General features: G+C 39.0%; 1 protein-coding gene across 1 annotated transcript; it reads right to left on the bottom strand.

Annotated features, from left to right (window-relative positions):
- Positions 1-26,508: 26,508 nt before the first annotated feature.
- Positions 26,509-26,985, bottom strand: LOC128660444 (nanos homolog 1-like). The gene has a single exon (XM_053714295.1). It carries the CDS (start codon positions 26,983-26,985, stop codon positions 26,509-26,511), a length of 477 nt encoding a protein of 158 aa, XP_053570270.1.
- Between the last annotated feature and the right edge of the window lie 45,104 nt (positions 26,986-72,089).

Below are 72,089 nucleotides of genomic sequence, written 5' to 3'. Positions count from 1 at the left end.
CATGTCCCTTTAAGGAGAGACATTTACTTTACAATACAATGCGCAGCAAAATAATATGATGATTTAACTCCATTTCAGCAAGTTTTTGAGAATCAGGTCCTAATTATAACCTTTGTGGAAGCTTTTCCTAGATGGAGTGACACAGAATACATGTATTGTTAGTACTTCCTAGTAATGTGGTATACTGTATATATATATATATATATATATATATATATATATATATATATTCTATTTTCCCTCTGTATAATTTAAATGTGTTGATGTTCGCACATCCTTATACTGATAGAGTGAAAGGGTTTTCTATACTTAGGCCTCTATTTATCAAGCCGTTGACTTTCTTGCATTCGACGGTCCCAATACGCTCGCCTAAGATCGCCTAACATCGTCGCCGCGGACCTGAATACGCTATCCAAAATTATCAAGAAAGCAGTCGAAAAGCCGCGCACCAAGTACGGAGCGATGAGCAGCGGACTGTTGTTAACTAACAGTCATCGATCTCGCTGCTCTTCGGCTTTTTTACAGCTTTCTTGCTATACTGTCACTAAGCACCCACACTATACTATACTGTTTACCCCCTAAACCGCTGCTCCCGGAGCCCACCGCAACTCTAATAAACATATTAACCCCTATCCTGCCGCTCCCGGACCCCGACACAACTAAATAAAGTTATTAACCCCTAAACCGCCGCTCCCGGAGCCCACCATCACCCACATTATACATATTAACCCCTAATCCGCCGCCCCCTATACTGCCACCACCTACATAAAGTTATTAACCCTATCCTGCCGCTCCCGGACACCGCCACAACTAAATAAAAAGTTTAACCCCTAAACCGCCGCTCCTGGAACCCACCGACACCTACATTACATTTATTAACCCCTAATCTGCCCCCCCTACATGGTTGCCACTATATTAAATGAATTAACCCCTAAACCTAAGTCTAACCCTAACCATAACACCCCCTAACTTAAATATTATTTAAATAAATCTAAATAAAATTACAATTAATAACTAAATAATTCCTATTTAAAACTAAATACTTACCTATAAAATAAACCCTATGGCCTAAATTTATTGGGCGGTAGCCGTGAAAACCAGCGTTAGAGGCTCCTAACGCTGGTTTTGGGCTACCGCCGGTATTTAGAGTCAGTCATTAAAGGGTCTAACGCTCACTTTCCAGCCGCGACTTTTCCATACCGCAGAGTCGTGGCTGAAGTGAGCGTTAGAAATCTAACGACAAAACTCCAGCCGCAGAAAAAAGTCAGTAGTTAAGAGCTTTCTGGGCTAACACCGGTTTATAAAGCTCTTAACTACTGTGCTCTAAAGTACACTAACACCCATAAACTACCTATGTACCCCTAAACCGAGGTCCCCCCACATAGCCGCCACTCGATTAAATTTTTTTAACCCCTAATCTGCCGACCGCCACCTACGTTATACTTATGCACCCCTAATCTGCTGCCCCTAAAACCGCCGACCCCTATATTATATTTATTAACCCCTAACCTGCCCCCCACAACGTCGCCTCCACCTGCCTACACTTATTAACCCCTAATCTGCCGAGCGGACCGCACCGCTACTATAATAAAGTTATTAACCCCTAATCCACCTCACTCCCGCCTCAATAACCCTATAATAAATAGTATTAACCCCTAATCTGCCCTCCCTAACATCGCCGACACCTAACTTCAATTATTAACCCCTAATCTGCCGACCGAATCTCGCCGCTACTGTAATAAATTGATTAACCCCTAAAGCTAAGTCTAACCCTAACACTAACACCCCCCTAAATTAAATATAATTTAAATCTAACGAAATAAATTAACTCTTATTAAATAAATTATTCCTATTTAAAGCTAAATACTTACCTGTAAAATAAACCCTAATATAGCTACAATATAAATTATAATTATATTATAGCTATTTTAGGATTTATATTTATTTTACAGGTAACTTTGTATTTATTTTAACCAGGTACAAAAGCTATTAAATAGTTAAGAACTATTTAATAGCTAAAATAGTTAAAATAATTACAAAATTACCTGTAAAATAAATCCTAACCTTAGTTACAATTAAACCTAACACTACACGATCAATAAATTAATTAAATAAAATACCTACAATTATCTACAGTTAAACCTAACACTACACTATCAATAAATTAATTAAATACAATATCTACAAATAAATACAATGAAATAAACTAACTAAAGTACAAAAAATAAAAAAAGAACTAAGTTACAAAAAATAAAAAAATATTTACAAACATTATAAAAATATTACAACAATTTTAAACTAATTACACATACTCTAAGCCCCCTAATAAAATAACAAAGCCCCCAAAATAAAAAAATGCCCTACCCTATTCTAAATTAAAAAAGTTCAAAGCTCTTTTACCTTACCAGCCCTGAACAGGGCCCTTTGCGGGGCATGCCCCAAAGAATTCAGCTCTTTTGCCTGTAAAAAAAACACATACAATACCCCCCCCCAACATTACAACCCACCACCCACATACCCCTAATATAACCCAAACCCCCCTTAAATAAACCTAACACTAAGCCCCTGAAGATCTTCCTACCTTCCGATCCGTCCTCGGAAGTCTTGATCCAAGCCTCGGAAGTGTTGATCTAAGCCAAAGCGGGGGGCTGAAGAGTGACGTCCATCCTCGGGCTGAAGTCTGGATCCAAGCGGCGCTAAAGAACTCCATCATCGGGCTGAAGTCGGAAGTCCATCATCGGGATGAAGTCTTCTATCAAGCCGCATCTTCTTTCTTCTGAAGCGGAGCGGAGCGGAGCCATCTTCTTTCCAACTGACGCGGATCCAATGTTGGGGGGGTATTGTATGTGTTTTTTTACAGGCAAAAGAGCTGAATTCTTTGGGGCATGCCCCGCAAAGGGCCCTGTTCAGGGCTGGTAAGGTAAAAGAGCTTTGAACTTTTTTAATTTAGAATAGGGTAGGGCATTTTTTTTATTTTGGGGGGCTTTGTTATTTTATTAGGGGGCTTAGAGTAGGTGTAATTAGTTTAAAATTGTTGTAATATTTTTCTAATGTTTGTAAATATTTTTTTATTTTTTGTAACTTAGTTCTTTTTTATTTTTTGTACTTTAGTTAGTTTATTTCATTGTATTTATTTGTAGATATTGTATTTAATTAATTTATTGATAGTGTAGTGTTAGGTTTAATTGTAGATAATTGTAGGTATTTTATTTAATTAATTTATTGATCGTGTAGTGTTAGGATTAATTGTAATTTAGGTTAGGATTTATTTTACAGGTAATTTTGTAATTATTTTAACTATTTTAGCTATTAAATAGTTCTTAACTATTTAATAGCTATTGTATCTGGTTAAAATAAGTACAAAGTTACCTGTAAAATAAATATAAATCCTAAAATAGCTATAATATAATTATAATTTATATTGTAGCTATATTAGGGTTTATTTTACAGGTAAGTATTTAGCTTTAAATAGGAATAATTGATTTAATAAGAGTTAATTTATTTCATTAGATTTAAATTATATTTAACTTAGGGGGGTGTTGGTGTTAGGGTTAGACTTAGCTTTAGGGGTTAATCCATTTATTACAGTAGCGGCGAGATTCGGTCGGCAGATTAGGGGTTAATAATTTAAGTTAGGTGTCGGCGATGTTAGGGAGGGCAGATTAGGGTTTAATACTATTTATTATAGGGTTATTGAGGCGGGAGAGAGGCGGTTTAGGGGTTAATAACTTTATTATAGTAGCGGTGCGGTCCGCTCGGCAGATTAGGGGTTAATAAGTGTAGGCAGGTGGAGGCGACGTTGAGGGGGGTAGATTAGGGGTTAATAAATATAATATAGGGGTCGGCGGTGTTAGGGGCAGCAGATTAGGGGTACATAAGGATAACGTAGGTGGCGGCGCTGTGCGGTCAGCAGATTAGGGGTTAATTATTGTAGCTAGCTGGCGGCGACGTTGTGGGGGGCAGATTAGGGGTTAATTAATATAATATAGGGGTCGGCGGTGTTAGGGGCAGCAGATTAGGGGTACATATGGATAATGTAAGTAGCGGCGGTTTACGGAGCGGCAGATTAGGGGTTAAAAAAAATATGCAGGTGTCAGCGATAGCGGGGGCGGCAGATTAGAGGTTAATAAGTGTAAGGTTACGGGTGTGTAGATTCGGGGTACATGTTAGGGTGTTAGGTGCAGACGTAGGAAGTGTTTCCCCATAGAAAACAATGGGGCTGCGTTGGGAGCTGAACGCGGCTTTTTTGCAGTTGTTAGGTTTTTTTTCAGCTCAAACAGCCCCATTGTTTTCTATGGGGGAATCATGCACGAGCACGTTTTTGAAGCTGGCCGCGTCCGTAAGCACCGCTGGTATCGAGAGTTGAAGTTGCGGTAAATATGCTATACGCTCCTTTTTTGGAGCCTAACGCAGCCATTCTGTGAACTCTAAATACCAGCGGTATTTAAAAGGTGCGGCCAGAAAAAAGCAGGAGTAGCTAACGCACCCCTTTGGCCGCAAAACTCTAAATCTAGGCGTATGATAGCTACAATATAACTAATAGTTACATTGTATTTAGCTTAGGGTTTATTTTTATTTTACAGGCAATTTTGTATTTATTTTAACTAGGTACAATAGTTATTAAATAGTTAGTAACTATTTAATAACTACCTAGCTAAAATAAATACACATTTACTTGTAAAATAAATCCTAACCTAAGTTACAATTACACCTAACACTACACTATAATTAAATAAATTAAATGAATTAACTACAATTACCTACAATTAAATACAATTAAATAAAATTAACTAAAGTACAAAAAAAACACACACTAAATTACAGAAAATAAAACAATAATTACAATAATTTTAAACTAATTACACCTAATCTAAGCCCCCTAATAAAATAAAAAAGCCCCCCAAAATAATAAAAATCCCTACCATATACGAAATTACAAATAGCCGTTAAAAGGGCTTTTTGCGGGAATTCAAGGGACGCCATCTTGGATGATGTTATTTAAAGGACCAGTCATTTGTCGGGTAGTCCTCTGTCTGGATGGATGCTCCACGTCGGATGTCTTCAAGATGGAGCCGCTCCTCGTCGGATGGATGAAGATAGAAGATGCTGCATGGATGAAGACTTCTGCCCGTCTGGAGGAGCTCTTCTGCCCAGCTTGGATGAAGACTTAGCCCGGCTTCATTGGGTGGGTTTGGTTGGGTTTTAGAGTAGGGTTGGGTGTGTGGGTGGTGGGTTTTAATGTTGGGGGGCTGTATTTCTTTTTTAACAGGTAAAAGAGCTGATTATTTTGGGGCAATGCCCCGCAAAAAGCCCTTTTAAGGGCTATTTGTAATTTAGTATAGGGTAGAAATTTTTATTATTTTGGGGGGCTTTTTTATTTTATTAGGGGGTTTAGATTAGGTGTAATTAGTTTAAAATTATTGTAATTATTTTTTTATTTTCTGTAATTTAGTGTTTTTTTTTGTATTTTAGTTAATTTTATTTAATTGTATTTAATTGTAGTTAATTGTAGCTAATTAATTTAATTTATTTAATTATAGTGTAGTGTTAGGTGTAATTGTAACTTAGGTTAGGTTTTATTTTACAGGTAAATTTGTATTTATTTTAACTAGGTAGCTATTAAATAATTAATAACTATTTAATAACTATTGTACCTAGTTAAAATAAATACAAAGTTGCCTGTAAAATAAAAATAAACCCTAAGCTAGCTACAATGTAACTATTAGTTATATTGTAGCTATCTTAGGGTTTATTTTATAGGTAAGTATTTAGTTTTAAGTAGGAATAATGTAGTTAATAATAGTAATTTTATTTATATTTATTTAAATAATATTTAAGTTATCAGGGTGTTAGGGTTAGTGTTAGACTTAGGTTTAGGGGTTAATTCATTTAATATAGTGGCGACGGTATAGGGGGGGCAGATTAGGGGTTAATATATGTAATGTAGGTGACGGCGGGGTCCGGGAGCGGCGGTTTAGGGGTTAAAAAATGTATTTAGTTGTGGCGGGGTCCGGGAGTGGTGGTTTAGGGGTTAAACAATTTATTTAGTTGTGGCGGGGTCTGGGAGCAGTGGTTTAGGGGTTAAACAATTTATTTAGTTGTGGCGGGGTCCAGGAGCGGTGGTTTAGGGGTTAAACAATGTATTTAGTTGTGGTGGGGTCCGGGAGCGGCGGTTTAGGGGTTAAACAATTTATTTAGCTGCGGAGTGGTCCGGGAGCAGCGGTTTAGGGGTTAATACGTTTATTAGAGTGGCGGTGGGCTCTGGGAGCGGCGATTTAGGGGTTAATAAGTATAATGTAGGTGGTGGGGGTGTAGGGGGGGCAGATTAGGGGTGTTTAGACTCGGGGTACATGTTAGAGTGTTAGGTGTAGACTTTTACCATAGGAATCAATGGGATATCGGGCAGCAGCGAACAGAAGCTTTCCCTAATGTCAGACTCCCATTGGTTCCTATGGCATCCGCCGCCTCCACGGCGGCAGATTGAAAACCAGGTACGCTGGGCCGGAATAGTGACGAGCGTACCTGCTAGTTTTTTGCTAACTAGCAAATGTAGTCAGATTGTGTCGAACGCAAGCATCGATCTGTGTCGGACTGAGACTAGCGGATCGTATGTTACGTCACTATATTCTACTTTTGCCGGTCTGTAGCCTTTGATAACTAAGGCGAATCAGCGTATTTGCGGTTGACAGCTTGATAAATTAGAGTATAGAACATTTATTGATAAAAGTTAGCATCCTAATCAACACAAGTATAGACCTAATAAACTGATTTACAAGTTCCAAATCATAATTTAAGATCTCATATGAGGTAAAAATACTTTGTCATATTAGTTGATACTTCTATACTATTTAAAAACTCCTCAATTGATTGGTAGCATGTTAAACATGAGACACATCTTATTATCAGTTCAAAAGCACCATGGTACTCAATACCTCTCCTCTATGGGGCCAATTTACCAAAGTGCGAGTGGACTTGATACGATGTAGCGTATCATGTCCACCACACATTGATAAATGCAGACAGCATACGCTGTTAGCATTTATGATTACACAAGCCGTTCTTGTGAACTGCTTGTGCAATGCCGCCCCCGGCAGTTTCACGGCCAAGACCAATTGGCCGCTTGCAGGGGATGTCAATCAGCCCGATCGTATAGGATATGGGGTGGATTGATGTCCGTGGCCTCAGAGCAGGCAGATCAGTTATGGAGCAGCGGTCTTTAGATCGCTGCTTCATAACTGCTGTTTCCGGCGAGCCTGAAGGTTCGCGCGGAAACAGGGGCATCAAACTCCATTCGGAGCTTGATAATTCAGCCCCATTGTATGTATTTATGTGCTTGTGGGGTGTGTCACCAGTATCTTTATGTCTGTGTACTGGTAGTTTAGATATGTCTCATGTACACTAAATGCTGATAACCATTTTGTGTTGAAGCTACTTGTGTATTTTAATAAAGGGTGTGCTTTTAAAATTAGACACTCTATGTATGTCTGTATGCTTAAGATATGTGTAATGATACTTAAAATATTAATGTAATCTGCATCAAAATAAATAATAGGTAACATTGTAAATAATTCTCAAAGTCCAGCTTTTTGTTGGGTCTTCTTTCAAAAACTAAAACTAGCATAATAAAAAGTGGCCAAAGAGATATGAAACCCAAAAATATTACGTCGTGATTCAGACAAAGCATACAATTTGTTTTAAAAAAAAGTTTCCAATTTATTTCTATTATCAAATTTGCTTTATTTTTATGATATCCTTTGTTGAAGAGATACCTAGGTAGGTGTCTGGAGCACTACATGGTAGGAAATAGTGCTGCCATTTTGTGCTTTTGCAAATGGATAACATTCTTGCAAAATGGTGCCATCTAGTACATCTAGACATGTGCACACTCCCAAGCTCACGTCCCTGCAACAAAAGATACCAAGAGAAGAAAATTTGATAATAGCAAATTAGAAAGTTGTTTAAAATTGTATGCTGTATCTGAATGATGAAAGAAAATATTGTGTGTCATGTCCCTTTAATGCTTTACTGTAGGCTTAGGAAGTGAATACTATAGGACAAGCTGAGAATATTATTGTTGATCATTATACAAAACACTAGCAGAAACAAAAAGTAATAGGCCATTTATAAAAGGTAGTATACATGTGGCATTGTATAAGGTGAAAAACAAGTTTCCATATAATAGTACTGGTATACCAGTTATAAAACTAGGTCCTTAGGTGTAAATATGTATTACTATACAAGTACACCAGTACCAGAACAAGAGCTGTATTTAGGCGTTAGACCACCCACAGACACATATACACTAACGCCATGTCTGCCATTAATCTCATACTGCTATGTAAATGTGCTCTGAATGCACAGAATATAAATTGAATTAGTCATTGAATTAAAAGACTTATTTAAACTGATTTTCACATTTATTAATAAAACTGAAGCTGGTAAACACGGTGATGTGATGTTCACAAACGATCACATTTTATACATATGAGGAATAAGAGAAAATACAAGGTAAAGTAAGGACAATTATTATGTTTTTATAGTAAAGGGAAATGTCTTATACAAGATGTTATTGAGTAGGAGGGAGGCACAAGAATGTGTAAAAAACACTTTTATTAGACAGAGAGTCCTGAGAAACAGGCATCACACTTTCATCCTTTGGTGATGTGAATAAAGAATTATGGGTTAGATTACAAGTGGAGCACAAATGTTTGCGCACGAGCGATAAGCGATCATCGGGTTTTCCGCTTGCATTACAAGTTGAAAGTAAACAAGATTGTGTGAGCGATTACCGCGACCTCAGAGCTCTGGTTAATTGTTTTGCAAAACATAAAAGTATTAGAAAAAAACCTCAATTTTTTTTTACAAAGTTCACTTACACTCATATACCAGCTAATAAAAATTATTCAATATAAATATTGCACACAAAAGATATAAAGGCTCAAAGATAGGTGCTCTCAGGTGCTAGAAGAAAAAAAAAGGCAGGCAAAGGGCTTTAACGTAAACATATAAGTAGATATACATTTCTAAATATATATATATATATATATATATATATATATATATATATATATATATATATATATATACAGGGAGTGCAGAATTATTAGGCAAGTTGTATTTTTGAGGATTAATTTTATTATTGAACAACAACCATGTTCTCAATGAACCCAAAAAACTCATTAATATCAAAGCTGAATAGTTTTGGAAGTAGTTTTTAGTTTGTTTTTAGTTATAGCTATTTTAGGGGGATATCTGTGTGTGCAGGTGACTATTACTGTGCATAATTATTAGGCAACTTAACAAAAAACTAATATATACCCATTTCAATTATTTATTTTTACCAGTGAAACCAATATAACATCTCAACATTCACAAATATACATTTCTGACATTCAAAAACAAAACAAAAACAAATCAGTGACCAATATAGCCACCTTTCTTTGCAAGGACACTCAAAAGCCTGCCATCCATGGATTCTGTCAGTGTTTTGATCTGTTCACCATCAGCATTGCGTGCAGCAGCAACCACAGCCTCCCAGACACTGTTCATAGAGGTGTACTGTTTTCCCTCCTTGTAAATCTCACATTTGATGATGGACCACAGGTTCTCAATGGGGTTCAGATCAGGTGAACAAGGAGGCCATGTCATTAGATTTTCTTCTTTTATACCCTTTCTTGCCAGCCACGCTGTGGAGTACTTGGACGCGTGTGATGGAGCATTGTCCTGCATGAAAATCATGTTTTTCTTGAAGGATGCAGACTTCTTCCTGTACCACTGCTTGAAGAAGGTGTCTTCCAGAAACTGGCAGTAGGACTGGGAGTTGAGCTTGACTCCATCCTCAACCCGAAAAGGCCCCACAAGCTCATCTTTGATGATACCAGCCCAAACCAGTACTCCACCTCCACCTTGCTGGCGTCTGAGTCGGACTGGAGCTCTCTGCCCTTTACCAATCCAGCCATGGGCCCATCCATCTGGCCCATCAAGACTCACTCTCATTTCATCAGTCTATAAAACCTTAGAAAAATCAGTCTTGAGATATTTCTTGGCCCAGTCTTGACGTTTCAGCTTGTGTGTCTTGTTCAGTGGTGGTCGTCTTTCAGCCTTTCTTACCTTGGCCATGTCTCTGAGTATTGCACACCTTGTGCTTTTGGGCACTCCAGTGATGTTGCAGCTCTGAAATATGGCCAAACTGGTGGCAAGTGGCATCTTGGCAGCTGCACGCTTGACTTTTCTCAGTTCATGGGCAGTTATTTTGCGCCTTGGTTTTTCCACACGCTTCTTGCGACCCTGTTGACTATTTTGAATGAAACGCTTGATTGTTCGATGATCACGCATCAGAAGCTTTGCAATTTTAAGAGTGCTGCATCCCTCTGCAAGATATCTCACTATTTTTTACTTTTCTGAACCTGTCAAGTCCTTCTTTTGACCCATTTTGCCAAAGGAAAGGAAGTTGCCTAATAATTATGCACACCTGATATAGGGTGTTGATGTCATTAGACCACACCCCTTCTCATTACAGAGATGCACATCACCTAATATGCTTAATTGGTAGTAGGCTTTCGAGCCTATACAGTAGCTTGGAGTAAGACAACATGCATAAAGAGGATGATGTGGTCAAAATACTAATTTGCCTAATAATTCTGCACTCCCTGTATATATATATATATATATATATATATATATATATATATATATACATATATATATATATATATATATATATATATACATATACACACAGTATGTGTGCATATGTATTTATGTATTTATATGTATAAATATGTATTTACAGACATATATACATATATAAACATCTATGTATACATATACAGACATATATATATAAGTGCATTGGAGCCCTTTGTCGTTACGTATATGAAAACATGTAATAGCATATTTATGCAATATTTATTTTTAATAAAGTCTTTAACTATGTATTTACTGTGAATATTTCACATTCCAATGTTCTGCACATAGCAGAATATGTTGTATGTATTTGTAAATATATATTACTATCTATATCTTTATATATCTATACCTATATTAGAATCATGTTATATATAGGTATAGATATATATGTTACCAAAATATTTTTTTTATATATATTTATGAAAACATAGAACATATATCATGTTATGTAAAGAACATTGGAATATGAAATATTTATATTTTCATGACGGGGTAGCGCAAATGAGAATATGCGTTTGGGTTCGCGTGAGAGTGGGGTGTTTTTTTCCCACTTCTTTCTCCATTGACTTCTATCGGGGAATAAGTTGCACGCGATATTCTAAATTCAGATTTTTAAACTTGTCAGGTTACCGGGAAAGCGAAAACACTTTCAACTCATAATACAAGCACAACTCGACAAATGCAAAAATCTTAATTCTAGCGCAATTAACATTCAAGAAGGAGCATAAATTTGTGCTGCACTCATAATCTAGCCCTAGTTATGGTACGATATAAGGACAGCTCCCCTCATCTGTGTGACATGGTGCTCCCAAATTTAATTTTCTTTTTCCTTCATCTGTCCTCCTCGCCTCTTCCCTAATCCTCTGCTCCCATGCTTTTTCTATCCTATCCTATCATTTGTTTTCCTATTCTCTAATCCTATTATAATAATAATAATAATAAAAATAATAATAATAATAATCTCCCTTGCTGACACTTTAAATTTGAGTTAAACAAAAGTAGAGGACTTAAAAACAGAAACATTATTAACACACTTATCTTCTGACTCAAGATTTGATAACAATATGAGGGGTGGAGTATGAGGGCTGTATATACTTAAAAAATAACTTTTATTAATGAATAATTATAAAATAGCGTTGGGCTAAGCCATTCACACATAACACACAATTAAAAGCATAAAAATCAGATCAGAACTGACCTCTTACATATTCTGCTATATTAATCTATAACAAGGAGCTTCAGCTAATATTAGTGGCGGCTGGGGAGAGTGCTGTATAAACACATCATTGTTCAGTGTTAGGTTGGGGCCGAACCTACAGCGGTATGAGATAGTCTAGGCAGTTACTTATACCATATACCATTTCAACATAAGGCCGTGAGTTCCCCAATTACTAAAAGAGAGAGGTTACCCTAACTCAGTGTTAAAAAGGGCTTATCATAGAGCACTATACAATCCAAGAGTGGAACTGTTGATACCGAAATCAAAAAACAAACACCATAACAAAGTGAGATTTACTGGTACTTATAATGAGGCCCATAAAGTGATTACAGAAATCCTGAATAAACATCTACACATAATACACACAGATGAAGATATTGCAAAAAGTGTTGGAGATATGATCTCAATAAGCTGGAGAAGAGCTCTGACCATAGGAGAAAAGATCGTTAAGCAGAAGGAAAGACAAATTAAAAGGTACATACCCCTGTGGTACGTGTAAATATTACCCATACATATGTACTATAAACAAGCTGGAGATTTTCCCCTATGGAACAAGGTACATTAAAGAGATATACAATTGCAGAACCAGGAATATTATTTATTGTCTTGAATGTACATGTGGCAAAAAATACATGAGTATGTCCACAAGGGAGCTCAGATCCAGATTGGGCGAACATTTGGGCAATATAAGGAATGCAAAAAATGATCTGGAGAAGAACAGAAAAATCACAACTGTTGCCAGACACTTTTTAGACCATCATGGAGGCAAACCAGAATTAAAATGTTGGATCTTACAAAAAATAAAAATGGGCATTAGAGGAAGGAACGTAGAAACAGCCCTACTAAGAATAGAAACCAAAGGGATATTTTGGGTACAAAGTATGGCCCCTGCAGGTCTGAATGAACAAATAGCATATGGCTCATATTTACAATGTACCTGATCAAAAACATAACATGACTTCCCACTGACAGGGAACATGATAGATAAATATAACTGCCATATTGGGCCAATAAGATGAATGTGGGTATCTGGGAAGCATAACCCACTAAAGATATACTTGAAAAAAGTGTCAATCTGTCAATATGCCTTATATGAACAAATAATACATGGGTCATATTTATAATGTAACTGACTAAGATCATTAAACTCTTTCCTATCAATTGGGACATGATAGGTAAACATAGTACCTATTTTTTGGTGAGTGAGAAAAAAGGCATCTACACAGAGAGAGAATGTAGATGCCATATCGACTATATGACATCAGTGCATGAGCACTTTATCCAGAAAACAAAATAAATAGTGATCAAGGATTATTTAAGAATAACAAATCTTGTGACTCCTATATATATAGGAGAATCTTTAGTAGATGTGCAACCTAATAATTATGAGCATAAATAAAAAGAACATGTCTGCTTAAATCTGAAAAAAATCAAAATTAGACGAAACTAAGAACCAAATGAATATTTGAAAACTTTAGATACTTAAAGATCAGTTTGAAATCACTAATACAATAACATGCTGAAAATATAGATTATCTAATATGTGACAGCTCAGATGAGAGACCTACTTGTGGGGTAAATGTCGCGACCTTAAAACCTAAAAACTTCCACAAATGTTTGCGAACGGGCGAACCGCCATAGACTTCAATAGGCAGGCGAATTTTAAAACCCACAGGGACTCTTTCTGGCCATAATAGTGATGGAAAGGTTGTTTCAAGGGCACTAACACCTGGACTGTGGCATGCCGGAGGGGGATCCATGACAAAACTCCCATGGAAAATTACATAGTTGATGCAGAGTCTGGTTTTAATCCATAAAGGGCATAAATCACCTAACATTCCTAAATTGTTTGGAATAACGTGCTTTAAAACATCAGGTATGATGTTGTATCGATCAGGTAGTGTAAGGGTTACGCCCGATTCCCAGTGCGCAGTGTAGGTGATATACCTGCCCTGACCATGCTTTGCAGACCAGGTATCAGTGGTCAGATGGACCCTTGCTCCAACACTGTGTTCCAGACATACCATTATAGCAGACTTATATGACTTTGGCGTTGCTTTTTGGTAATTAGAAGGCTGCTAAATGCCACTGTGCACCACACGTGTTTTATGCCCAGCAGTGAAGAAGTTAATTAGGAAGCATGTAGGCAGCTTGTAGAGTTAATTTTAGCTTAAGTGTAGTGTAGTAGACAACCCAAAGTATTGATCTAGGCCCATTTTGTTATATTTCATGCCACCATTTCACCGCCAAATGTGATCAAATAAGAAAAAATTGTTCACTTTTTAACAAACTATAGGTTTCTCACAGAAATTATTTACAAACAACTTATGCATTTATGGCATAAATGGTTGTAAATGCTTCTCTGGGATCTCCTTTGTTCAGAAATAGCAGACTTATATGGCTTTGGCGTTGCTTTTTGGTAATTAGAAGGCTGCTAAATGCCACTGCGCACCACACTTGTTTTATGCCCAGCAGTGAAGGGGTTAATTAGGGAGCATGTAGGGAGCTTGTAGAGTTAATTTTAGCTTAAGTGTAGTGTAGTAGACAACCCAAAGTATTGATCTAGGCCCATTTTGTTATATTTAATGCCACCATTTCACCGCCAAATGCGATCAAATAAAAAAAAAATGTTCACTTTTTCACAAACTTTAGGTTTCTCACATTAATTATTTACAAACAACGTATGCAATTATGGCATAAATGGTTGTAAATGCTTCTCTGGGATCCCCTTTGTTCAGAAATAGCAGACTTATATGGCTTTGGCGTTGCTTTTTGGTAATTATTAGAAGGCTGCTAAATGCCACTGCGCACCACACGTGTTTTATGCCCAGCAGTGAAGGGGTTAATTAGGGAGCATGTAGCCAGCTTGTAGAGTTAATTTTTTGCTTAAGTGTAGTGTAGTAGACAACCCAAAGTATTGATCTAGGCCCATTTTGGTATATTTAATGCCACCATTTCACCGCCAAATGCGATCAAATTTAAAAAAAACTTTCTCACTGAAATTATTTACAAACAGCTTGTGCAATTATGGCACAAATTGTTGTAAATGCTTCTCTGGGATCCCCTTTGTTCAGAAATAGCAGACATATATGACTTTGGCGTTGCTTTCTGGTGATTAGAAGGCCGCTAAATGCTGCTGCGCATCACACGTGTATTATGGCTAGCAGTGAAGGGTTTAATTAGGTAGTTTGTAGGGAGCTTGCAGGGTTAATTTTAGCTTTAGTGTAGAGATCAGCCTCCCACCTGACACATCAGACCCCCTGATCCCTCCCAAACAGCTCCCGCCCCTCCCCTACCCCACAATTGCCCCCGCCATCTTAAGTACTGGCAGAAAGTCTGCCAGTACTAAAATAAAAGGTTTTTAATTTTTTTTAGCATATTTACATATGCTGTGGTGTAGCATACCCCCTTAGCCCCCAACCTCCATGATCTCCCCATCTGACTTATTGACGGCCATCTTGGGTACTGACAGCTGTCTGCTATTATTTCACAGTCAAAAAAGTGTTGTTTTGTTTAAATTTACACTACTGTTACACCAGATATGAGTGGTGGCACTGGGCAAGTGGGCACAGTATATGCTGTGAGGCAGACACATGCTGGCAGGCAGGCAACTGCAATTAGATTACACAGGGAAAAAAAAAGCAGACTGATGTTCTAGCCCTAAAAAGGGCTTTTTGGGGTGCTGTCCTTACAGCAGAGATCAGATGAGTCCTTCAGGACTGTAGTGGACACTGAATACACTAGCCTAGCTATCGATTTCCCTATTAAATCAGCAGCAGCTACACTGTCCCTCCTCTCACTAAGAATGCAGCTTCCATTGAATCTAAAATGGATGCTGTCCAGGAGGTGGGAGGGTCTGGGAGGGAGGGTCTGCTGCTGATTGGCTGTAATGTGTCTTCTGACTGTGAGGTACAGGGTCAAAGTTTACTCAATGATGACGAATAGGGGGCGGATCGAACATCCCATATGTTCGCCCGCCAAGGCGAACGCGAACATGCTATGTTTGCCGGGAACTATTCGCTGGCGAACTATTCGCGACATCACTATTGATTAATATTGTACACAAATGGAGGTAAAAATGTTGATTATGAAGCTTTCACATGGTAATGTCTAATGAACTGGAATAGGGCTAAAAGAGTGAAGTATCATTTAAGAGTGAGGTATAATTTATGCCACATGAGACCTCGAAACAAATGGCTGAATCTTTTAAAAGTCTTTATGAAGCTGCAGAGACAGCTTTGGAGCCCCAGTAGTAAAGTAGCAGCGCCCTTAAGTAGCGCTGGCCTTAAAGGGACAGTATACACCAACTTTCATATAACTGCATGTAATAGACACTACTATAAATAATAAGATGCACAGATACTGATATAAAAATCCAGTATAAACTATTTAAAAACTTACTTAGAAGCTTCCAGTTTAGCTTTGTTTAATAGGTAACTGGAACACCCACTGCATATGAAAAGACCCTTTACACAAACAGAAGCAAGCTGGAGTAGCTATACGTCGGTATTCACCTAAAACTTTGGGGCTTGGTTAGGAGTCTGAAAATCAGAGCAATGTTATTTAAAAATAAGCAAATAACCTTGTTAAATATAAACACGCACATATCATACACTAGTGGGAGCTGCTGCTAATTGGTGCCTGCACACATTTGTCTCTTGTGATTAGCTAACTAAATGTGTTCAGTTAGCTGTCAGTAGGGAAATGCTGTCCCTGCAGCAATGGATAACAAGAGAATGAAGCAAATTTGATAATAGAAGTAAATTGGAAAGTTGTTTAAAAATGTATGTTCTATCTGAATCATAAAAGAAAATTTTGGGGTTTACTATCCCTTTAAGACAACTACTGCTTAACCTGTCCACCCCATCAATGGTGATGGAGCTAAATCATTTCGGCTGGATTCGATCAGGATGATTGACAATCCCTGCACTCGTGCAAAAGGTTGCACAAGAGTAGGGGACATGAATGTATAAGCAATTGCTTGTGCAAAGATAAATTAGCGGATATCCAGGGATCCAAAGGAAACAATAAACTTATGCAGCTAGCAACTGCATATTGCCAATAAAATTATAGTTTTAAAGGGAAATGAAACCCAAAATTTCTCTTTAATAATTTAGGTAGAGCATATCATTTTAAGCAACTTTCCAATTAAATTATATTATCAAATGTTCTTCATTCTCTTGGTATCATTTGTTGAAGGAGCAGCTGGTTCTTAACTGAACACATGGGGTGAGCCAATGACAATCAGTATATATATATATATATATATATATATATATATCCAGCCACCAATCAGCAGCTAGCACCCATGAGCTTTGCTGCATCAGAGTTTACCTAGATAGACCCTTCAACCAAGGATAGCAAGAGAATGATGCAAATTAAATAATAGAAGTAAATTGGAAAGTTGTTTAAAATTGTATGTTATGTCTAAATCATGAATGCCTAATTATGACTTTATTGTCCCTTTAAGTTATAATAAATGCTCTTAAATACAATTATGAAAATTAGATTAAACTAGCATACCAGTACACTAGAATATATTTAAACATGATCTGCTTCTTTATTAATTTGATATACTTAAAATAGACATATGGTACTTAAGAACTTAAGATTAATTTACATATCCTATTCCAAAGCATTACAATTATATATATATATATATATATATATATATATATATATATATATATATATATATATATATATATACAGTATATATATATTCTAGGGACGAAGCGTCAACTTGTGATCTATGCTTTTATGGATTAGAAATAAAGATTTTATTATTATTTAAGAAAGTCCTGTGAGTGACCTTCTATGAGAAGACATATATATATATATATATATATATATATATACTTTATGTATATATATATATCAATGATTTGTCAGCAAAGTAAGTTTCTTTTATGTTTAAGAACAAAAGTTATTTTTTAGTAAATACATTCATGTAGAACCCCTACCTTTGTTTATGCAAAAAGAAAAAGAGAAAAAATAATGATAATAGCGGACAAAACACAGCATGTGGACTTGCTATATCTGTGTTCTAAAAACTTTATTGTCTTTATATTTGAATTTGCTCAATTATTTTCTTTTGAATTTTCTTATTATAGTTTCTTACTGTTCTATATTGTTTAACCTTCAAATTTTAATAATGTAAACGTAAACTATTTTCCTTGCTCACGGCTTGGGCATAGTTTAATAGTTTGCAATCACGATGCCTGTTTGACACTAACAGCCTGCCACAAGAGTTTTTGTTTTTGCAAGAAAGTACAATTTATCACACACACTTGGACCCTGCTGAGCGTCAATTAGACGATGGGCACCCACAGTGCAAAAGAAATTTGTTGTTTTTTTCAGACACAAATTTGTGAGCACTTGGTATGAAGCCATGACCATTAGCTAACTCTGCAAAAGTAGCATACTGCAGAATTTATATCGAAAAACATAAACTATGTGCCCTTGCTTTTTATGGCAATGCAAATGTGTCTTAATTTATTATTTTAAATGGCTTGTTTTAGAACGGCATGGTCAGTCCAATGCCAAAACAATTTCTAAAGACTATAAAATTACTACAAACAGGTTTACATTACAAATGAAATGATATGGAGAATGATAAAAAAATATCCTTATTATGAAGGTCATGTGCATTCACATTATTATATATGACTGCTACTAAGATGTTTAATTGCAGACAATAAGTTTAAAATTCTACAGGGCCAGACTAGCATAATCTGCCTTAATTACAATGAATATATTATGCATATAACTCAAGATATATCTAGATTTTCAATTAGGAGCTTTAGAAAAGTGACAACTTAATTCAAGTTAAGGCATTAGTAGCTTATATATATGTAGTTCATAACAGGAAGTCTCACTTACAAAAAGTATTTAAGATTCACAAGGAATAAACTTCCTATTCCACCCTTTCGTTACTATCACTGCCTACCTATAATAGTAATAACTTACAGTTCCTTCTACTCTTGTTTTATAGTTTTATGGTGACTTTAATGGTTGTTTTAACATTGTCAGTTTGCCTTATTAATATTAAATATACTATATATATAATTTGCTCACTTTATTTAGAGTCTTTAGCGATCTCTGCAGACAGTTAATACATCTAAATAGTTATTACATTTTCTAGGTGTTGGGAGGCGCCTATTGTTAACCTGCCTGTTTGACTAATTGTTATAGCAACTCTGCTTATTTTTTAACTTGACCCCAAATACAATTAGTATCCTTGGAGAATCTTGTTTAGATAGATGACACTTCTTGATCTCATTGCAGGTATCACATGCTGCACATGCAGTCTTCTCTTTGATATTAAATGGGAGAGTCCTCAGGCACATGTCAATCTTACTTTATTTCTTCTGTGGTCTGTTGTTTTATGGGTTCAGTTTGCAATCTAAAACAAAAGTTGGATCGAATGGAGTTAACTGATGCTTGTCTTGTTGAATAATAATAAAAGTAAATTGGAAAGGTGTTTAAAATTGCATGCCTTATCTGAATCATGAAAGTTTTGATTTGACTTGACTGCCTACCTATAATAGTAATAACTTAAAGTTCCTTCTACTCTTGTTTTATAGTTTTATGGTGACTTTTATGGTTGTTTTAACATTGTCAGTTTGCCTTATTAATATTAAATATACTATATATATAATTTGCTCACTTTATTTAGAGTCTTTAGCAATCTCTGCAGACAGTTAATACATCTAAATAGTTATTACATTTTCTAGGTGTTGGGAGACGCCTATTGTTAACCTGCCTGTTCGACTAATTGTTATAGCAACTCTGCTTATTTTTTAACTTGACCCCAAATACTATTAGTATCCTTGGAGAATCTTGTTTAGATGAAACTTCTTGATCTCATTGCAGGTATCACATGCTGCACATGCAGTCTTCTCTTTGATATTAAATGGGAGAGTCCTCAGGCACATGTCAATCTTACTTTATTTCTTCTGTGGTCTGTTGTTTTATGGGTTCAGTTTGCAATCTAAAACAAAAGTTGGATCGAATGGAGTTAACTGATGCTTGTCTTGTTGAATAATAATAAAAGTAAATTGGATATCCTAATGACCCTTACTAATCCGACTACATCTCTCTCTGTGGTACTGGGGGAATTATCCAAATTTGGGCGGGTATCTAATTTTTTGGTAAATCTTAAAAAGTCAGAATTACTCACCTTGAATGTACCCCCTAAAACCATATCTGAAATCTTACAAACTTGCCCATTTAGGCTGCAAAAAGAATCCTTAAAATACTTAGGCCTTCACTTGTCCCCAGACCCTACCACATTACGAAAATTAAATTACGGCAAATTGATAGGAGAATTCAAACAACTCACTTCAAACTGGCTACCTAAACATTTATCCTGGTTGGGGAGATTACAGGCGGTAAAAATGACACTACTACCAAAGGCACTGTACCTGTTACAAACCTTACCACTGAAAGGGGCACTGCAAGACATTCATACTCTACAAGCCATTATTAATGACTATATTTGGAGACGTAGACCCCCAAGGATAAACAAACAAACTCTATATACACCAACCATAGAGGGGGGATTGGGGGTCCCAGACTTGATAACTTATAAACAAGCAATATCCTTACAAAAGGTGGTCGAACTGACTTCCTCAAAGGCAGTTAACTGCAAGAAATGGACACAGCTGGCAAATGACTTGACAAACACAAATAATTTGGGAGTTCTATGTTGGAACCCAGAAGTAGCACATAAACCTACAATTTCACTATCTTCTACCATAAACATGACTTGGTTAGACTGGACCTACCTGCGTAAAAAATATCCCACATTGTCATCCAGATACTCGCCCCTATGCACTCTGCTTAATCTTCAGGACTTCCCTGTAGGTGGGGAATCTCAAAAAGCAACTAAAAATGATTTCTCTAATGCACTCCCCATTTATCTTTTAACACACAATGTGAAACCTCTACCCAAGGCCCAGATAGAACATTTGGGTGATGGTTTTTTTAAAACCATGGATAAGATATCATCAAATGTACCATTTTATACTTAGGCATAAACATAATAGCAGTTTGACACGTGAACTCACCACGTTTGAAAAAATATGTGTCAGCGACATAGTCCCCAAGAGACTCATATCCGTTATCTATAAACTGCTCCTGAGTTGTAAGAATTCCACACTACCTAGTTATGTTACAGGCTGGGATAGGGAACTGGGCTCCCAAACATCAAGTAAAACTTGGAAAACGAGATTTAAAGTCTTGGCAAAATCAGCCCACTCCTACAAAGCTCTAGAAACGAACATCAAGATCATGATGCATTGGTATTTAACTCCTACAAGAATCCAATACATGTTTAGTAGGGCCAGTGACAGATGCTGGAGGGGATGTGGGCAGAAAGGGACTTTCTCACATATCTGGTGGCAGTGCAGCAAATTGGTGCCCTTCTGGGAAAAGATAGGAAATAATATAAATTATATTTTAGGCTTACAACTGTCTCTTAATACAGACATAACACTACTTAATGACAGGCCCCTGATAACATGTAAGATAAGGAAGCACCTTTTCCAAATTTTACTCAACTCAGCAAAGCAGCTGATTCCAAGAAAGTGCAAAACACCCAATATCCCCTCAGAACAAGAGTGGAGAATACTAGTAGATCATTGCTTGTTGATGGAACGTTTTTATTATCTTAGGACAGGGAATTTAAATCTTTTTCATGATATGTTGTTTCTATGGGAGTCTTATACACAGAAGGTAACTGGTATGTGAAAAAATATCATGCATAGTTTTTGAACACCCCAATAAACTTCATGACCACTATTTTTTAGATATGTAAAATATGTCTTGTGACCTGTATCCTGAATTAATGCAACCGGTTTTGGTATTCCTTGTTTTGTATTGTTTATGATTTATTGTTCTGGTGTTAAAATATCCTGAAAAGAGACATTTTATTGATTATTGTGGGATCAATGACCAACGAAGACATGGACATTACCTGTGATAACACTGCCAGAATACGAGAGTCTGAGTTATTACCTAATTACAGCCCTGGCAGGTCTATTGCTGGGCATGTATATATGATTGGGCAGGATGCTTCTTGTTGTTTCAATTTCAATATATAAATGTTGTTCATGTCTTCTTATTGCTAATTGTCTCAATAAAAAAATAAAAATAAAAAAAATAAAAAATAAAAGTAAATTGGAAAGTTGTTTAAAATTGCATGCCCTATCTGAATCATGAAAGTTTTGATTTGACTTGACTGCCTACCTATAATAGTAATAACTTACAGTTCCTTCTACTCTTGTTTTATAGTTTTATGGTGACTTTTATGGTTGTTTTGACATTGTCAGTTTGCCTTATTAATATTAAATATACTATATATATATATATAATTTGCTCACTTTATTTAGAGTCTTTAACGATCTCTGCAGACAGTTAATACATCTAAATAGTTATTAAATTTTCTAGGTGTTGGGAGACGCCTATTGTTAACCTGCCTGTTCGACTAATTGTTATAGCAACTCTGCTTATTTTTTAACTTGACCCCAAATACTATTAGTATCCTTGGAGAATCTTGTTTAGATGACACTTCTTGATCTCATTATAGGTATCACATGCTACACATGCAGTCGTCTCTTTGATAATAAATGGGAGAGTCCTCAGGCACATGTCAATCTTACTTTATTTCTTCTGTGATCTGTTGTTTTATGGGCTCAGTTTGCAATCTAAAGCAAAAGTTGGATCAAATGGAGTTAACTGATGCTTGTCTTGTTGAATAATAATAAAAGTAAATTAGAAAGTTGTTTAAAATTGCATGCCCTATCTGAATCATGAAAGTTTTGATTTGACTTGACTGTCCCTTTAACTTACACCACACTCAGAGTAACAAAAACAGGAATATTTATTAACATGTGAATGCGATCAATGTCCCACAGGGTTTTATGTATATTAACTGTGTGCAAATGTGATTACTTCTTGAGCACCTGCAGCCAGGAAAACTAAATCAATTCATCATAATCATTAGTGTTTTATACTTATGACATTGTTCTAGCATTGCAGAGGTGTCATTAAAATGATTTAATTCCATGATAACCCTATGCGTACAAATGCAATTTCAAATGATTATTTAGGAAGCAGTTACTATTAGGCTGCTATGGCAGATATTTGTTTGGACGTATAGTGGATGTGCCCAGTTCTATTGGTAATTGTTAGAAAAAAATATATCAGGCTATGTCCTGGCTGATAGTGGCTAGAGAAGAATTTTGTATCAAAAAGTAAGTAAAAGCAATGCTCTATCTAAAAAAGCATGAGAAATTTTGAACTGAGAAGCGAAAGTTTGATAGATTTGGAAAATTGAATGCATTGGCCTATTGCCAATGAGCGCTACACAACAGCTCCCGATTCCTGAACCCGCTCCCATGATGAGCTAAAGCTAAACTGTTGTGGACACATTATCTGAGATACAGAGAAAATGCAACCAAGCCTCAACATTTCAAATGACACAGACACAAGAGATTGCATATTAAATGCCATCTGAAATCCAGAATGATAAAGGAATCCACATTACTAGATAGCACCTGCACTAATAGTCAGAATACTCAGGGATTCTCAACAACAATATGTTTTATTAGCATGGATAGCTGTGCCCTTTTATATACATGGGTTAATTTTTTATTTTTTTTAATATTTCTTTAAATAAACAGGGGTGTTTTACACCATCAAGCTTGTGTTGGCTAATTTAATAAGAGGTCTACTATTTTTAGTGAAAAGTGTGCATTATTTTAGTGAAAAAACATGCACAATTTAATCCTTGTAAACAGTGGAGGCTCCTCCATATGCACACTCCCGCACGTGAACCCCCACCAAAAGAAGAAGAAAAAAAAAAATTCTGACAAGAATATAATTTTTCCAATAGCCCCTCTATTGGAAAAAATATATTTAATTTGTACCACAAAAAGATTAAAAGCCAAACTATTTTTTTTAAATGAATATAAAGAAATTTTTTAACTTTTTTTATATTTAACCGCACGTGCGGTAGAGCCTACATGCCTGTCTATGCTTCTCATTACATTTGCCTGCAGACGCTGCTCCCAACCTCCAACACATCCCATACTTGCTTAATCGCACCGTTCAGCCTGTGCGAGTAAGGTGGTGCTAAGCCTAACAGTCTGGATACGTCATCACTCAAAGTCACGTGATGATGCTTGGTGAGCTCCTCCCCCTTAATGGCACAAAATCTCATTGCAGAGATAGTTGCTGAGCTGAGAGGAGCAAATTTATTTTGTGCTGCCAGCTTTAGTGACCAAGTTGGTGGCGTGGCAGAGAATAGAAGACTAGTTAGAACAGAAGTTGACCATAGAACAGAGAGACAGAGTAGGGAGTGGAGTGGACAGTGAAGATTGTTTTGTTTAAAACTTTAATTTACTTGTTTAACAGCATACTAATTTTAGAGAGACTGAGAGGCCTGAGCAGAGAGACAGAGTAGGGAGTGCAGTGGAGGTTCCTCCATATGCACACAGCTGCACGTGAACCCCAGCCAAAAGAAAAAAAATTCTGAATAAAATATATTTTTTTCAATAGCCCCTCTATTGGAAAAATTATATTTAATTTGTACCCCATAAAATTGAGATTGTCGTTAAGCTGAGAGGAGCTCATTTATTTTGTGCAGCCAGTTTTAGTGACAAGTTGCTGGAGTGGCAGAGAATAGAAGACTAGTTAGAACAGAAGTTGAGCAGAGAGACAGAGTAGGGAGTGAAGTGGACAGGGAAGATTGTTTTGTTTAAAACTTTAATTTACTTGTTAAGCAGCATAATAATTTTAGAGAGACTGAGAGGCCTGAGCAGAGAGACAGAGTAGGGAGTGTAGGGGATTGAAGATTCTTTTGTTTAAAACTTTAAGTTCCTAGTTTAACAGCATAATAATTTTACACAGTCACAGAGAGACTGAGAGACCTGAGCAGCAGACTAGTTTTAATTACTAGTTGACCTTTCACGGCTGTCACGGCTGCTGTTTGCTGTAATTTTAATACTATTTAAAAGTATTTTATTTTTTAATTATTTTCATAGTTGTTAAAACAAATAAAAAGTTATTTAAAAACAAACAAAAATAAAACAATTAACTGCTGCAGCCTGCAGATAGGCAGTAAACCTGCATAGTTTAACTTTTTATTTTAACCGCACGTGCAGTAGAGAGGTATAGCCTGCCATAGCCTTTTGCATATTTTTTCTATGTGCCTGCTGCTCCGCCCATAAAAGAACCTATACCTTTCTTAATCGCAAAATTTTCAGTGTGCGATTTGGGCTATTTCTATGAGCGGGCAGCAGGGGGAGCACTTTTTTTTTTAGTTTCCTTTTTTTTAGCTGCGTTAGTGATGCTCAGATTTACCAGTCTGGGACTGTCTGGGACCATGCAGGTTGTGGGGTAAGTACCGGTACTATGCAGGGGCGGACTGACAAGAGGCAGCTGCATCATGCAGCACTAGAATTTTTTTTATTTTATTATTTAATTTTTTAATTTAATTTTTTTTTTACTTGGGGCGGGGTTTGGGGTGGGCATTTGGCGGGAGCCAGAGGAACCTCAGAGTCAGCTCTTATGGCAGCCGTTGGATCTGTCTTAACAGGTAAAGTGAAGCCTGTTTACACAGACAGTTTACAAGTCAACACTGAAAAAATGAAGCATCTTCTTTAAAGAAACGTTATTGATGCATTTAAAAATGATTCAGAAAGTGCATCATGGAAAATAGCTCAGACAGTGAAGTACAAGTCTTCGTAGTTCACTGAGCTATTTTCCATGGTGTATTTACTGAACCGTTTTTAAATGCATCAATAAAAACTTTCTTTTTGAAAATACATTTGTTTCTGTTTTATAGGAATTGTTTATTCCCTTTTCCTTTAAGTGTCCATGTGCTATTGGGGGAGTATTAACGGAGCTAAATGAATCTTTTTTTATTATTATTTTTAGAAACAATACATTTTTATTAAAACCTTAGAAAAAAAGAAAAAACGCACAAGGCAAAACTGAACTGTAGTTAATATCAGCTGAACATTCATGGATTTATATGCTACAAGCTATACAATTCGATACAGAGTGCAAATTCATAAAGCATAGTGAGTTAAAAATAATAATCAAATAACGTATAATCAGCATTAGTGTAGAGGTAAGTGCCCTTCAACAAGCAGCTAGTTTCTAAACAAGATTAAACTAAATTTGTGATTAACAGATACACATCAATGGAATGCAAAACACTTAAACATTGATTAAAAAAAAAAAACACGTGTGTTTTATTTTGCGTGATTGCGGTTATTAGAGGATATTTAACACCTTCAGATTACCCTATAGATCAGGGTATTAAAAAAAAAAAATAAATGTGCATTTTCCCTTAAATTAAGTTTTCATTTGATACATTGTGTAAAAAGCATAAATTTGAATACAAACAGTGGAGCAGTTAAAAAGCATATTAAAAAAAAAGTGCAGTGATTGCATTGTAGCAGTCAGATCCTGATCAGTGGATTATAGGTGGATAAATGATGCCGTTTCAAAAACTGATCCAAAGTTTCAGTAAAATGTCCCATGTGCCAGAGGAACCGCAGTCTCTCAGCATGGCTGTTGCTAACCCCTTAGCTTTTCAGACAAATGAGGATGATGAATCCGCTGAGTTTAGCCGCAACATTTACCAGCAAGGAATAGGACAGTCCGTGTATTGGCATAAGCATCCGCTGGGGGCAGTATCGCACGGTATGAGCGTGATCACCACTGGCTCCGCACTGAGGACAGGTGTATCCTCGCAGCACCGGACACTGGACTCGGCCATCCTGTCCTTTTAGGCGGTGTGTGCTGTAGAATGCGGCAGATTCCCGGTTATTTTTGCAGAAAGCACAGCCCTGCTTCCCATGGCTCACAGCAGGCTGCTCGGGCTCCGAGGGGGCGGAGAGGAAACAGCTCCATGTAGGAGACACTGGCAGCATCTTGTCAGCCTCCCGGGGCTCAGACACCTTCAAGCCTCTGATAATGAGAGCTGAGAGTACCAAATAATCATTCCAGGTGCTAAAAGCATTGCCCGCCTGTGTGGTTCCGCTATACGCCGGTAGCGCCATCTTAGCTCTACGAAGCTAAATCAATCTACTTAACTGTTATTGCACTGCTCTCCGTAAATCACTCTAGGATCTGTTCACACTACAGGGAGTGCAGAATTATTAGGCAAATGAGTATTTTGACCACATCATCCTCTTTATGCATGTTGTCTTACTCCAAGCTGTATAGGCTCGAAAGCCTACTACCAATTCAGCATATTAGGTGATGTGCATCTCTGTAATGAGAAGGGGTGTGGTCTAATGACATCAACACCCTATATCAGGTATGCATAATTATTAGGCAACTTCCTTTCCTTTGGCAAAATGGGTCAAAAGAAGGACTTGACAGGCTCAGAATGTCAAAAATAGTGAGATATCTTGCAGAGGGATGCAGCACTCTTAAAATTGCAAAGCTTCTGAAGCGTGATCATCGAACAATCAAGCGTTTCATTCAAAATAATCAACAGGGTCGCAAGAAGTGTGTGGAAAAACCAAGGTGCAAAATAACTGCCCATGAACTGAGAAAAGTCAAGCGTGCAGCTGCCAAGATGCCACTTGCCACCAGTTTGGCCATATTTCAGAGCTGCAACATCACTGGAGTGCCCAAAAGCACAAGGTGTGCAATACTCAGAGACATGGCCAAGGTAAGAAAGGCTGAAAGACGACCACCACTGAACAAGACACACAAGCTGAAACGTCAAGACTAGGCCAAGAAATATCTCAAGACTGATTTTTCTAAGGTTTTATGGACTGATGAAATGAGAGTGAGTCTTGATGGTCCAGATGGATGGGCCCGTGGCTGGATTGGTAAAGGGCAGAGAGCTCCAGTCCGACTCAGACGCCAGCAAGGTGGAGGTGGAGTACTGGTTTGGGCTGGTATCATCAAAGATGAGCTTGTGGGGCCTTTTCGGGTTGAGGATGGAGTCAAGCTCAACTCCCAGTCCTACTGCCAGTTTCTGGAAGACACCTTCTTCAAGCAGTGGTACAGGAAGAAGTCTGCATCCTTCAAGAAAAACATGATTTTCATGCAGGACAATGCTCCATCACACGCGTCCAAGTACTCCACAGCGTGGCTGGCAAGAAAGGGTATAAAAGAAGAAAATCTAATGACATGGCCTCCTTGTTCACCTGATCTGAAACCCATTGAGAACCTGTGGTCCATCATCAAATGTGAGATTTACAAGGAGGGAAAACAGTACACCTCTCTGAACAGTGTCTGGGAGGCTGTGGTTGCTGCTGCACGCAATGTTGATGGTGAACAGATCAAAACACTGACAGAATCCATGGATGGCAGGCTTTTGAGTGTCCTTGCAAAGAAAGGTGGCTATATTGGTCACTGATTTGTTTTTGTTTTGTTTTGAATGTCAGAAATGTATATTTGTGAATGTTGAGATGTTATATTGGTTTCACTGGTAAAAATAAATAATTGAAATGGGTATATATTTATTTTTTGTTAAGTTGCCTAATAATTATGCACAGTAATAGTCACCTGCACACACAGATATCCCCCTAAAATAGCTATAACTAAAAACAAACTAAAAACTACTTCCAAAACTATTCAGCTTTGATATTAATGAGTTTTTTGGGTTCATTGAGAACATGGTTGTTGTTCAATAATAAAATTAATCCTCAAAAATACAACTTGCCTAATAATTCTGCACTCCCTGAATATAGCTCCATGACTTTTGACCCCTTGCTTGCTAGAGCTGGCTACTGTGTAGTGCAATATTTTATGGTATCTGTAGGCTTTATAAACTGTTTTGCAGCCTTTTGTTGATATACATTTTATTTCCATTCTGGTGAATCACGCTTGTCCACTAATACCCTGCTAGACCAGGTATCTTAAGCAACTTGACTGTGAGCTCCGGTGAAAGATACAGCTCTCTGCTGGAGGGAGGAGGTTGCACTGTCCTCGGGAGAGCAGTAAACCTGTCACTGGGGCTGGTGCACCTCTGGGAATTTGTGTGTGATTGCCTTGCTGTAAAAGTACCAAGACTGAGAACGACATTGTCTTGACATGGTACTTGGCTACATGTTTAGCTGCTTCTATCTGGAAACAGACTGTTTGCTTTTGCTCCTGCTTGCCTGCTTATTCTTGTTTATAACATTCTGGACTGCCTTACACTGCAGTGTCACAACTATCTATCATGGTTGCTTGATATAAGCCATTTATGATGTAGGTTAGATCTTAAAGGTACATGGTATGTGTTGTTAAAAGTCTAGGCATAGTAGGAGTTGTTTTGTTTTGTTATTATGATACTGGTCCCTATTGTATTATTTTATTTGGGATTGTATGTGTTTTCAGACCATTTGTGAACTTTATAACTGATAGATAATAAATTTAAATTTTAACAAAGAAAAACCAAAAACTTGTTACTGGCTATCATGAAATAATCCAGCTGGGCATCATTGCAGATCCTAGGCTTTACAAAGGCTAATTAAAGGGAAATGACTCCAAAAAGGTTTCTTTCTAGATTCAGATCATACAATTTACTTATCAAATTTGCTTAATTCTCTTGCAGCTAGATTTAGAATTTTGTCGGTAAAGACCCGCGTAGCTAACGCTGCTTTTTTTCCCAACGCACCCTTCCAACAACGCTGGTATTAAGAGTTGTCTGAGGGGCTGCGTTAGGCTCAAAAAAGGGTGCGTTGAGCCTAATGTAGCTCCACTTCAACCCTCAATACCAGCGTTGCTTGTGCACGATATCCCCATAGGAAACAATGGGGCATTTTGGGCTGAAAAAAAACCTAACACCTGCAAAAAAGCAGCGTTCAGCTCCTAACGCAGCCCCATTGTTTCCTATGGGGAAACACTCTCTAAGTCTGCACCTAACACCCTAACATGTACCCCAAGTCTAAACACCCCTAACCATACACTTATTAACCCCTAATCTGCCACCCCCGCTATTGCTGACACCTGCATTATATTATTAACCCCTAATCTGCCGCTCCGGACACCGCTGCAACCTACTATATCCCTATGAACCCCTAATCTGCTGCCCCTAACACCGCCAAACCCCTATATTATATTTATTAACCCCTAATCTGCCACCCCCCCATGTCGCCGCTACCTTACCTACACTTATTAACCCCTAATCTGCCGACCGGACCTCGCCGCCACTATAATAAATGTATTAACCCCTAAACCGCCATACTCCCGCCACGCAAACACTAGAATAAATAGTATTAACCCCTAATCTGCCCCCCTAACATCGCCGCCACCTACCTACAATTATTAACCCCTAATCTCCTGCCCGCAATGTTGCCGCTACTATAATAAATTTATTAACCCCTAAACCTAAGTCTAAAAATAAATACTTACCTACAAAACAAATACTTACCTATAAAATAAACCCTAATATAGCTACAATATAACTAATAATTACATTGTAGCTATTTTAGGATTTATATTTATTTTACAGGCAACTTTGTATTTATTTTAACTAGGTACAATAGCTATTAAATAGTTAATAACTATTTAATAGCTACCTAGTTAAAATAATTACAAAATTACCTGTAAAATAAATCCTAACCTAAGTTACAAATACACCTAACACTACACTATCAATAAATTCATTAAATAAATTACCTACAATTACCTAAAATAAAATACAATAAAATAAACTATTCTATATTACAAAAATAAACAAACACTAAATTACAAAAAATAAAAAAGAATTACAAGAAGTTTAAACTAATTACACCTAATCTAAGCCCCCTAATAAAATAAAAAATCCCCCCAAAATAAAAAAATCCCTACCCTATTCTAAACTACCAAAGTAATCAGCTCTTTAATCAGCCCTTAAAAGGGCTTTTTGCAGGGGCATTGCCCCACAGTAATCAGCTCTTTTACCTGAAAATAAAAATACAATACCCCCCCAACATTACAAACCACCACCCACATACCCCTACTCTAACCCACCCAAACCCCCATAAAAAAATCTATCGCTAACCCCCTGAAGATCTCCCTACCTTGAGTCGTCTTCACCCAGCCGAGCCGAATTCTTCATCCAAGGTGCGCAGAGGAGGTCCTTGATCCGGTAGTCTTCATCTTTTTGCAGGGCATTGCCCCAAAGTAATCAGCTCTTTTACCTGTAAAAAAAAATACAACCCCCCAACATTAAAACCCACCACCCACATACCCCTACCCTAACCCACCCAAACCCCCTTTAAATAAACCAATCCAATCAGCCAATCGGATTGAACGTCAATCTGATTGGCTGATTGAATCAGCCAATCAGATTTTTCCTACCTTAATTCCAATTGGCTGATAGAATCCTATCAGCCAATCGGAATTCGAGGGACGCCATCTTGGATGACATCATTTAAAAGAACCGTCATTCGTCGTTAGTCCATCGGCCAGGAAGGTCTTGAAGATGGAGCCGCTCCTCTTCGGATGGATGAAGATAGAAGATGCCGCTTGGATGCAGATGTCTGCTGGTCTGGATGTCCTCTTCTGCCCGGTTAGGATGAAGACTTCTGCCGGTCTGGATGTCCTCTTCTGCCGGATAGAATGAAGACTTCTGCCAGTCTGGATGTCCTCTTCTGCCCCATCAGATGAAGACTTCGGCCCGGGTGGGTGAACACGGCTCAAGGTAGGATGATCTTCAGGGGGTTAGTGTTAGGTTTATTTAAGGGGGGTTTGGGTGGGTTAGAGTAGGGGTATGTGGGTGGTGGGTTTTAATGTTGGGGGGTTGTATTTTTTTTTACAGGTAAAAGAGCTGATTACTTTGGGCCAATGCCCTGCAAAAAGCCCTTTTAAGGGCTGGTAAAAGAGCTGGTTACTTGGTAATTTAGAATAGGGTAGGGCATTTTTTTATTTGTGGGGCTTTATTATTTTATTAGGGGGCTTAGATTAGGTGTAATTAGTTTAAAGTTCCTGTAATATGTTTTTATTTTCTGTAATTTAGTGGGGGGTTTTTTTGTACTATAGAATAGTTTATTTAATTGTATTTAATTTTAGGTCATTGTAGGTAATTTATTTAATTAATTTAATGATAGTGTATTGTTAGGTTTAATTGTACCTTAGGTTAGGATTTATCTTACAGGTAATTTTTTAATTATTTTAACTAGGTAGCTATTAAATAGTTAATAAATATTTAATAGCTATTGTACCTAGTTAAAATAAATACAAAGTTGCCTGTAAAATAAGTATAAATCCTAAAATAGCTACAATATTATTATTAGTTATATTGTAGCTATCTTAGGGTTTATTTTACAGGTAAGTATTTAGTTTTAAATTAGAATAACTTACACCTAGATTTGGAGTTTGGCGTTAGCCGTGAAAACCAGCGTTAGAGGCTCCTAACGCTGGTTTTAGGCTACCGCCGGTATTCGGAGTCACTCAAAATAGGGTCTAACGCTCACTTTTCAGCCGCGACTTTTCCATACCGCAGATCCCCTTACGTAAATTGTGTATCCTATCTTTTCAATGGGATCTTTCTAACTCCGGTATTTAGAGTCGTTTCTGAAGTGAGCGTTAGACATCTAACGACAAAACTCCAGCCGCAGGAAAAAAGTCAGTAGTTAAGAGCTTTCTGGGCTAACGCCGGTTCATAAAGCTCTTAACTACTGTACTCTAAAGTACACTAACACCCATAAACTACCTATGTACCCCTAAACCGAGGTCCCCCCACATCGCCGACACTCGAATAATTTTTTTAACCCCTAATCTGCCGACCGCCACGTACGTTATCCTTATGTACCCCTAATCTGCTGCCCCTAACACCGCCGACCCCTGTATTATATTTATTAACCCCTAACCTGCCCCCCACAACGTGGCCTCCACCTACCTACACTTATTAACCCCTAATCTGCTGACCGCAAAGAGCCGCCACCTATGTTATCCTTATGTACCCCTAATCTGCTGCCCCTAACACCGCCGACCCCTATATTATATTTATTAACCCCTAATCTGCCCCCCTCAACGTCGCCTCCACCTGCCTCCACTTATTAACCCCTAATCTGCAGACCGGACCTGAGCGCTACTATAATAAAGTTATTAACCCCTAATCCGCCTCACTAACCCTATAATAAATAGTATTAACCCCTAATCTGCCCTCCCTAACATCGCCGACACCTAACTTCAATTATTAACCCCTAATCTGCCGACCGGAGCTCACCGCTATTCTAATAAATGTATTAACCCCTAAAGCTAAGTCTAACCCTAACACTAACACCCCCTAAGTTAAATATAATTTAAATCTAACGAAATTAATTAACTCTTATTAAATAAATTATTCCTATTTAAAGCTAAATACTTACCTGTAAAATAAATCCTAATATAGCTACAATATAAATTATAATTATATTATAGCTATTTTAGGATTAATATTTATTTTACAGATAACTTTGTATTTATTTTAACCAAGTACAATAGCTATTAAATAGTTAAGAACTATTTAATAGCTAAAATAGTTAAAATAATTACAAATTTACCTGTAAAAGAAATCCTGACCTAAGTTACAATTAAACCTAACACTAGACTATCAATAAATTAATTAAATAAACTACCTACAATTACCTACAATTAACCTAACACTACACTATCAATAAATTAATTAAATACAATTGCTACAAATAAATACAATTAAATAAACTAGCTAAAGTACAAAAAATAAAAAAGAACTGTTACAAAAAATAAAAAAATATTTACAAACATAAGAAAAATATTACAACAATTTTAAACTAATTACACCTACTCTAAGCCCCCTAATAAAATAACAAAGCCCCCCAAAATAAAAAAATGCCCTACCCTATTCTAAATTACTAAAGTTCAAAGCTCTTTTACCTTACCAGCCCTGGAGAGGGCCCTTTGCGGGGCATGCCCCAAGAAATACAGCTCTTTTGCCTGTAAAAAAAAACATACAATACCCAAGCCCCCCAACATTACAACCCACCACCCACATACCCCTAATCTAACAAAAAAAAACCCTTAAATAAACCTAACACTAAGCCCCTGAAGATCATCCTACCTTGTCTTCACCTCACCGGGTATCACACCGATCCGTCCAGAAGAGCTCCTCCGATGTCCTGATCCAAGCCCAAGCGGGGGGCTGAAGAGGTCCATGAGCCGGCTGAAGTCTTCATCCAAGCGTGGCAGAAGAGGTCTTCCATCCGATTGAAGTCTTCATCCAAGCGGCATCCATCCGGAGCGAAGCGGCAGCATCCTGAAGACCTCCACCGCGGAACATCCATCCTGGCCGACGACTGAACGACGAATGACGGTTCCTTTAAATGACGTCATCCAAGATGGCGTCCCTCGAATTCCGATTGGCTGATAGGATTCTATCAGCCAATCGGAATTAAGGTAGGAATATTCTGATTGGCTGATGGAATCAGCCAATCAGAATCAAGTTCAATCCGATTGGCTGATCCAAGCGGCAGCATCCTGAAGACCTCCACCGCGGAACATCCATCCTGGCCGACGACTGAACGACGAATGACGGTTCCTTTAAATTACGTCATCCAAGATGGCGTCAGTCGAATTCCGATTGGCTGATAGGATTCTATCAGCCAATCGGAATTAAGGTAGGAATATTCTGATTGGCTGATGGAATCAGCCAATCAGAATCAAGTTCAATCCGATTGGCTGATCCAATCAGCCAATCAGATTGAGCTCGCATTCTATTGGCTGTTCCGATCAGTTACCTGTAAAATAAATATTAATCCTAAAATAGCTATAATATAATTATAATTTATATTGTAGCTATATTAGGATTTATTTTACAGGTAAGTATTTAGCTTTAAATAGGAATAATTTATTTAATAAGAGTTAATTAATTTCGTTAGATTTAAATTATATTTAATTTAGGGGGGTGTTAGTGTTAGGGTTAGACTTAGCTTTAGGGGTTAATACATTTATTAGAGTAGCGGTGAGCTCCAGTCGGCAGATTAGGGGTTAATAATTGAAGTTAGGTGTCGGCGATGTTAGGGAGGGCAGATTAGGGGTTAATACTATTTATTATAGGGTTAGTGAGGCGGATTAGGGGTTAATAACTTTATTATAGTAGCGCTCAGGTCCGCTCGGCAGATTAGGGGTTAATAAGTGTAGGCAGGTGGAGGCGACATTGAGGGGGGCAGATTAGGGGTTAATAAATATAATATAGGGATCGGCGGTGTTAGGGGCAGCAGATTAGGGGTACATAAGGATAACGTAGGTGGCGGCGCTTTGCGGTCCTCAGATTAGGGGTTAATAAGTGTAGGCAGATGGAGGCGACGTTGAGGGGGGCAGATTAGGGGTTAATAAATATAATATAGGGGTCGGCGGTGTTAGGGGCAGCAGATTAGGGGTACATAGGGATAATGTAAGTAGCGGCGGTTTACGGAGCGGCAGATTAGGGGTTAAAAATAATATGCATGTGTCAGCGATAGCGGGGGCGGCAGAATAGGGGTTAATAAGTGTAAGGTTAGGGGTGTTTAGACTTGGGGTACATGTTAGAGTGTTAGGTGCAGACGTAGGAAGTGTTTCCCCATAGCAAACAATGGGGCTGCGTTAAGAGCTGAACGCGGCTTTTTTGCAGGTGTTAGGTTTTTTTCAGCTCAAACAGCCCCATTGTTTCCTATGGGGGAATCGTGCACGAGCACGTTTTTGAGGCTGGCCGCTTGCGTAAGCAACTCTGGTATTGAGAGTTGAAGCTGCGTTAAAAATGCTCTACGCTCCTTTTTTGGAGCCTAACGCAGCCTTTATGTGGACTCTCAATACCAGAGTTATTTTTATGGTGCGGCCAGAAAAAAGCCGGCGTTAGTTTTTCGGGTCGTTACCGACAAAACTCCAAATCTAGCCGTTAGTTAATAACAGTAAGTTTTATATAGATTTATTAAAATAATATTAAAGTTAGGGGGGTGTTAGTGTTAGACTTAGGTTTAGGGGTTAATAAGTTTAATATAGGTGGCGGCGAGGTCCGGGAGCGGCAGTTTAGGGGTTAATGAGTTTAATGCGGCGGTGTAGTGGGGGGCAGGATAGGGATTAATAACTTTAATGTAGGTGGCGGTGGGCTCCGGGTGCGGCGGTTTAGGAGTTAAACAATTATTCCGGGATCCGCAGGATATGGGTTAATAACTGGAATATAGGTGGCGGCGGTGTAGTGGGGGGCAGGATAGGGGTTAATAGGTATAATGTAGGTGGCGGCGGGGTCCGGGAGCGGCAGTTTAGGGGTTAATACATTTATTATAGTTGCGACGGGGTCCTGGAGCGGCGGTTTAGGGGGTAATAACTTTATTTAGGTGCGGGGGGCTCCGGGAGTGGCGGTTTAGGGGGTAAAACAGTGTAGTTTAGTGTGGGTGCTTAGTGACAGGCTATCAAAAAAGCTGCGAAGAAGCCGATGAGCAGCGAGATCGATGACTGTTAGTTAACAACAGTCCGCTGCTCATCGCCCGTACTTGGTGCGCGGCTTCTTGACAGCTTTTTTGATAACTTTGGAAAATGTATTCAGGTCCGCGGCGGCGATGGTAGGCGAGCTTAGGCGAGAGTATTAGGCCGGCGAATGCAGCAAAGTAGACGGCTTGATACATAGGCCCCAGAGTCTGGGCTTAGCAATGTCTTACCCTTAAAGGCTAATTAGAGAAATCTAGATTTGGAAACAATATCTGCAGTCCAGGACTTCAACCAAAGAGCTCTCCTGGCTAATACCACAAGACTAGTATTCTTAACATTGATACAAACAATTTGAATAAATGCATCACAAATGAATGGGTTAGCCTTCTTGAGAGCCTGGATACGATCCTGGATCTCCTCCAAAGGAGATTCAACCATAATCAAATCCGATAAAGAATCACACCAAAAGTAGCAGCTCCTGCCACAGTGGAAATTCTCCCTGCCGGTTGGAAAAGAAGGCCTCCTTGTAAAAAAGCCTTCTTCATATACCCCTCTAGTTTCCTATCCATTGGATCTTTGAAAGAAGTGCTGTCCTCTAACAGAATGGTGGTTCTCTTACCTAAGGTAGAGATAGCTCCATCCACCTTTGGGACAGTGTTGGAAATTATGTCAGCTATCAAGGAAGGGACTGTGAAAATATCAGGAGTCCTGGTTTGGGGTTTAAAAATGTTCTCTATTTTCTGTACTGATTTATCCTCAGCCGGTTTAGATTCTACTACGCCCAGAGTCCTTAGTACTTCCTTAGTAAATACCTCAGATTTTCCATCCTAAATCTTAAGGTTATATCCTCATCATCCTTGTCAGACTCTCTAGGAGAATCGGAGGATTAAAGTTTGCCCTCCGTACTAGACAAGGCTTCATCATCATCATCAGAAGATTGCAATTGTCTGACAGAAAACCCACCTGTGGAGTCACTGGCTTTAGATTTAGAGGAATGATGTTTAACTTTCCTCTTGCGCTTACATGCAGGTGGCAAAGCCACCAAAGCCACCAACACTGCAGATTGCAGTTGAGAAGTGAAATCTGGAGGCAATGAGTTCATGCCACCCTGATGCATTGGGGCAGACATGCATATAGAGCTGTTTTGCAATTTAGGATTTACCAATTGAAAATGTAAGGGGATAATCAGTTTGGCATACTACAGTATACTTGATTACTAGGGCACTAGTAAGGGGAAGTATTAGGGATAGTTAAGTGCTCTGGTTGGGGTGTCTTTGTCTCCTCCTGGTGGCAAGGTGGTGGACTCTCACTACTATTAGAAAGAAACAAGCATTATTGGCTTCACATTCTAATTACGAAACAAGCATTATCGGCTTCACATTCTAATTACAACCCTCATTTTGGAGTATATATATATATATATATATATATATATATATATATATATATATATATATATATATATATATAAAGAAATTAAAAAAAGTCTAATGGGACAGATATACAATTTCTCATTTATATAAAAAAGTTGAAGTCAAGCACCCACTTCCTTTTTATACTGTTTGGAAAATATTCATTTAATGACTGACTTACAAAATCACTATAGAGATTAACAAAATTGTAGCATAGTATTGCTATGTAAACATAATAGACACATCCAAAAACCAGATAAGTACATGATTAATCTGTTTTATGTAGAGTAGAATAGTGGAAAACTAACTTACTGTGGAGGACCCTGCTGCTGCTCTAGAAAAACATCCTTGAAGCAGATTTAAAAGGACACTAAACACATAAGGCCAGATTACAAGTACAGCACTAATTATAGCTCAAAGGGCCATAATACCCAAATGTTTAAACACTTGAAAGTGATGCAGCATAGCTGTAAAAAGCTGACTAGAAAATATCTCCTGAACATCTCTATGTAAAAAAGAAAGATATTTTACCTCAAAAGTTCCTCAGTAGCCACCTCCCATTGTAAAGGATTTCTAAGCAGCATTTTAGTGTGTCTGTCCTGGGACATCTGAAAGCATGAGCATCGTGAACTCTCATATTATTTCACCAATCAAGTAAAGGAAGTTTACAATGAAATCTCATGAGAGTCAAGTCAAATCTCATGAGATCACAGTAAAAGTTCATGACCTCAGCACTGCTGATGCTGATTGGCTGCTGTTCATTTCTTCATTTTTTTTAATTTTTTACCTGCAGCTGGGAGCAGTTGAGTATAACTTTTTACACAGAACTTACTCTGCTGAGCTGAGGATATTGTGAGGTAAAATATCTTCTTTTTTTACATAGAGATGCTCAGGTGATATTTTCCTGTCAGCTTTTTACAGTTATACTGCATCAGTTTCAAGTGATTTATGTCCCTTTAACTGTGCTAGAAGTAAGCTTTTTGCTCTCCCAAGGTATTATGACTAACATGACGAGCTCAATTTTTTTTTCACATATTCCCCCATAGAAGTCAACGGAGCAAAAAAAGTAGTAAAAAAAAAAAACCTTCTATCGCACAAACCCGATCGCATATTTTGATGTGCGCTAACTCGACATGAAAATATGAATATTTCACATTCCATGTTCTTCCCATACAGGAAAATGTTCTTTTTATTTATAAATAAATACATATTTCAATATATATATGATTTTACATGGTTATATATAGGTATAGATACATACAGATATATATATAGGAATATTTATTTATAAATACATAGAATATATTCTGCTATGTGCAGAACATTGGAATGTGAAATATTTACAGTAAATACATAGTTAAAACCATTATTAAAAATGAATATTGCATAAATATGCTTTTACATATTTTCATCTACTTGATTGCAAAGGGCTCCAATGCACTTATACATATGTCTATATGTGTGTACATACAGTATGTATTTCTGTGTTTATATGTGTCTGTAAATACATATATACATTTAGAAATGTCAAATATATTTCTGGCTAGGAACAGAATTCAGGGATATGATTGATTGTGATAATGAGTCACCCTTTAAATAGGAGTTAAAGCAGGGGTCAAGTCCTACAAAAAAAAGTGTGGGAACTCGCCAAGACTTCCATCCTCCCTCACAATTAATATTCGGCTAGATTACGAGTTTTGCGGTATGAGTGAAAAAGCAGCGTTAAAGCTCTTTTTCACTACCGCTGGTATTACGAGTTTTGCAGGTTTAGCTGTACCGCACACATTTTTGGCCGTATCGCAACGTAATTACAGCAGCTTTCAAAAAGTCCTTTTTTAATGGGACTTCCATAGCGCCGGTATTACGAGTTTGCCTGGGAGGCCAAAAAGTGAGCGGTACAGCCTATACCGCCAAGATCCGTACCGTAAACTGAAAGTCAGTAGTTATTGGTTTTACGCTACAAAGCTGTAGCATAAAACTCATAACTAAAGTGCTAAAAAGTACACTAACACCTATAAACTACCTATTAACCCCTAAACCGAGGCCCTCTCGCATCGCAAACACTAAAATAAAATTATTAACCCCTAATCTGCCACTCCAGACATCGTTGCCACTATAATAAACATATTAACCCCTAAACCGCCGCACTCCCGCATCACAAACACTAGTTAAATATTATTAACCCCTAATCTGCCGCCCCTAACATCGCCGCCACCTACCTACACATTTTTTAACCAATAATCAGCCACCCCCAACGTCGCCGCCACTATACTAAATTTATTAACCCCTAAACCTAAGTCTAACCCTAACCCTAACACCTCCTAACTTAAATATAATTAAAATAAATCTAAATAAAACCTACTCTTATTACCTAAATAATTCCTTTTTAAAACTAAATACTTACCTGTAAAATAAACCCTATGCTAGCTACAATATAACTAATAGTTGCATAGTAGCTAGCTTAGGGTTTATTTTTATTTTACATGCAAGTTTATGTTTATTTTAACTAGATAGAATAGTTAGTAAATAGTTATTAACTATTTACTAACCACCTAGCTAAAATAAATACAAATTTACCTGTAAAATAAAACCTAACCTGGTTTACACTAACACCTAATCTTACACTAACACCTAATCTTACACTACAATTAAATCAATTACATTAATTAAATACAATTACCTAAATTACAAAAAAATCAAACACTAAATTACACAAAATAAAAAAGAAATGATCAGGTATTTAAACTAATTACACGTAAAATAATAGCCCTATCAAAATAAAAAAGCCCACCCAAAAAAAAAAAAAAAAAAACCTAGCCTAAACTAAAATACCAATAGCCCTTGAAAGGCCCCTTTTGCAGGGCATTGCCTGTATAAAAAAAAATACAAACAACCCCCCAACAGTAAAACCCACCACCCACACAACCAACCCCCCCAAATAAAAAACCTGACTAAAAAAACCTAAGCTCCCCATTGCCTTGAAAAGGGCATTTGGATTGGCATTGCCCTTAAAACGGCAGTTAGCTCTTTTTCAAGTGCCCAAACCCCTAATCTAAAAATAAAACCCACCCAATAAACCCTTAAAAAAGCCTAGCACTAACCTCCGAAGATCCACTTACAGTTTTTGAAGACCTGACATCCATCCTCAACGAAGCCGGCAAAAGTCCTCAACAAAGTGGCAAAAGTCTTCATCCTACTGGGCAGAAGTCTTCATCCAACCAGGCAGAAGTCTTCATCCAGATGGCATCTTCTATCTTCATCCATCCGGCGTGGAGCGGCTCCATCTTCAAGACATCTGGCGTGGAGCATCCTCTTCAATCAACATGTACTTGCAGAATGAAGGTTCCTTTAAATGACGTCATCCAAGATGGCGTCCCTTGAATGCCGATTGGTTGATAGAATTCTATCAGCCAATCGGAATTAAAGGTGAAAGTGCTGGAGTGCGGTATGGAGCTCAATTTTGCTTTACGCTCACTTCTTGCCTGTTAACGCCAGGTTTTTGTAAACCTGTAATACCAGAGCTGTAGGGAAGTGAGCGGTGACAATAACTTGCAAGTTAGTACATTAGCCCTCATAACGCAAAACTCGTAATCTAGCCAATTGTTTTTTATATATATTTTTGAAAGAAAGTTAAATCCAATGAAGGGTTGAATGGTTTCCTTTGGGCCTGAGAATCATCCTCTATCACAGAGTCACATCCACTTAAGGTGCACTAGTCCTATTTCTGCTGAGGGGAGCTAAATAACCCCAGAACAAGCCACACAGAAATGTAAGCACCATGTGTAATTAAAGATAATAAATATAATATTCATAACAGGGGTGATAACACAGTAGGATTACTGACAGTCTTACATTACTGCCCATTACATTAAGATCTCCCTATCCGTCTAACCAGACTGTACTCCCGCTCCTCCCACTAGCAGCAGCAGTGTTTACTGAAGTGTTTCTTTTCTCTGTCCAGAGGGAACTTAGTTCCTCCTGCAAAAATAGTGCAGGAACTTCGTTCCCATGCGTTCCCGCTCGACTTGACCCCTGAGTTAAAGTGACAGTAAAGTCATAATTAGATATTCATGATTTAGACAGAGCATACAATTTTAAAAAATTTACTTAATTTTCTCTAATCTCTTGTTATCCTTTACTGAAAGGTTTATCTAGCAAAGTTAAGGAGCACAAAAAACTTACGCCTAGATTACGAGTTCTGCGTTAGCCTTAAAAAGCAGCGTTAAGGGGTCCTAATGCTGCTTTTTAACGCCCGCTGGTATTACGAGTATGGCAGGTGTACCACTCAATTTTCTTCCGTGACTTTTGGCTACCGCAAATCCCCTTACGTCAATTGCGTATCCTATCTTTTTAATGGGAATTGCCTAACACCGGTATTACGAGTCTTGGAAGAAGTGAACGGTACAGCCTCTACCTCCAAGACTCCTACCACATAAAAAAGTCAGTAGTCAAGAGTTTTATGGGCTAACGCCGGAACATAAAGCTCTTAACTACAGTGCTACAAAGTACACTAACACCCATAAATTACATATTAACCAATAAACCGAGGCCCCCCCCACATCACAAACACTATAATAAAATTATTTAACCCCTAATCTGACGACCGGAAACCACCGCCACCTACATTATAGCTATGAACCCCTAATCTGCCGCCACCTACCTACAATTATTAACCCATAATCTGCCGACCGGACATTGCCACCCCTATAATAAATGTATTAACCCCTAAATCGCTGCACTCCCGCCTCGCAAACACTATAATATATTTTATTAACCCCTAATCTGCCCTCCCTACCATCGCCGCCACCTACCTACAATTATTAACCCCTAATCTGCCGCCCCCAACGTTGCTGCTACTATAATAAAGTTATTAACCCCTAAACCTAAGTCTAACCCTAACACCCCCCTAACTTAAATATAATTTAAATAAATCTAAATAAATTTACTATAATTAAATAAAGTATTCCTATTTAAAAATAAATACTTACCTATAAAATAAACCATAAGCTAGCTACAATATAACTAATAGTTACATTGTAGCTATTTTAGGATTTATATTTATTTTACAGACAACTTTGTATTTATTTTAACTAGGTACAATAGCTATTAAATAGTTAATACCTATTTAATAGCTACCTAGTTAAAATAATTACAAAATTACCTGTAAAATAAATCCTAACCTAAGTTACAAATACACTACACTATCAATAAATGCATTAAATAAATTAACTACAATGATCTAAACTAAAATACAATTAAATAAACTAAGCTATATTACAAAAAAAAACAAACACTAAATTACAAAAAATAAAAACATATTACAAGAATTTTAATCTAATTACACCTAATCTAAGCCCCCTAATAAAATAAAAAAGCCCCCAAAATAATAAAATTCCCTACCCTATACTAAATTACAAAAGTAATCAGCTCTTTTACCAGCCCTTAAAAGGGCTTTTTGCGGGGCATTGCCCCAAAGTAATCAGTTCTTTTACCTGTAAAATAAAATACAAGACCCCCCCCCCAACATTACAACCCACCACCCACACACCCCTACTCTAAAACCCACCCGATCCCCCCTTAAAAAACCTAACACTACCCCATTGAAGATCACCCTACCTTAAGCCGTGTTCACCCAGCCGGGCACCGATGGGCCAGAAGAGGACATCTGGAGCGGCAGAAGTCTTCATCCGATCGGGGCAGAAGAGGTCCTACATCCAGCAGAAGTCTTCATCCAAGTGGCATCTTCTATCTTCATCCATCCGGCGTGGAGCGGGTCCATCTTCAATACATCCGACGTGGAGCATCCTTTTCTTCCCGACGTCTAATGACGAATGAAGGTTCCTTTAAATGACGTCATCCAAGATGGCGTCCCTCGAATTCTGATTGGCTGATAGGATTCTATAAGCCAATCAGAATTAAGGTAGGAAAAATCTGATTGGCTGATGTAATCAGCCAATCGGACTAAAGTTCAATCCGATTGGCTGATTGGATCAGCCAATAGAATGCAAGGTCAATTCTATTGGCTGATCCAATCAGCCAATCGAATTGAACTTCTTGGATGACGTCATTTAAAGGAACCTTCATTCGTCGTTAGTCGTCGGGAAGAAGAGGATGCTCCGCGTAGAAGATAGAAGATGCTGCTTGGATGAAGACTTCTGCTGGATGGAGGACCTCTTCCCCGATCGGATGAAGACTTCTGCCGCTCCGGATGTCCTCTTCTGGCCCATCGGTGCCCGGCTGGGTGAACACGGCTCAAGGTAGGGTGATCTTCAATGGGGTAGTGTTAGGTTTTTTAAGGGGGGATCGGGTGGGTTTTAGAGTAGGGGTGTGTGGGTAGTGGTTTGTAATGTTGGGGGGGTCTTGTATTTTATTTTACAGGTAAAAGAGCTGATTATTTTGGGGCAATGCCCCGCAAAAAGCCCTTTTAATGGCTGGTAAAAGAGCTGATTACTTTTGTAATTTAGTATAGGGTAGGGAATTTTATTATTTTGGGGGGCTTTTTTATTTTATTAGGGGGCTTAGATTAGGTGTAATTAGATTAAAATTCTTGTAATATTTTTTTATTTTTTGTAATTTGGTGTTTGTTTTTGTAATATAGTTTAGTTTATTTAATTGTATTTTAGTTTAGATCATTGTAGGTAATTTATTTAATTAATTTATTGATAGTGAAGTGTTAGGTGTATTTGTAACTTAGGTTAGGATTTATTTTACAGGTAATTTTGTAATTATTTTAACTAGGTAGCTATTAAATAGTTATTAACAATTTAATAGCTATTGTACTTAGTTAAAATAAATACAAAGTTGCCTGTAAAATAAATATAAATCCTAAGCTAGCTACATAACTATTAGTTATATTGTAGCTAGCTTATGGTTTATTTTATCGGTAAGTATTTATTTTTAAATAGGAAGAATTTATTTAATCATAATAAATTTATTTCGTTTTATTTAAATTATATTTAAGTTAGGGGGGTGTTAGGGTTAGACTTAGGTTTAGGGGTTAATAACTTTATTATAGTAGCGGCGACGTTGGGGGCGGGAGATTAGGGGTTATTAATTGTAGGTAGGTTGCGGCAACGCTGGGGGGGGGGCAGATTAGGGGTTAATAAAATTTATTATAGTGTTTGCGAGGCGGGATTACGGCGGTTTAGGGGTTAATACATTTATTATAGTGGCTGCGATGTCCGGTCGGCAGATTAGGGGTTAATAAGTGTAGCATACAGAGGAGGAAGGCAGGTAGCAGGCACTACTACAAAATGGGTGCAGTAAAAAAATATACTTTAATGGAAAAGTTTAAAAATACATATACAGGTTGAACACAGATACAGGGAGGGAAAAGAACAACTGTGTGTGATATTAACTATCTGATAGATGATTAACTTAGAAGCACAGTTTAATATGCACATGAAATTAAAGCCGTATCTTTTTAATAGTTACACACGTATGTTCTTACCTTAGATTGATATTTATATTTATATTCCTTATTGCTCCCATCTCAGAGATGTAATAGCTCATAAGTGACAATATATCTATGTACATGGTCTCTACTGTGCCTGCATACAGTGTTTTGTATTCACTTTGGCCTAGATTTAGATGCCTAGATTTAGAATTTTGCGGCCAAAGGGGTGCGTTAGCTACGCGTGCTTTTTTCTGGCTGCACCTTTAAATACCTCTGGTATTGAGAGTTCACAGAATGGCTGCGTTAGGCTCCAAAAAAGGAGCGTAGAGCATATTTAACGCAACTTCAACTCTCGATACCAGCGGTGCTTACGGACGCGGCCAGCTTCAAAAACGTGCTCGTGCACGATTCCCCCATAGAAAACAATGGGGCTGTTTGAGCTGGAAAAAAAAGCCGCGTTCAGCTCCTAACGCAGCCCCATTGTTTTCTATGTGGAAACACTTCCTACGTCTGCACCTAACACTCTAACATGTACCCCGAGTCTAAACACCCCTAACCTTACACTTATTAACCCCTAATCTGCTGCCCCCGCTATCGCTGACCCCTGCATATTATTATTAACCCCTAATCTGCCGCTCCATAAACTGCTGCTACTTACATTATCCCTATGTACCCCTAATCTGATGCCCATAACACCGCCGACCCCTATATTATATTTATTAACCCCTAATCTGCCCCCCACAATGTCGCCTCCACCTGCCTACACTTATTAACCCCTAATCTGCCGAGCGGACCGCACCGCTATTATAATAAAGTTATTAACCCCTAATCCGCCTCACTAACCCTATAATAAATAGTATTAACCCCTAATCTGCCCTCCCTAACATCGCCGACACCAAACTTCAAACATTAACCCCTAATCTGCCGACTGGAGCTCACCGCTATTCTAATAAATGTATTAACCCCTAAAGCTAAGTCTAATCCTAACACTAACACCCCCCTAAGTTAAATATAATTTAAATCTAACGAAATAAATTAACTCTTATTAAATAAATTATTCCTATTTAAAGCTAAATACTTACCTGTAAAATAAATCCTAATATAGCTACAATATAAATTATATTTATATTATAGCTATTTTAGGATTTATATTTATTTTACAGGTAACTTTGTATTTATTTTAACCAGGTACAATAGCTATTAAATAGTTAAGAACTATTTAATAGCTAAAATAGTTAAAATAATTACAAAATTACCTGTAAAATAAATCCTAACCTAAGTTACAATTAAACCTAACACTACACTATCAATAAATTATTTAAATAAAATACCTACAATTACCTACAATTAAACCTAACACTACACTATCAATACATTAATTAAATACAATATCTACAAATAAATACAATGAAATAAGCTAACTAAAGTACAAAAAATAAAAAAGAACTAAGTTACAAAAAATAAAAAAATATTTACAAACATCAGAAAAATATTTACAAACATCAGAAAAATATTACAACAATTTTAAACTAATTACACCTACTCTAAGCCCCCTAATAAAATAACAAAGACCCCCAAAATAAAAAAATGCCCTACCCTATTCTAAATTACTAAAGTTCAAAGCTCTTTTACCTTACCAGCCCTGAACAGGGCCCTTTGCGGGGCATGCCCCAAAGAATTCAGCTCTTTTGCCTGTAAAAAAAAACATACAATACCCCCCCAACATTACAACCCACCACCCACATACCCCTAATCTAACCCAACCCCCCCTTAAATAAACCTAACACTAAGCCCCTGAAGATCTTCCTACCTTATCTTCACCATACCAGGTTCACCGATCGATCCAGAAGAGCTCCTCCGATGTTTTGATCCAAGCCCAAGCGGGGGGCTGACGATGTCCATGATCCGGCTGAAGTCTTCATCCAAGCAGGAGCTGAAGAGGTCCATGCTCCGGCTGAAGTCTTCATCCAAGCGGGAGCTGAAGAGGTCCATGATCCGGCTGAAGTCTTCTATCAACAGCATCTTCAATCTTCTTTCTTCCGGATCCATGTTCATCTTGCAGACCTCCGACGCGGAACATCCTGCTGGCCCGACAGACTACCGACGAATGAAGGCTCCTTTAAGGGACGTCATCCAAGATGGCGTCCCTCGAATTCCGATTGGCTGATAGGATTCTATCAGCCAATCGGAATTAAGGTAGGAAAATTCTGATTGGCTGATGGAATCAGCCAATCAGAATCAAGTTCAATCCGATTGGCTGATTCAATCAGCCAATCAGATTGAGCTCACATTCTATTGGCTGATCGGAACAGCCAATAGAATGCGAGCTCAATCTGATTGGCTGATTGAATCAGCCAATCGGATTGAACTTGATTCTGATTGGCTGATTCCATCAGCCAATCAGAATTTTCCTACCTTAATTCCGATTGGCTGATAGAATCCTATCAGCCAATCGGAATTCGTGGGATGCCATCTTGGATGACATCCCTTAAAGGAACCGTCATTCGTCGGGAAGTCGTCAGAAGAAGAAGATGGGTCCGCGGTGGAGGTCTTCAAGATGGAGCCAGTCCTCATCGGATGAAGATAGAAGATGCCGCTTGGATCAAGATCGTTGCCGGTCCGGATCGCCTCTTCTTTCCGGATAGGATGAAGACTTTGGAGCCTCTTCTGGACCTCTTCAGCCGCCGGATGATGGATGTCTTCCCCTAGGAAGATCTTCAGGGGCTTAGTGTTAGGTTTATTTAAGGGGGGTTTGGGTTAGATTAGGGGTATGTGGGTGGTGGGTTGTAATGTTGGGGGGGGTATTGTATGTTTTTTTTTTCAGGCAAAAGAGCTGAATTCTTTGGGGCATGCCCCGCAAAGGGCCCTGTTCAGGGCTGGTAAGGTAAAAGAGCTTTGAACTTTTGTAATTTAGAATAGGATAGGGCATTTTTTTATTTTGGGGGGCTTTGTTATTTTATTAGGGGGCTTAGAGTAGGTGTAATTAGTTTAAAATTGTTGTAATTTTTTTCTAATGTTTGTAAATATTTTTTTATTTTTTGTAACTTAGTTATTTTTTATTTTTTGTACTTTAGTTAGTTTATTTAATTGTATTTATTTGTAGGAATTGTATTTAATTTATTTATTGCTAGTGTAGTGTTAGGTTTAATTGTAGATAATTGTAGGCAGAATTTTTAATTAATTAAATGATAGTGTAGTGTTAGGATGAATTGTAACTTAGGCTAGGATTTATTTTACAGGTAATTTTGTAATTATTTTAACTATTTTAGCTATTAAATAGTTCTTAACTATTTAATAGCTATTGTACCTGGTTAAAATAAATACAAAGTTGCCTGTAAAATAAATATTAATCCTAAAATAGCTATAATATAATTATAATTTATGTTGTAGCTATATTAGGGTTTATTTTACAGGTAAGTATTTAGCTTTAAATAGGAATAATTTATTTAATAAGAGTTAATTTTTTTAGTTAGAATAAAATTATATTTAACTTAGGGGGGTGTTAGGGTTAGGGTTAAAATTAGCTTTAGGGGTTAAAAAATTTATTAGAGTAGCGGTGAGCTCCGATCGGCAGATTAGGGGTTAATACTAATACTTGAAGTTAGGTGTCGGTGATGTTAGGGAGGGCAGATTAGGGGTTAATACTATTTATTATAGGGCTATTGAGGCGGGAGTGAGGCGGATTAGGGGTTAATAACTTTATTATAGTAGCAGTGCGGTCCGCTTGGCAGATTAGGGGTTAATAAGTGTAGGCAGGTGGAGGCGACGTTGAGGGGGGCAGATTAGGGGTTAATAAATATAATATAGGGGTCGGCGGTGTTAGGGGCAGCAGATTAGGGGTACATAGCTATAATGTAGCTGGCGGCGGCGTGCGGACGGCAGATTAGGGGTTAATAATAATATGCAGGGGTCAGCGATAGCGGGGGCGGCAGATTAGGGGTTAATAAATATAATATAGGGGTCGGCGGTGTTAGGGGCAGCAGATTAGGGGTACATAGGGATAACGTAGTTGGCGGCAGTGTACGGAGCGGAAGATTAGGGGTTAAAAAATTTTTATAGAGTGGCGGCGATGTGGGGGCCTCGGTTTAGGTGTACATAGGTAATTTATGGGTGTTAGTGTACTTTAGAGCACAGTAGTGAAGAGCTTTATAAACCGGCGTTAGCCCAGAAAGCTCTTAACTACTGACTTTTTTCTGCGGCTGGAGTTTTGTCGTTAGATTTCTAACGCTCACTTCAGCCACGACTCTAAATAACGGAGTTAGAAAGATCCCATTGAAAAGATAGGATACGCAATTGACGTAAGGGGATCTGCGGTATGGAAAAGTCGCGGCTGAAAATGGAGCATTACACCCTTTCCTGACTGACTCCAAATACCGGCGGTAGCCTAAGACCAGCATTAGGAGCCTCTAACGCTGGTTTTGATGGCTACCGCCAAACTCTAAATCTAGGCCAGAGTTTGGCGGTAGCCGTCAAAACCGGTTTATAAAGCTCTTAACTACTGTGCTCTAAAGTACACTAACACCCATAAACTACCTATGTACCCCTAAAATGAGGTCCCCCACATCGCCGCCACTCTATTAAATTTTTTTAACCCCTAATCTGCCGCCCGCCACCTACGTTATACTTATGTACCCCTAATCTGCTGCCCCTAACACCGCCGACCCCTATATTATATTTATTAACCGCTAATCTGCCCCCCACAACGTCGCCGCCAGCTACCTACACTTATTAACCCCTAATCTGCCGTCCGCATGCCGCCGCCAGCTACATTATAGCTATGTACCCCTAATCTGCTGCCCCTAACACCGCCGACCCCTATATTATATTTATTAACCCCTAATCTGCCCCCTCAACGTCGCCTCCACCTGCCTACACTTATTAACCCCTAATCTGCCGAGCGGACCCAACCGCTACTATAATAAAGTTATTAACCCCTAATCCACCTCACTCCCGCCTCAATAACCCTATAATACATAGTATTAACCCCTAATCTGCCCTCCCGAACATCGCCGACACCTAACTTCTAGTATTAACACCGCTACTAGTTATTTTTTATTTTTTGTACTTTAGTTAGTTTATTTAATTGTATTTATTTGTAGGAATTGTATTTAATTTATTTATTGCTAGTGTAGTGTTAGGTTTAACTGTAGATAATTGTAGGTAGTTTATTTAATTAATTAATTGATAGTGTAGGGTTAGGTTTAATTGTAACTTAGGTTAGGATTTATTTTACAGGTAATTTTGTAATTATTTTAACTATTTTAGCTATTAAATAGTTCTTAACTATTTAATAGCTATTGTACCTGGTTAAAATAAATACAAAGTTACCTGTAAAATAAATATAAATCCTAAAATAGCTATAATATAATTATAATTTATATTGTAGCTATATTAGGATTTATTTTACAGGTAAGTATTTAGCTATAAATATGAATAATTTATTTGATAAGAGTAAATTTATTTCGTTAGATTTAAATTATATTTAACTTAGGGGGGGTGTTAGTGTTAGGGTTAGACTTATCTTTAGGGGTTAATACATTTATTAGAATAGCGGTGATCTCCAGTCGGCAGATTAGGGGTTAATGTTTGAAGTTAGGTGTCGGCGATGTTAGGGAGGGCAGATTAGGGGTTAATACTATTTATTATAGGGTTATTGAGGCGGGAGTGAGGTGGATTAGGGGTTAATAACTTTATTATAATAGCGGTGCGGTCCGCTCGGCAGATTAGGGGTTAATAAGTGTAGGCAGGTGGAGGCGACGTTGTGGGGGGCAGATTAGGGGTTAATAAACATAATATATGGGGTCGGCGGTGTTATGGGCATCAGATTAGGGGTACATAGGGATAATGTAAGTAGCTGCGGTTTACGGAGCGGCAGATTAGAGGTTAATAATAATATGCAGGGGTCAACGATAGCGGGGGCGGCAGATTAGGGGTTAATAAGTGTAAGGTTAGGGGTGTTTAGACTCGGGGTACATGTTAGAGTGTTAGGTGCAGACGTAGGAAGTGTTTCCCCATAGCAAACAATTTGGCTGCGTTAGGAGCTGAACGCGGCTTTTTTGCAGGTGTTAGGTTTTTTTCCAGCTCAAACAGCCCCATTGTTTTCTATGTGGGAATCGTGCACGAGTTGAAGTTGCGTTAAATATGCTCTATGCTCCTTTTTTGGAGCCTAACGCAGCCATTCTGTGAACTCTCAATACCAGAGGTATTTAAAAGGTGCAGCCAGAAAAAAGCACGCGTAGCTAACGCACCCCTTTGGCCGCAAAACTCTAAATCTAGGCGTAAGTTTTTAATGATATATAGGTTTTTTTTTTAAATACCTTGTTTACGGCCCTGGAGGGGTAACAATTTGCCTTATAAATAGGCACCACTTCCTTTGCACTAAAGCCTATGACTAAGCGCCACTAGGGGGTGTGTAACGCGTAGGCAGCTGTTCTTTTCCCTCCCTGTATCTGTGTTCAGCCTGTATATGTATTTTTAAACTTTTCCATTAAAGTATATTTTTTTTAATGCACCCATTTTGTAGTAGTGCCTGTTACCTGCCTTCCTCCTCTGTATGCCAAATTCAGCGGTCATGGATCCGACTGCAGCTACGGCACTTTGCCAGCATAGACTTTTTCATCGGACACATTTAAATTGCAGCCAGTTCCGGTCTTTAAGACGCAGCTATACCATGTGAATTTCCAGTTTGCCTGTTAATAAGTGTAAGTAGGTGGCGGCAACGTTGGGGGGGGGGCAGATTAGGGGTTAATAAATATAATATAGGTGTCGGCGATGTTGGGGGCAGCAGATTAGGGGTTCATAGGGATAATGTAGGTGGCGTCGGTGTCCTGAGCGGTAGATTAGGGGTTAATAGTATAATGCAGGTGTCAGTGATAGCGGGGACGGCAGATTAGGGGTTAATAAGTGTAAGGTTAGGGGTGTTTAGACTCGGGGTTCATGTTAGGGTGTTAGGTGTAGACTTAGAAAGTGTTTCCCCATAGGAAACAATAGGGCTGCGTCAGGAGCTGAACGCTGATTTTTTGCAGGTGTTTTTTTTTAGCCAGCTCAGCCCCATTGTATCCTATGGGGAAATCGTGCACAAGCACGTTTTTCCAGCTTACCACTACGGTAAGCAACGCTGGTTTTGAAGGTAGAAGTGGAGCTAAATTTGGCTCAACGCTCACTTTTCTGAGGCTAACGAAGCCATTCAGAAAACTCGTAATACCAGCGTTGGCTTAAGGGAGCGCTGGAAAAAAAAGGAGCGTTAGCCCCGCAGGTTTTTACCGACAAAACTCGTCGTAATCTAGGCGATAGGTTCTAGCTGCTGATTGGTTGCTGCATATACATGGCTCGACCATGTGTTTATTTAGAAACCAGTAGTGCATTGCTGCTCCTTCAACAAATGATGCCATGAGAATGAAGCAAATTTCATAATAGAAGTAAAATGGTTTTAATTTTATAAACACTATACATTTTTTATGGTTACATATACTGTTCTTTCAGTTCTATCAAAATGCAGTATATCTCTATAAATGTGCTCTTAGATTTTAAAGAATTGTAAATCTACTTTTGCATTTTATAATAAATGCAATCCAGCAACGACAGGACATATTTTCAGTTTTGCTAGCTATAAAAAATGTTCTGCTCCTCTGCCGTATTACAGCAACAATCTTTAAGATTACATTTAGGCATGGGCAACAATTTTTTAAATATGGTTATTCATAAATATTTTACAGTGATTTGTGATAGCATGTTTATTTTTTTAAGGCAGAGTGATATTGGAATAACCATTAAATATCATAAATAAAGCATTTGAAATAGCACACAAAATCAACAGAAAAAAACCCGGTAAAATAGAATTACATTTCTCAAACAAAAGTAAAAAACAAACAAACACAAAATAAACATGACTGATGATCAGGTGTAATTTTTTAAAATTGTTTTGTATCCTTTGTTGAAAAATAATATGCAAATATCCTACACTATTAGGAGCAAGCTGGTGATTGGTGACTACACAAATTTGTCTCTTGTTATTCACTCACTAGGGCACTGATGTTAAAAGCATCATCACAATAGTGCTATGTTATTAAGGTATTCATATTGCGATCAGGATTGCCTGTGAAAAGGTAGCAAAGTCTCCTGCAACGAAATTAAGGGCCTCTGTCATCTAGTGGTAGTAAAAATCCCTGTTAGAGTAGGCTATAGCAACTTTGTTGCAATTAGAGGGGTGGGTCCTTATAGCAGTGGAAGTTTTCAGGACCAAGTACAGGTCTTTGGATCACCATGAGGTGTACCAAGTGGATTTCATCTGTCCCTAAACATTACAGGGATCCGGTGGTGGTGGTGGTGGTCACGCAGAGGGCATCCATGGATGAAGCGGAGGGCACACAGGAGGACTTAATTCCACAAACACTGAAAGCCTTCAGGCCTGTATCATGCCCCCTTCCCTCTCCTTCCTTTCAGTCTGGCCAGTTGTCTCAAGAGTCTCCCCCAATTAGGGCCCCAGAAAAGACTGCCAGGCCAGTGGTAGGGGGCAGCACTAATGTTATCCCAGGTCCAGGGCCTCAAAACTTGCAGCAGGCCTTAGAGGCCAGGGTGGGGGCCCTAACTACATTGGGCCTCTCCTAGGAGGCTGCCGATGTGGTGGTGGGCATCTTCAGAGTCATGTCTGCCGCAGTGATTTCACAGCCTGCCGCGCCTTCTGTTGTGGCTGGGCCCTTGGGGCCTGGTCCGGCCACGAGCATTGCGGCATTGGGGGAGGGGCAGGGGCACTACGTCACCATTACAGGCCCCAGTCTACCGCCCACTAACCCCTTAGGCCGCATTGCATCATCGAGCGCTCCCGCTTCTGGCCTGACGCTTTCAGTCCGCCCCCAACGTGACGTCACTTCCGGAGGTGGCACAGGCGAGTTGGGAGTGCACAGAGCGGCAGCGACAACGACGGTTCACCTGAAGAGGAGTAGTAGGGTGCTAGCTGTGTCCAGGCGTCATAGCTCCACTGCGCAACGCTCTGCACAGGCCTTACTAGGGGCAAGAGCATCCATGTTAATAAGGGGCCGTGGGGCAGCCACATTGCATCGGGGTACCAGAAGAGATAGGAGTATATTATCCACACATGGTATGGCTCGTGGTGAGGCAGAGGTGGCAGCTAGAAAAAGGAGCAGCAGTTGAGCACAGGGCCAGGCCATACCCGATGGGCCGCGGTGCACCTTTTAATGCATCTGGGCCTAAGGGAGCATTAAAGAGCCATAGCACACATTTTGCTAATTTCAGCAACTCCAGCCAGGCAGGTAAGAAAGAGCTCATTACAAACCTAGGCATGAATGAGGGGTTGAATGACGTATGACGAGACCACTGGGCAGTATGAGAGAGATGATATGGAGATAGAACACGTTCCAGGCACATCGACTCCCACACAGGCCACCATGCAGACATCGGATGCAGGAGTATTACCTTCATTGGATCCTCGTACTGACCTTCAGTGGACTGCTACCAGGGATGATGCATCAGCAGCACAGTAGACTTTGGCAGGCGAAGGGACATCAACTGCTTTAGCTGGTGAGTGCTTATCCTCACACCTCACAGACACATTTATAGGGGAATCTAGTTCAGATTCAGATTCTGATGGGGGAAGGAGGTTAGGACTCACTAGCAAAGGAGATAGGCCCATGTTCCGCATGCTGAATTTCTTAGGCTGGGGTTAGAACAGTACTTCACACTATGCAGAGCATTGTGTCTTCCCCATAACACAAAAGCCGGCAGTAACCCCAGGTGGAAGTAGCCAGTCTGGGGCGGAAACCGTTGTCAGTGCTAGGAAGGTAGCGGTGCAGGGGGACTCATACCCCTGCAAGATTAATTCCTTGCATGCACACCAAACCAAAATTGGTTAATAAGATATTGGAACACAGATATGTCAATATTTTTTATCTGTGGAAGCATATTGTGATAAACAACGCAGTGAGGTCGGAACAGGCCCCAAGAAGGTGCAAAGGCCGGACACTTTTGAAGAGTGGCGGCGCTGTTTCAGAGTCTTCTCCTCCTGTTACGTGGAACATAGGCCGGAAGCGGCAGTGGATATTATAATGTACACCAACATCATTTAGTACATTTATAATAGATGCGGTGAGGGGATGTGGAGAGCCTACGATAGCGAGTTCAGGCGTAAGATGGTAGGGAATCCTGTGCTTTCCTTCAGGGTAAAAGACCTGGACCTATGGTCACAGCTCGGTCCACAGAAAGGTCCGTCTCTGGTAGGGGCACAGCATCAATTGGTTCAGAAGCAATAGGGCCCCATTAAATGTAGGGGTAGAGAATGCTGGAGATTCAATGAGAAGCAATGTGACAATGGAGCTTCCTGCTCCTTTCGTCACGCATGCATGTATTGCGGAGGGCCGTATCCAGACACAGATTGCCCCAAAAGGAGAGAGGGAGCAGCTGGGAGAGGTTTCCAAAAAGGGGGATCTAAACTCAAGGGCCCCAACACCTCTGAGATTAGTTGCAATTAGACCATTATTGGCGGCCTATCCGGATGGAGAGGCCGCTAAGCTATTGCTAGAAGGGATCAGGGACAGGTCCCGGATTCCTACGCAAAGGGTTGTTTTGTTTTTGGGTTACCTAAAACATAGGGACCTGCAGTCCGCATATGAGTACCCAGGGGGAGTTAAGTTAAAATTGAAAAAGGAGCTTTCCTTGGGTCGCTTTGCTGTCCCATTTAAAGAACCGCCGCTTCCTTTGCTGGTGATTTCCCCACTGGGGGTGGTCCCTAAGAAGGAAGCTGGGAAATTCCACCTGATTCAGCACCTGTCCTATACAAAGAGCAAGTCGGTGAACGATACAATCTATCCAGATATAAGCTCGGTCAAATACCAATCGTTTGACCAAGCTTTGGATCTAGTCAAAGTGGCGGTACAAAGGGTGCTACTAGCCAAATTGGATATTGAATCAGCTTTCAGGCTGTTAGCGATTCACCCAGAGTCATTTCGATTGATGGGTTGTAAATTTGAGGGGTATTTTTATGTGGACAAATGTCTACCTATGGTTAGGCTGAAAGATCAAAGGATAAAACAAGGGGTGATATCAAGCAAACTGGCAGCAATATCCTTTTTCAACAACTTGCTAGAATATCCCAATGTAATGAAAGGGTTCCTAGATAGACAGATCCTGAAAGGTTGAGGTAGGCTAGAACATAAAGCTCCTGATGCTCGCAAACCTGTCACTTTGCATAGGCTAGCAAAGTTGGTATTTGCCGTGATTATGAACAGGCTCTGTTCAGTTGCACATTTGTGTTCGCCTTTTACGGTGCGCTCCGGCCAGGAAAGCTGGTGGCACCATCAAAGAATGCAATGGGGAAAGGGATAAAGGCTGGTCATGTCAGATGGTCTGAGAACAGCATTCTGCTCTTTATCCCTAGCTCTAAAACAGATCAGGAATCAAGTGGGGCCTGGTTGTCTCTTCCCGCATCAGATTCAGATATATGCCCGGTCCGCATTTCCCAAACTTTTATAGACATGCACACCCCTATGGGTGAACAGTTCTTAGTACATGAGGACGGTTCAAACTTGTCGCAATTTAAATTTGCGGCAATGTTACGTAAGATAGTGGTCGCAGCAAGTCTTAGTGAGTGTAAAATTACACCCTATTTGTTCAGAATTGGGGCGGCCACCAGTGCAGCAGCTGTAGGTTGGCAGGCAGAATCCATATGGACTTTAGGGAGATGGAGATCTCAAAGATATAAATTGTATGTATGCCCCCTTACAAGTGATTGAGGACACATGGGGGGGATCATAACACTGAGGTTTCATGGGCTGCTGAACAGTCACACTCTGTTACTAACGATTTTTGCAATCTATTTTAGGTTCTATCAGAGGCCCCAAGAGAGTTTGGATCATTGGGCACTCTTATGTACATTGGGCAGCCTTGAAAGCATTATCCACCCAGGAGGGGCAACAGTTGGGGCTTCTGATCACAAGAGCTTCTGTAAGATGGTTGGGATGAAGGGGCTTACAGTGGAATGGTTTTCGTCCCCTACTTCAAGATGCAAAATGCAGGTGGGGACCGCCTCACATTATCATCCTCCACATGTGTGGAAATGATTTAGGAATGGCATCGGCATTGGACCTGATTAATTTAATTTAATGAGGTCCAATGTCAGATTTGTACAATTTTCCCCCTGGTGAGGTTGGGCTGGTCCAACATTATCCCACGACTGAGATGGGGATACTTTAGTTAGAAAGAAAGTTAAAAGAGAGCTGGGTAGAGCTATCATCGCCGCTGGGGGTTTTGTGGTCCACCATAAGCAGATAAAAAAAAACAACTATATTGCCCCGATGGGGTGCACTTGTCAGATGAAGGGCTGACGATCTTCTTGGCGGACCTCAAAAGTGACGTAGTTATCCATATGTGAGCTGGTAGCGGCAAGAGGCCGCCTTTACAAAGTTGGTCACAAAAGTTGGGGTTCAGAGTCTGCAGGGGTGACAGTTGGGCTAATGGGCAGGGTGACATCCCCGGGTCCTGCCCTGGGGGGTACCCCGCCCCATGGGTCTGCTGGCTGAAGATCCCTTAGGACATCTGTTACTCATGATGAAATGGGGCGGAGCCAGTTTTCAGGCTCCCCCTACACTTCAAAAATTCCAAGAATACATGGCCTGTATGGGGCTAGATTCTGCTAGGCCTCGAATGCTGCCAATAGTTCAATGTTTATGACTTTGTTGAAGTTGAGTAATTTATTTATCTCTGTTAAATAAATGCGACCATGATGTGGTCTTTATCCCAGCTCTGTGTATTGTGTTTCATTTAAGGTTTATATATGTTAAAATCAAGTTAAGGAATGATACTAGGAAGGTAAGGCATCAACCCTTATGGTAGTGTAAGGCAGTAAAGTCTCCTGCAATGAAATTAAGGGCCTGTGCCATCTAGTGGTAGTAAAAATTCCTATTAAAGTAGGCTATGGCAACTTTTGTTGCATTTAGAGGGGTGGGCCCTTACTAATCAGTTATAAGCCTTGGTTCTGAGGTATCCGGCCTCTTTCTCCTGGGATTTTTACAGCAGTGGAAGTTTTCCCCACCCTTCCTGCCCAGTTTTTCATGTTTTTTGGTACTGTTTGTTGGCTTCATTAAGGCAAATGGCTTCCATTAAGGTTGCTGGTCAAGATAGGCTAAAGGCAGGGATATGGTTAGTTGGCCTAATCAATGTTACCTCTCAGCGGTAGTTTTGGTACTCCCCAAAAAATAGCTGGAAGGCTTTTTATTCTGGCGCCTTAAAGGTTGGAGTCACTTTCATGATATCATTATCTCCTACCAGCAGGAGGTTACGGCCACAAAAATTGGTGTCCAGAATATGCAGGGGTGACAGTCGGGCTAATGGGTGGGGTGACGTCCCCAGGTCCTGCCCTGGGGGGTACCCAGCCCCGCGGATCTGCTGGCTGAAGATCCATTTGTACATCTGTTACTCATGGTTGTATGGGGCTAGATTTTGCTAGGCCTTGAATGCGGCCACTGGTTTAGTATGTTTATGACTTCATTGAAGTCAAGTTATTTATTTAAATCTGTTAAATAAATGCAACCATGTTATGGTCTTTAATCCAGCTCTGTGTGTTTCATTTAAGGTTTATATATGTTAGTGTTAAGTTAAGGGATGGTACTAGCAAGGTAGGGCATCAGCCCTTAGGTTATAAAGGGCTGAAATCTGTGTTTAAAGGCAGTCTTGCATTTTACACTGGCAACATGTTAAATGCAGCATCACTACCTACATTGAAGGTCTAGTGTAAGTTATCTGTTTAGACAGTATTGAATGATAATACAATTTACATGTGTCAAACTCAACCTCTTTTGTTACAATAGTGAAACTAGGACATGAATTATAAACCTATAAGAGCGGGGAATTGTGGGTATATTGTACATGTGTATATAGTTTGTTATATGCCTGTATTATACTGTAAAATACTATATTATCTATTCAACCCCTTCAGGACGGACCTATCCGTCCAAGTTCGGATTGTAAACAACAAAAGAAAAAGGAAGCACATGATCCTTACTGCGATAATGTACTTCACTAACTGTGCTGATTGGCTGCTGGGAGACTACTAGTACATACCCACCCCAGACAGATAAATTGGTTTTTCTACACAAAAGAGAGAAGGACGCCGCAAAAGTTAGGGCACTCCATCCTAAGGGAGTTAAAGCTCAGCGCTGTTAAGACAGCATGGAATGTCCTAACGATGTGAAGGGTGTGTGTTTTTAGTTTTTGGTGTGTTCTTTTCATTGTATGATCAAGATTTTACAGTATGAATGGATATCAATATCCCATAGAAGACTCAGTAGCCACTTTTTTGTTTTGTTTTACCAATGTGTTTTTTTAGCTTTGCAGTATGTAAAAACAAAATGTATGCTTACCTGAAAAATGTCTTTCTTTCCGGAAATGGAAAGTCCACAACGTCATTCCAATTACTAGTGGAAATATCACTCCTGGCCAGCAGGAGGAGGCAAAGAGCACCACAGCAAAGCTGATAAATGTCACTTCCCTACCCATAATCCCCAGTTATTCGACCAAAGGGAAAAGGAAAAAGGAATAACACAAAGATGTAGAGGTGCCTGAGGTTCAGTCAATAATAACTGTCTTAATTAAGGTTGGGGTCATGGACTCTCCATATCCGGAAAGAAAGAAATTTATCAGATAAACATAAATTTTGTTTTCTTTCCTAAGATATGGAGAGTCCACAACGTCATTCCAATTACTAGTGAGAACCAATACCCAAGGTAGAGGACACAGAATGAATAGGGAGGGAGAACAAGACAGGCAGACCTAAACAGAATGCATCACCACTTGAAGAAAATTTCTCCCAAAAGAGATCTCAGCCGAGGCAAAAGTATCAAATTTGGAAAATTTGGAAAAAGTATGCAGAGAGGACCAAGTTGCTGCCTTGCAAATCTGTTCTGCATAAGCTTCATTTTTGAAAGCCCAAGAAGAGGAGACAGCCCTAGTGGAATGAGCTGTAATTATCTCAGAAGGCTACTGACCAGCAGTCTCATAAGCAAAACAAATTATACTTCTTAACCAGATGGAAAGAGAAGTAGCAGTAGCCTTCTGATCCTTACGCTATCCAGAGAAGCAAACAGGGCAGAAGACTGGCGAAAATCCTTACTCGCCTGAAGGTAGAATTTTAGAGCACGCACCACATCCAAGTTGTGCAACAGATGTTCCATATAAGAAGAAGGATTAGGACAGAGGGAAGGAACAACAATTTCCTGATTAATATTTCTATCTGAAACCCCTTTCGGAAGAAAACCCAATATAGTATGAAGAACCGCCTTATCTGCATGAAAGATAAGGTAAGGCGAATCACACTGCACAGCCGAGATTTCCGAAACTCTCCGAGCAGAAGAAATAGCAATAAGAAACAAAACCTTCCAAGATAGCAACTTAATATCTATGGAATGCATTAGCTCAAACGGAGCCTGCTGCAAAACTTTAAGAACAAGTTTAAGGATCCAAGGAGGAGCAACAGGTTTAAACACAGGCCTGATTCTGACCAGGGCCTGACAAAAAGATTGAACATCTGGCATATCTGCCAGACGCTTATGTAAAAGAATAGATAAAGCAGAAATGTTACCTTTCAGAGAACTGACTGACAACCCTTTCTCTAGACCTTCCTGGAGAAAGGACAGAATCCTAGGAATCCTGACCCTACTCCAAGAGTAGCCTTTGGATTCAAACCAATAAATGTGTTTACGTCATACCTTCTGATAAATTTTATGAGTAACAGGCTTGCGAGCTTGTAGCATGGTCTCAATGACCGACTCAGAAAACTCACGCTTAGCCAGAACTAAGCATTCAATCTCCAAGCAGTCATCTTCAGAGAAACGAGATTTGGATGGAGGAATGGACCCTGAGTTAGAAGGTCCTTCTTCAGAGGCAACCTCCAAGGTAGCAAAGATTACATCTTCACTAGGTCTGCATACCAGATCCTGTGAGGCCATGCAGGAGCTATAAGAATTACCAACGCTCTCTCCTGTTTGACACAAGCAATGACTCATTGAAGGAGCACAAACAGAGGAAACAGATATGCTAGACCGAAATCCCAAGGAACTGCCAAAGCATCTATCAGAGTGGCCTGCGGATCTCTTGACCTTGAACCATACCTTGGAAGCTTGGCGATCTGCAGAGAAGCCATCAGATCCAACTCTGATGGATCTCTTGACCTTGAACCATACCTTGGAAGCTTGGTGATCTGCAGAGACGCCATCAGATCCAACTCTGGAACCCCCCACTTGAAGGTTAACCTGGAGAACACTTCCAAATGGAGAGCCCACTCCCCGGGATGAAATACGCTATCGGCATTTATCATTGCACCAGCAGTTCTTGTGAAATGCTGGTGCAATGCCGCCCCCTGCAGATTTAAGGTCAATTGGCCGCTAGCAGGGGATATCAATCAAACTGATCGTATTCAATTGTGTTGATTTCTGTCCGCGACCTCAGAGCAGGCAGAAAAGTTATGGAGCAGCAGTCTTTAGACCGCTGCTTCATAACTTCTGGTTCTAGCGAGCTTTCAGGAGCTTGATAATTTGGCCCCTTAGTCTCAACATACATATTGTGCCTGCCCACTGCCAAAGAAAATCCTGTATAAAGGATTTTAAAATGCACTTTTATAACATATTACCAGCTCTGGTCACAGACAAACCTTCACCAGCACAAAGGATAAGACTGCTGTATAATGCTGAAATGCTTTATTTACATACACAGGTGACACAGACACAAACAAGCCATCTGAAGCGTTTCTGGACAAGCCGCTGCTTCTTCAGAGTCTATGCACACTTTTTTTTATATAATATACACTTTTTTAACATATTGCCCGGCACATGGATTGCGAGACACCAATGGAGGTTTCTCATGAATCTAACTGTCCTTTTAACATTGGGGCCTATATGACTGCAACTAACTACCAGAAATGCATTGCTGCTTTATAGCTGACTTTAACTATGTGTTTATTCCATGTGCAGGGATTAAGCACACAGTTATATACAAACAACAGTACAATAATAGAAAAGCTCTAACATATTAGACCATTTTCTTTTTGCACTTTTATATAACTTTAAGTGATTTACTGCTTTAAAAGACTGGTGAAATGAACATTCCCGGTTTCCTTTAATTTTGTTTCTATTTAGGAACAGATGCCAATTTGTTTGTGCGCTAATGCAACCAGTCACTGTATACAATGTTGCATGCTCAGGTAAATTGCACAATACTTAAAAGGACATGAAAGTCAACATTACAGTTTGCTGGTCCAGGTTCAGCCTGCAATTTTAAGATACCTTTCAATTTAACAAATGTACTTCATTCTCTTGATATCCTTTGTTAAAAAACATACTTTTGTAAGCACAGGAGCAGCACTTGTGGGAGCTAGCTGGTGATTAGTGGCTATACACATATGCCTCTTGTAAACAGATGTGTTCATCTAGCTCTCAGTAGTGCATTGATGCTCTATAGCTAACTTGAACTATATGTTAACCCTTTTTCAGTTGTTACATGCATAGTTATTTGAAAGCAAAAGGGCAAAACGATCCGGCTTCATCCAATAATTGCATGCCTCATGAGCTGGACGCCAAAGGGGGCACACATGATTGGAGGAAGCCGGATTCATCATCCATCTGCTAAAGAGAGTAGGAGCTGCAGGTGGAGGATCAGCGTTATGTTTACCATAACGCATAGGTATTTAAAAAATAAATGTCATTGTAAAGTTTAATGAAAGTGTCCCATTCAGATAGAGGATACAATCGTAAATAACTTCCCAATTTACTTCTATTATTTAATTTGCTTCCTTCTCTTATTGTACTTTGCTGAAATGTTTATCTAGGCAAGCTCAGGAGCAGCAGAGAACCTAGGTTCTAGCTGTTGATTGGTGGCTGCATATATATATATATATATATATATATATATATATATATATATATTGATTGTGATTGGCTCACCAATGTATTCACTTAGAAACCATTCGTGCATTGCTGCTCCTTCAACAAATGATACCAAGAGAATGAAAAAAAAAATAGATAATAGAAGTAAATTAGAAAGTTGTTTAAAATTATATTCTCTATCTGAATCCTGAAAGAAATGTTTTGGGTTTCATGTCCCTTTAAGTATAATAAATTAACTTTAGTCTCTCTGGAGGGAAAAATAAAACAATATTCATCGGCAAAATAAATAATGAATGCCTTTTTCAATGTTTTTTTATTTTCTTTAACTTTTTTATTGGGATATTAAATGCTGATTTTAATGGCCCTTTAAGTTATTCAGAAATGAGTTTATTCATCTGTCAAGTTGTTTACAGCCAGGAATATTTAACTAATTTGCTTACCCCTTGTGCCATATCACTTGCAGTCTATGAAACAGCAGATATTACTGTGTGCATTCTCACCATTTTTACAAAGTACTTTGCAAACCATCAAATGGTTATGAAATAATGTGTGTCTTACATACTCAAACACTGGTGAGATGATACAGTTGCTCCAAGCAAATTAATTATTTAGCATTTATCTGAATGAAAATTGCTTCTTATTCCCTAAAGCTCTACCAGTTTGTGCAATAGTTTCTATTTCAAACTAAATAAATGTTAGCAAGTTCTTCCCTTTGGCCTCTACAGTCCTTATATGTTTTATATTCTGTTTTTGAAATGCATCTACTTGAAATTCCTACTCTGTCTCTTTCAAATGTTGTACAGAATCATAGTGCGTTTCAGTTTTAGGCACTTTGTTGTATCATACTTTAATTTTTCACCTACATTGTTAGAGTTTATTTTAGTAAGTATTCATACATATTAGAAGGAGAATATCATATCTCACTACATTAATTTTGTGTTACATTTATTTCTTAAAAACAAGGGAAACATATAAAGAAATGTATAACAATTAGAAATTTAGAGACAAATTACTATACAGTAAACTCTCAGTTAACCGGAACTCAAGCAACCAGAACTCTCAAGCAACCAGAAAAAAAAAAATCGAAGATAGGGTAAATTAAAATTAACACTAAGGAGCATATTTATCAAAGTGCGAGCGGACATGATCCAATGTAGGGTATCATGTCCGCTGCACATCAATAAATGCTTACAGCATATGCTGTTGGCATTTATCATTGCCAAGCAGTTCACCAGAGAACTGATTGTGCAATACCGTCCCCTGCAGATATGCGGCCGCTAGCAGGTATTGGATCAGGTTGATTTCTGTCCGCTGCCTCAGAGCAGGAGGACAAGTTATGGAGCAGCGGTGCCGTTGATGTGGAGCAAGACGCAGCAGCAGAAGAGGACTCAGCCGAGGAGGTTATGGAAGAAGATGGAGTAGGAAGAGTAGAGGAGGTGGCATCAGGCCTGCCTGCAAGTCGTGGCGGTGTCACCAACTCCTCCTCTGCAGAGCCACGCATTCCATGCTTGGAAGCCGTCAGCAGGTTTACCCAATGCGCAGTGTAGGTGATATACCTGCCCTGACCATGCTTTGCAGACCAGCTATCAGTGGTCATATGGACCCTTGCTCCAACACTGTGTGCCAGACATGCCATTACTTCCTTTCACACAATCGAGTACAGGTTAGTGATTGCCTTTTGTGCAAAGAAATTTCAGCCGGGTACCTTCCACTGCGGTGTCCCAATAGCTACAAATTTTTTGAACACCTCAGACTCCACCAGCTTGTATGGTAAAAGCTGGCGGGCTAAGAGTTCAGACAAGCCAGCTGTAATATGCCGGGCAAGGGGGTGACTTTGTGACATTGGCTTCTTACGCTCAAACATGTCCTTGACAGACACCTGACTGTGGGCAGATGAGCAGGAACTGCTCCGGAAGAGAGAGGGAGTGACGGATGGTTGAGAGGGGGCAAGGAGGACAGCAGTGGTTGACGTGGCTGAAGATGCTGGACCAGGAGGAGGATGGTGGCTTTGAGTTTGTGTGCTGCTTCTACTCATGTGTTGATCCCATAGGCGTTTGTGATGTGCGATTATGTGCCTTTGCAAAGCAGTTGTACCTAGGTGGGTGTTGGACTTCCCACGACTCAGTTTCTTTTGGCACAGGTTGCAAATGGCATCGCTGTTGTCAGAGGCAGACACACAAAAAAAATGCCACACTGCTGAGCTCTGCGATGACGGCATTCTGGTGGTGGCAACAGCATGCGTTGATTGGTGTGCTGTCTGGCTGACCCTGGGTGCCGATGCATGCTGTCTATCTGTGCCACTAGCTCCTTGCGACGACCTCCCCCTGCTTCCAACTTGTCTCCTCCTCCTCTCTGTCTCCCCATCTGAACTTTCCCCCTGTTCTTCTTCTCTTCTAGCGGGCACCCACGTGACATCCACGGACACATCGTCATCATCAACCGCTTCACTTGTATCTGACAAATCAACAAAGGAAGCAGCAGTGGGTAAAACATCATCATCACACCATACATCCATGTCTGTAATGCTGCCTGACTGAGACATATCACTGTTATCTACATCCTCTGTCAATGATGGTTGCACATCACTCATTTCTTCCAACTGATGTGTAAAAAACTCCTCTGACAGATCAAGTGAAGCATCTGTGGTGCTAGTGTTGGTGGTGGCGGCAGGTGGGCGGGTGGTAACTTGAGAGGTGCCCGAAGATAAGCTGGAGGAGGATGGTGCGTCAAGGTTCGGAGCGGAAGCTATAGAAGATTGGGTGTCCTGTGTTAAAAAGTCAACTATTTCCTCAGAACTTTTTGAGTTCATGAGACGTGGCCTCTAAACACTGGGCATTATTCTAGGGCCAAAGGAAATCACAGCACCACGACGGCACCTGCGGGGTGGCCTGCCTCTGCCTGTCATTTTTTTTAAATGTACACTTACACTACTATTAAACAAGATATGAGTGGTGGCACTGGGCAAGTGGGCACAGTATACGCTGTGAGCCTGACACAAAACAGCAAACTGATGTTTCACAGTCCAAAAAGTTTTTTTTTAAATGTACACTTACACTATTATTAAACAAGATATGAGTGGTGGCACTGGGCAAGTCGGCCCAGTATAAGCTGTGAGCCTGAAACAAAAAACAGACTGATGTTTCACAGTCCAAAAAGTTTTTATTTTTTTAAATGTACAATTACACTACTATTAAACAAGATATGAGTGGTGGCACTGGGCAAGTGGGCACAGTATAAGCTGTGAGCCTGACACAAAAAAAGCAGACTGATGTTTCACAGTCCAAAAAGTTTTTATTTTTTTAAATGTACACTTACACTACTATTAAACAAGATATGAGTGGTGGCACTGGGCAAGTGGGCCCAGTATAAGCTGTGAGCCTGAAACAAAAAAGCAGACTGATGTTTCACAGTCCAAAAAGTTTTTTTTGTTTTTAAATGTATACTTACACTACTATTAAACAAGATATGAGTGGTGGCACTGGGCAAGTGGGCACAGTATACGCTGTGAGCCTGACACAAAAAAGCAGACTGATGTTTCACAGTCCAAAAAGTTTTTGTTTTTAAATTTACACTACTGTTACACCAGATATGAGTGGTGGCACTGGGCAAGTGGGCACAGTATACGCTGTGAGCCTGGCACACACGCTGGCAGGCAGGCAGGCAGGCAACTGCAATTAGATTACACAAGCAGACTGATGTTTCACAGTCAAAAATTTAAATTTTTTTAAATTTACACTACTGTTACACCAGATATGAGTGGGGGCACTGGGCAAGTGGGCCTGGCACACACGCTGGCAGGCAGGCAACTGCAATTAGATTACACAAGCAGACTGATGTTTCACAGTCAAAAAAGTTTTGTTTTTTTTAAATTTACACTACTGTTACACCAGATATGAGTGGTGGCACTGGGCAAGTGGGCCTGGCACACACGTTGGAAGGCAGGCAACTGCAATTAGATTACACTAGCAGACTGATGTTTCACAGTCAAAAAAGTACATTTTTTTTAAATTTACACTACTGTTACACCAGATATGAGTGGTGGCACTGGGCAAGTGGGCCTGGCACACACGCTGGCAGACAGGCAACTGCAAGTAGATTACACAAGCAGACTGATGTTTCACAGTCAAAAAAGTTTTTTTTTAAAAATTTACATTACTGTTACACCAGATATGAGTGGTGGCACTGGGCAAGTGGGCCTGGCACACACGCTGGCAGGCAGGCAACTGCAATTAGATTACACTAGCAGACTGATGTTTCACAGTCAAAAAAGTTTTTTTTTTTTAAATTTACACTACTGTTACACCAGATATGAGTGGTGGCACTGGGCACGTGGGCCTGGCACACACGCTGGCAGGCAGGCAACTGCAATTAGATTACACAAGCAGACTGATGTTTCACAGTCAAAAACGTTTTTTTTTTTTAATTTACACTACTGTTACACCAGATATGAGTGGTGGCACTGGGCAAGTTGGCCTGGCACACACGCTGGCAGGTAGGCAACTGCAATTAGATTACACTAGCAGACTGATGTTTCACAGTCAAAAAAGTTTTTTTTTTTTAATTTACACTACTGTTACACCAGATATGAGTGGTGGCACTGGGCAAGTTGGCCTGGCACACACGCTGGCAGGTAGGCAACTGCAATTAGATTACACTAGCAGACTGATGTTTCACAGTCAAAAACGTTTTTTTTTTTTAATTTACACTACTGTTACACCAGATATGAGTGGTGGCACTGGGCAAGTTGGCCTGGCACACACGCTGGCAGGTAGGCAACTGCAATTAGATTACACTAGCAGACTGATGTTTCACAGTCAAAAAAGTTTTTTTTTTTTTTTAAATTTACACTACTGTTACACCAGATATGAGTGGTGGCACTGGGCAATTGGCTTGGCAGGCAGGCAACTGCAATTTGATTACACAGGAAATAAATAAAATAAAAAAAATGATGTTCTAGCCCTAAAAAGGGCTTTTTGGGGTGCTGTCCTTACAGCAGAGATCAGATGAGTCCTTCAGGACTGTAGTGGACACTGAATACACTAGCCTAGCTATCAATTTCCCTATTAAATCACTAGCAGCTACACTGTCCCTCCTCTCACTAACAATGCAGCTTCCGAATGAATCTAAAATGGCTGCTGTCCAGGAGCTGGGAGGGTCTGGGAGGGAGGGTCTGCTGCTGATTGGCTGGAATGTGTCTGCAGACTGTGAGATACAGGGTCAAAGTTTACTCAATGATGACGAAACATGCTATGTTCGCCAGGAACTATTCACCAGCGAACTATTCGCGACATCACTACTGAACGGAGGCGGCATTAATATTAATTAATAATTTGCTTTTTATTTACTGTATTTAAATATTAATATCAAGTAAATACAGCGTTTATAGTATAGTATGGGTTAAAGAACCTAGTTAGGCCTATTTTTAATAGTAACTCTCAAGCAACCTTAAACTACACTTATCCGGAATCTACCCATCCCCATGGGTGCCGGTTAACTGGGAGTTTACTTGTACTTGAGAAGTAGATTCCAATATTTTTTATATATGCTCCTGATAACAAGGTTTTGGCTGCTATAAGAAGTTGTTTTTTGAGTTATCACAATCTAAAATGTATTTGAATTGAATTAACCATTTTCTACAGTCATCAAGCAAAATCACTGTTTACATGTGTGAGACTAACCTACTATAATCTGAACCCATACTGATAAGTGGTAAATAATATAAATGCTGTTTATATATGATGAGTATAATGGGCATGTTTGCTTGATGATTATATCGACTTTTTAAATATTTTTAAATTTCCCCCCCATTATTTCCATTTATTGATTGGAATACCTGCAAATATGTAAAAAAAAGGCCATTTTGGGATTTTATCAACTGCCTATAGGTGTCAAATTGATTGAGTATTAAACAATCTCGAAAAACTGTTTAAAGTTATTAAGAAAATGAAATTGTAATCACAGAGAAATTTTCAGCTTCATGTTAAATATAGGTATCTCTATGCAAGAAAGAAACAGTTAAAAATCAGTGATTATGATTGAGTCAAATGAAAAAGTGCCCTTTTTGGCCGCAAACCCATAAATATGCAGAAATATATATATTATTATTATTTTATTATTATTATACTTTATTTATTAAGCGCCAACATATTCTGCAGCGCTGTCCATGGATACAATTCATTTAAATAAAACAATACAAGACTTGTAAGAGACAGGACAACATTTACAAACACATACAGGAGGGATTGAGGGCCCTAATCCCGTGGGAACTTACAATCTAGAAGGGTAGGCGGTTGAGAAACAGGAGGTGAGGACTGCAAGATTGAGAAAGATGTTAATACAGAGTTAGATGAGGAAAATGTTAGGTAAGTGAAATTAATTTATTATTGAGTTGGGTTGTAGGCTTCCCTGAACAGAAAAGTCTTCAGGGAACATTTAAAGGAAGAAAGATTAGGGCAAAGCCTGACAGCATGAGGGAGAGTGTTCCAGAGGGTAGGTGCTGCACGACAGAGGTCCTGCAGTCTAGCATCAGAGGAGGTGATAGTTGTGGATGCAAGGAGCAGGTCATTGTTGGATATATATATATATATATATATCAGGGAACGTGCACTCATAGGAGGCAGGGGAGGCAGTGCCTACCCTCCCATATGTGACCAAAGCTTAATTAAATTTAAATTAAAACACACAAAAAAAAAGTTAAAAAAAATATTTCCCCCATGTAATGCTATGGAGAGGCAGGTACAGGAACGCTTCTCTCCATTGCAGTACATGGGTCAAAGAAAAAGCTGTGCTGCAGCGCCACCTGTGTTCTGTCAATATATTAGCAGCAACAATTGGGACCAATAGGAGGCACCCCTCTTGATGCCTCCTAGCAAGTGAAGGATATATAGATTAATCAGAAGGAGGATGCAGTGAGCAGGGTCATGTGACACAACTGGAAGCTGAGGTAACCTAAGAACAGATGACACCAAGCAGAAGAGTAAAGTAGTATTCTACATCTCTTGTGGGTCACAAAATGTGTTCAGATACAGCTCATTAACAGGGGGGGGACAGTAAATAAGCATAACCCAATACTGACAGGAAGTCAAAGGGTCAATTCAAATTTAAATACATAATTTAAAACCCAGAGTTTGAAGTTAAGTGTGCAGTGTCCACATTATTTAAATTAAAGTTTTTGACATTGAATATTGCTAAGCCTCCATTTTTCATGGTTATTTGATTTAATTAGGTAGAAACTCCATATATGTTATGTCTGTTCAGTCAGAGGATGCAGTATCTCTTTTTATTTTTCTCTGTCTCTCCATTTATTTAAAGACTGCTGTTAACTTGTAATTCATAAATCAATTGTTGCATTGTGTTTTTAATATGTGCTGCTTTTATACAAGTTTATGTTAATAAAAAGGAGATGAGTCATTTAAAAAATATAGTTTTTGAAAGGAACATGATAGTCATAATTCCATTTCCATCATTCAGATAGAAATTGCACAAAAAATAAATAAACTTTCTATTTTACTTGTATTATTATGTTCTTCATTCTTTTGGTATCCATTGGTGTCCTTTGTTGAAGAGCATACCTAAGTGGGATGTGCACGTGCGTTTCTTGAACACCATATTGCAGCAGCTGTGTTGGCAGTATTGATAACTTGGTAAATTATTTCTATTTTTACAATACAGTAGTGAGTAGAGAAGAGATTGTGTATCATTCTAATTGCTTAGTAACTGGCACTGTGCCACAGAATTGTGTGAGTGTGTGTATGTGAGCAGAGTGTGTGTGGGTGTCAGTGAGCAGAGTATGTGTGCTTTATTCTCCAGGTAATCAATACATTTCCGATGAGCTGGTGCTTTAGTGCAGTGTTTCTCAACAATCGTCCTCAAGTACCCCTAACAGGCCAGGTTTTCATTATAGCTGAATCAGTGCACAGGTGAAGTAATCAGCTGATCAGTAACTCAGTGGTTACTAACTTGCTCTCACCCATCACCTGATTATGTCATCATAGTCATCATAGTCATGAGGGCTCTCATAGGACTTTTTTAAGGAAAACTTTATTTTTATTCAACATACATTAAAAAAGATCTGAATATAATTTGTCAACATTTCAGCTTTACATTTTTAAGCCTTCGTCAAGACATTATATTTACTTATATCCCGGTGTGTGTTCACGCCAAGTGGAGGCATCCTGAGCTGCAGACTGTAGCTAAGCTGATATCTCTCCTCCATTTGAAAAAAAGGTAGGCATTATTTTTATTTTATAAACTGTTACTGTGCCCATCTACTGCTTTGTGATTACTAGTAGTCCTTTCCAGGTGCTTATTAAACTTCACTACAAACTAGTGCACACCTGATTGTGAAGATGACAATGATTTGTTGCCCATAATCTTGCCCATATTTGACAAAATAATGTTCCCCATAAACTTAACAACCCATTGCTACTTGTGTATGAGTGCTTGTGAATGTGTTATTAGCTTTAGAACATTTTCAAGTTTAACTAGACTCAAGATAAAAGTGTGCATGCATTTTATTCACTTAGCCAAAAATTGCATAGTTCTGGTGGGACCCGAAATTTCTATGGCGGCCCTAGCCACAATAAAGTTGTGAGTTCTTGATAACAATTTTCTTATTAATTAAAGTTTGAACTGAGTTTCTTGCTCAAAACATTATACAAATAAAATCTTTGCAGTCCAGTTCCAAGTATTCTATATAAAAGGGAATATGCCATAACATAGGGGTTTAGAAATGTTGTATTATATTCACTTTATGTTCATATAGTTATTATGGGCCAGATTACAAGATTTAAATTTATTATGGATGGGTTTGCTCACGGGAGAGTATGAAGCTTGCTTACTTCAGGACTTCGGATACCACAACTGCGTTAAATTCCTCTCCCTATAGATGCGTTGTTTTAAAATATATATTCTATATATGTCTGATTGTTTAAAAAATATATATCTATTCATATATACAGATATAGATATATACACATATAGTAGTATATACAGATATATGTTTTAAAATAAAAAAAATTTCGATGGGAAGATTATTGGAATGTATTCTTTTCAAAACACATTAAAATTGAATAAAAATGACATTGCATGTTTCAAGGTATTTGACTGGGAAGGGCTCA

This window comes from Bombina bombina, chromosome 1 (genome assembly GCF_027579735.1).
Source record: "Bombina bombina isolate aBomBom1 chromosome 1, aBomBom1.pri, whole genome shotgun sequence".
Lineage (NCBI taxonomy): Eukaryota > Metazoa > Chordata > Amphibia > Anura > Bombinatoridae > Bombina > Bombina bombina.
This window is presented reverse-complemented; position numbering and strand designations above follow the sequence as displayed.

Excerpts from the sequence above, each read along its gene's own strand:
- LOC128660444 (XM_053714295.1), bottom strand. The coding sequence starts at position 26,985 with ATGGCGCTACCGGCGTATAGCGGAACCACACAGGCGGGCAATGCTTTT.